The sequence below is a fragment of the Cynocephalus volans genome, chromosome 17 (genome assembly GCF_027409185.1).
Source record: "Cynocephalus volans isolate mCynVol1 chromosome 17, mCynVol1.pri, whole genome shotgun sequence".
NCBI lineage: Eukaryota > Metazoa > Chordata > Mammalia > Dermoptera > Cynocephalidae > Cynocephalus > Cynocephalus volans.
The window spans coordinates 16,202,759-16,262,983 of record NC_084476.1 but is presented as its reverse complement, the minus strand read 5'-3'; the positions used below and the strand labels follow the sequence as shown (position 1 = coordinate 16,262,983).

At 38.4% G+C, this 60,225-nt stretch overlaps 1 protein-coding gene across 1 annotated transcript; it reads right to left on the bottom strand.

The window, feature by feature from the left end:
* Positions 1-7,263: 7,263 nt before the first annotated feature.
* On the bottom strand, positions 7,264-42,668 carry LOC134365551 (complement C5-like). The gene is made up of 20 exons (XM_063081667.1): positions 42,604-42,668; positions 41,699-41,891; positions 40,294-40,456; positions 37,106-37,176; positions 35,499-35,590; positions 33,667-33,743; positions 31,949-32,051; positions 30,988-31,099; positions 30,273-30,399; positions 29,344-29,459; positions 28,568-28,753; positions 24,204-24,407; positions 23,180-23,389; positions 22,941-23,090; positions 21,347-21,476; positions 15,599-15,661; positions 13,090-13,290; positions 10,893-10,974; positions 9,310-9,383; positions 7,264-7,349 (listed from the first exon to the last, which is right to left on the bottom strand). Exons 1-20 carry the CDS (start codon positions 42,666-42,668, stop codon positions 7,264-7,266), a joined length of 2,505 nt encoding a protein of 834 aa, XP_062937737.1.
* Between the last annotated feature and the right edge of the window lie 17,557 nt (positions 42,669-60,225).

Here is a 60,225-nt window from a genome sequence, read left to right as displayed (position 1 = left end):
AGAAGGGACAGATACCAAGCCATATCGAAGTCTTACCTACTCTTTGACACCTTCTCCAGATATTGTGTCTGTAACTGATTCTCCATTTTATAAACCCTTAAAGAATTTATAGCCTAGTCTACACATTTTGATTCTTATGTATACGCTATTGCACATTCTAGGCAAAAGCTCAAAGGTACGAAGTGGGAATAAATGTGACATAATTGAACAACTAGTCTGAGCTGCCTGGTTCTCCCTTCCTCACTAGGTGTTGGAGCAAGACTGTCTAAAATGACAATCAGGCAGGTGGCAGTTTGCAGAGATTACCAGAAAAGGTCAGAGGTGGAAAGAGCCAGAGAGTAACTGGGTAAGTTGCGTTCTAGGGAACACAGTGGTTCAAAGCCACTGTGGATGAAGATGTATTTAGTCTCAAATGATAACTGAGGAGTGATAAAGAAGAAAACAGTTGCTCAAAATAGTTTTTTAAATCAGCAGAATAGTGGGTTGGAATAGCATGTCCCAAAAGGTGACTTTTCAGGTCCTAATCAATAATGATCATACAAGACATTGCTGTTCTTGCCTAGCTCTCTCTTGGATTGTGTGTTCTGGGAGAAGCCAGCCACCACGTAGCAAAGACACTCAAGAAGCCTCCGGAGAGGCCCATGTGGAAAGGAACTGAGGCCCCCCACCCAGAGCCATGTGAGTGAGCCTCCTTGGAAGTGAATCCTCCTGCCCTAGTCATGCCTGTAGGTGGTTGCAGCCCAGCTGACACCTTGACTGCAACCTCATGAGAGAACCCAAGCCAAAATTACCCAGTTAAACCATTCCTGAATTCCTGCCCTTAGGAACTGTGAAGATAATTAATGTTTGTTGTTATTTTAAGCCACTAAGTTTTGGGGTAATTTATTACGTGGCAGCAGTTAACTTGTACATTAGAATAGCTGTTTTTCTAAAAATGTAACTTTCATGAATGCTCCTTACATTCACTACCACTAGTGGGCACTTTGCTCCTTGGTCATCAGTACTTCAATTTGCACCTACTTTAAGTTCCTAAAGAACAGCCCCTTCAGAAGCCTACTTTGGAGGCGCCACCTGCTGGTAGTAATTTAAGAGCTTCCCAAAGGTAAACTCTGGCTTCTCATCTTTTATCTCCTCTGAGAACCAGCTTCTTCAGTCTCTGGAGATAACAGTGTCTGTTTTGCCTTCTTCATAGGAATGCAGTAATGTGATACCCCTTAGCATTGAAAATCATATAAACATGTATGGAGTTTTTATGATTACTTTTCCTAGAATCTTATTTCTTTTGCCTTTCCAACTCTTTTCTTCTGCCTGAAATGTTTTTTTTTTTTTTTTTGGAGACATGCAAAGTCTCTGTTTTTTTTTTTTTCGTTTTTTTTTTTTTAAAGAAAACTCTGCATATCCAAAACCTTTCAATGGGTTTTTTCTTCCAAAGTAACTGCCAAACCTCTTAAACGCTTAAGCTATTTCTCCTTCCCCCACCAACTTTATGTAATTTTCTTCTCCTGCATTTATCCAGAGACCCCCAGAATGCTTTCTGGATACCTCCATGAAAGTGAGATAGAAAATAAGAAATTAATAAAATGACTGCTCAGAAGCAGAAGCCATTTGGTGTTGGTTGACATAATTTGGCTTTATTCCCATTTTATAGACAAAGAGTGATGGTCAGAAAGTGTAAAAGAAAGAAAGAAAAAGCCCAGAATCACATACAAAGAAGTAGCCAGGACCACCTGTATAATTTGATGGCTCCAGGACAAGATGAAAATGTGGAGCTCCTTGTTAAAAAAGCAGGGAAACAGTGCTGTTAAGGTATTAAAATACAAAGCCTTTTTCTTTTTTCTGTAGGCTCTCCCTCAACTTGTAATGGTGGTTTTTTATTTGCTATTTAATTTCATTGTAAGTAAAGGAAACTTAAAATTTTAAATTATTGGCATGAGTTTTACCATTCATCATTGTATTGTACAAAACCAGTTTAAATGCAAAGAGCATGTATGTGGAATTTCCAAAATTACACAATCTATATTTCACAGCTTATGAATGCATAATATATATTATATTCTTCCCAGAATAATAGAAACGCTGCACAGAATTAACTTAACTGTTTTTGTTTTACTTTTTGATATGTGTATGTTTTACCAACCTTCTCTACCTTTGCTTAAGGATTAATAAGGAAAGCACGAAAGAAAAAGGAACAGTGAATCATCCTGTCTTCCCCTCCTTCTGTGTAAGTGGTTGACTGAAGCTGGGAAGTAACATGAGTAAGAAAGGATATGATAAGGTTCCTTGTTTTCTAAAATGCCATTCCCTTCTTTCTGTGCTCAAAACAAGTTCTGTTTCGAATGGAAACTGTGGCCTCTCTTGGGCTGTTAGCACCCTGTTTGCTCAGTCGTAGACATAACATACTTACCTTCTACTCACTTTGAGTCTCATTAAATTTCCACATATTGTGGGCCCACTGGAATTCTGTGGTCATGGGGTATTGTGAATGCTCTATGTGAATGGTGTGGGAAGGAACCACAGACATACACATTGCACTATCTCCTCTGTTCATATGCATGCTTCACTGTCCCATCAGAATTCGCTTATAAATAAAATTATTAATGTTTTCAAGATAGCAACAGAGCATTAAACCAAGTGTGGGTCCCTTCTGAGTGCTGGGCCCTGGGCAACTGCACAGGTTGCATACCCATCAAGCTATCCCTGGAGTAGCTAAGCCAAGAGTGAACTTATATCTGACTCTAAAGATAGATCTCTTAACACATCACAGGAGTCTCCTCTAATAACACAGGGCAAGGCATTGGCCGAGTCAAACAAAACAGAGTCAAAAAGAGAAATTTTTAAGAGGCTAAAATACATAACATTGAGCTGCTGCCCTTGTGTTCTGTGATGGTTAGTGCTATGGTCTGAATGTTTGTGTCCCCCCAAATTCATATGTTGAATCCTAATCACCAAAGTGATGGCATTATATAGAATTCCTGGCTGAGTCTTTTTCTTTCAGTACTTTGAATATATCATCCCATTACCTTGTGGCCTCCATGATTTCTGATGAGAAATCAGCTGTTGATTTTACTGAGGGTCCTTTGTACCATAATGTGTTGCTTTTCTCTTGCTATTTTCAAGATTCTCTCTTTGTCTTTGACACTTAATAGTTTTATTATAATGTACTAAGGTGTGGCTCTTCGGGTTTATCATACTTGGAGTTCACTGAGCTTTTTGGATGTGTGGATTAATGTTTCTCATCACATTTGGAAGTCTTGACCATTATTTTTTTCAAATATTTTTTTGTCCTTTCCCATCTCTCTTCTCCTTCTGGGAATATCTTTATGCATATTTTGGTGGGCTTGGTGGTGTACCACAGGTCTCTCTTCCTTTTCTGTTCCACCTCTCATTTCCATTTCTGTTCTCTATAATACATAATTAACTACATGAGAGTATTTCAAAATGTTTGTGGAAAAAGAGAATTAAAAGGTAATATGAATCTTTCCATAAACTTTGGGAAGTACCCTTGTATCTTGTATTTCTTTGGGGTTTTGTGTTTCCCAATCCTAATTGAGTTTTACTTTCCTTATTTATAAAATAGGAGGTACTGTCTACTCTGTACACCCAAGAGGGTTGTTGTGAGTTTCAGATAATACTTGTTAAAGCTCCACAAACCCATAAACTGGTTTCTGTTGCTTTCTAGCTCATTTCTTTGAGTGTTTCTTTTCTCTTTCATATTGAAGCTATTAATAAGAAGGCATATCTTGATTTTTTTCTTATAAAAAATCAGCAAAATTTTAGTATTCACATGTGATAAAATTGTTGCTACAGTTTCTCATATGTGATAGGTTCTGATATTTTAAATATTATTTTATAATTTTTCAAATGTTAGAATTTTTGTGTTCTGTCATCAATTCCTCAAATAATTTATTGAGTTTAATTTTGTATTTCTATGAATTAAATTTTTAAAATTTAAATTCAAAAGCATCAGAAAAACATCAGTTTTTAAACTCAAAAATTTAAAAGCTGAGTGTCAAATTAAATTTTAAACAAATAGAATAAAACTTAACTCAAATTTCAAATTTGGATTCCAAAATATAAAATATATGAAAGCTTACACACTGATCCATGGAATAGAATAGAGAATCCAAAAATCAACCCACACACTTACTGCCATCTGATCTTTGACAAAGGCACCAAGCCTATACACTGGGGAAGGGACTGCCTCTTCAGCAAATGGTGCTGGGATAATTGGATATCAATATGCAGGAGAATGAAACTAGACCCATACCTTTCACCATACACTAAAGTCAACTCAAAATGGATTAAGGAATTAAATATACACCATGAAACAATAAAACTTCTTAAAGAAAACATAGGAGAAACACTTCAGGAAGTAGGACTGGACACAGACTTCATGAATATGACCCCCAAAGCACGGGCAACCAAAGGAAAAATAAACAAATGAGATTATATCAAACTAAAAAGCTTCTGCACAGCAAAAGAAACACTTAACAGGGTTAAAAGACAACCAACAGAGTGGGGAAAATATTTGCAAAATATGCATCTGACAAAGGTTTAATATCCAGAATATACAAGGAACTCAAACAACTTTACAAGAAAAAAACAAGCGACCCAATTAAAAAATGGGCAAAAGAACTAAATAGGCATTTCTCAAAAGAAGATATATGAATGGCCAACAGACATATGAAAAAATGCTCAACATCACTCAGCATCCGGGAAATGCAAATCAAAACCACACTGAGATATCATCTCACCCCAGTTAGGATGCCTAATATCCAAAAGACTATGAACGATAAATGCTGGCGAGGTTGCGGAGAAAAAGGAACTCTCATACATTGTTGGTGGGACTGCAAAATGGTGCAGCCTCTATGGACAATGGTATGGAGGTTCCTCAAACAATTGCAGATAGATCTACCATATGACCCAGCTATCCCACTGTTGGGAATATACCCAGAGGAATGGAAATCATCAAGTCGAAGGTATACCTGTTCCCCAATGTTCATTGCAGCGCTCTTTACAATAGCTAAGAGTTGGAACCAACCCAAATGTCCATCATCGGATGAGTGGATACGGAAAATGTGGTATATCTACACAATGGAATACTACTCAGCTATAAAAAAGAATGAAATACTGCCATTTGCAATGACATGGATGGACCTTGAGAGAATTATATTAAGTGAAACAAGTCAGACACAGAAAGAGAAATATCACATGTTCTCACTTATTTGTGGGAGCTAAAAATAAATAAATAAATACAAAACAAAACAAAACAAAACAAAAACCTGGGGTGGGGGGAGGGAAGAAGACATAACAATTACAATTCCTTGAAATTGATATGACAAGAGAACAGAAAGGACATTGTTGGGAGGGAGCGGGGAGAGGCAGGAGGGAGGGAGGTTTTGCTAATGGGCCACAATAATCAACCACGTTGTACATTGACAAAATAAAATAAAATAAAAAGATTGATAGCAATAAAAAATAATTAATAAATGTAATAGAAATGTAAAAAAAAATAATAAAATATATGAAAGCTTAAAGTTAATTTTAACTTTAAATTTCAAAGCATCCAAAAGAAATCAGAATTAGCCAAGACAATCCCAGAACAAATCACTGTAAACTGAAAAATTCCCACAGTAACATTCCTGTCAAAGATGTAAAAAATATTCTTGATAAAGCTGGTCTACATTTCAGTTAATAAATTTGTTGAAGTCAGTGATATTGTCTAAATTTTTTACAAATCTAAGTTGATGAACTGCTTGTGCAATGAAAGAAAATGAATACAACACAAGACAATGTTTAAGACAGATGGGCAAAGAAGCAGGACAGAGGTAAGAGCTGTAAACGTGAAATGAAGTTGGGATTGAGAATAGCAAACCAAATGCATCTGATAAACTCCTGCTCACATACTTTACTTGCTAGAGCCAATAAAAAGACTCTTAAAAATGAGTTTTTATTCATTAGAATTAGATTCTACTGTATATAACAGACAACCAAAATAACTGTTGCTTAAGTGAGATAAACATTTATTTCTCTCTCATGGAAAAGAAATCTAGTGGTGGGGACAGTCAAGGGCTAGAATGGCAGCTTCACGTGTCATCAGAGGCAGGAGCTAGGATCTTTCTGTGCCACTATCCTAGAACCCAGTTTCCATCTTCAGTGTTACTTTGTGGTCCAGGATGGCTGCTGGAGCATCAGCCATCGTTTCTGAGTTGAGGGCTGCAAAAAGAGGGGAAAAAGGACAACTCCCTGTTGAATCAACTCTCTTTGAGTAGCCTTCCTGCAAGTCCCATGCAATTTACATTTCCCTGGGGGCTTGGGATTGAGTTGTACGCAGATTCAAGGGAAACTGGGCAGCAAGGTGGCCAGCCAAAGTCCGGATTTTGATAATAAGGAGTAAAGAAGAAATGAATGCTGGATTAGTAAGCAGTCTCTGACTCAAAGCGTTTTCCTCTTTTCCATTGGATGCTCATGAATACTGAGGATCCGATGCTTAGAAACATGTTGAACTCTAGAAGAACTATTAAATTTGCGGGGCGGGGGGAGAAACACAGAGTATTCTCTCTCCATAGAAGGCAGAATTCATACAGAAATATGTTGAAATATTTCAGTCTAAGATCTTGATCTTATTTAAAAACCAACCAACCAAACAAACAAACAAAAACAGTCAATTATTCTGCCAGTATGTACTCAGCCAAAAAGACCCTTTCTCTGGCCATCAGAGGTCAGGGATGAGTGCGCCACCATGCAGGTAGACAATGGAAGGGCAAGTAGCAGAGGCCAGACAATAGAGGTCAGGGTGTCAGGCCAAGTTTGATCAAGCCGACCTCGCTATTACAAAGTGATCCTCAGAGGTAGCAAAAAGGAAGTTTATATATTGATGATAATGTTAGGGAGTTATGTCCGAGTTTGAGAAATATTCTGTAGCTTTTCCTGTTTCAGCAGTCACTTCTTATCCCATTAAGCAGGTTTCTTTGCATGTCCATAGGGAAACCTCTCATCTCCCATTATTCCCAATAAAATGTGACCTTATTTCCACCTAAACCTCCATGCAGCTTCCCTCTGATACATTACACTCTCAAAGACTCTTTCACCCCTCCCCTGTCCCTCATTCAATCCCCATCCCACGCAGATGCCTTGTACATTAAAGTGGAGTCAATCACGTGTGGTGAATTTACCATTAGATGTCTCAGCCACTGTTCTAGCGTCATGCATTTACCCACTTACTTAAGTTCTTGGAGTTTCAATGTTGGAAACTGTCCACCTTTAATGGACGCTTGTAGCATTGCCATTTGTGACCAGGAAGTGGTCTTTGTACACCTGCAACTGCAGCACATCCGTGACACACAGACCTACGAGAGGTGACAGCATACATCAGCACACTTGGGGGTTCCCAGAGTATTTTATCTTCTCTCAAATTCTTGCCTTATCTTTACTTTGAAGAAAAGGAGAATATTGTATATCATATGTAGTTTCCCTCCCTGCCCCCTATATTTTTCTTTTATTCTTGAAAGTTCTATTTAGTAACCCTTAGTTCCCTAATCCATTAATATTTTGAGAGACTACCATGGGCCAGCCACTGTTCCAGGCAATGCAAATGTATCAGTGAATAAGACAGACAAAATCCCTGCCTTCATGGAGCTTATATTCTAGTCAGGCGACGTAAACAAAGGTGTGATCAAAGGTCAGGAAGTGACACACGAAGCAAATAGGCAGGGTAAGGGGGGAAGAACATGACAAGGGACAGATACTCTTTTAGACAGGCTCATTCAGGAAGGCCCAAGGGACGTGAGAGAAGAGTGAATGGGCGTATCTGGGGGACATGCCTTTGTCTCGAACATTCAAATAATGACCATAAATAAAGAATTTTCATAATAATTATTTGTGAACTTAAAAAAAACCTTTTACTTATAGAACATTTCAAACCTATGCAAAAAATAGAGAAAATGATATAATGAGTCACATATACCCATTATTCTGCTTCAGTGATTACCAATTCAGGGCCAATTTTATTTCCTCTGTAGCCCCCACTCCCCACATTTCCTGGATTATTTTGAAGTAAATCCTGACATCATATTATTTTATCTGTAAATATTTCAGTATACATCTAAGACAACAACTTCCCTTTTCTTGGTTTATGTTTTTGTTAATTTTTAAAAATTTTAAACATAACTGCGATCCCATCATCACATCTCCAAAACCCAATGATAATTTCTTCATATCATCAAATATCCAGTCAGTATCCATAGTTCTCCCAATAGCTCATGAACATTTAAAGTAAAACAGAACGTGGAATAGTTTCTTTTAGTCCTAGAATAATCTCCTTTAAGGCACTGAAGTAAAAATATTAATTACATACCAACAACTTTTTTTAGATCCAGTCTGTTCAGCAGATGTAGGTCTGAATGTTAATTAGTTCATAATGACTGATAAGTAAGGGAGTGATAGCAATGTATCCCATTGATTCATACGCAATTTCTTCTAGCACATTATTATTTTTTACCAGCATGCACTAGCAGCTGAACACAAACTACACTACTCAGCTGAATGCGGCCAGCAAATGAGAAGTGGAGTACTATGACATGAGGCCCATTCATGCTGCATTTTTCCTCTTGGCTCAATCTGGCCATCAACCTCCCCAGATGCTTGTGTATTTTTTTTTAACTCAATAACTCAGCAACCTCAGCCCTTTCTCACACTTCCTTCCATCAAGCTACTTTTATTTTTTTAAAGACAAAGTACACTGTTTGCTGTAATGTCTTTTGTTAGAATTTAATATATTTTAATCTTTATCAGGATTATTGCTCTTTTGTTGTCGTTATTGTCAGTGCTGTGGTTACAAAGTTGCATAGATTTTCAGCAGTCTGTCCCAACCCTATTTTTCAACAAGCAAAAAAAGTTACAATTTATAGGGAATCCATTTAATGGGTGAAAACATTGAATTGTGAAAAACAATAAATATTCCTAAAAATAACTTTACATGGTACTGACTTGCACTGTTACCCATAATTTGGGAGACAAATATATCAGTAATGGGTCCTGTTTTTATCCCCTACCTCAAACCCCCAGCAAATCAGAAAGTTTTCAGGAAAGTGGGAATTGGAAATCATTACTCACAAAGTGATGGTTTATAAAAACATTAAATGAACAAAATATGTTCAAAGACATAGATATTTCTTTTTTAATTTTAGATTACAATGAGAGTATAAAATATGCTACTACCAAAGTTCTGGGTAAATGGTCAATGAAATGATAAATATATTGCAATGAACAAACTGTTCCCTAATTCAGTGTATCAGACTAGCTACTTACCTTTATCTGAAATGCCAACACCTTGAATTTCCCAGGTAGTTAGAAAATCAGGTAGCACCAACTCCAGCTGATGCCTGCAAGATAAAATATTTCATAGCCATTGAACACAGATGAGCCTTGATTAACTTGGAACCAACTTAACATGATCTCCTATTAATCAGAATGTTTGTGCCTCCCCCCCACCCCATATGGGCTGTTGAGGCAAATCACAAGGAAATGAACTGAAATGAGTGAGCATAAGATCAAATATCAGAGGCTAATAAGGCCTCCTACATATTCAGAATAATTGCCTATACATTGTATTAAGCTGAACCATATGAAATTGCTGTTCATGTAGGTCAAAAATGTTTGAATAGCAGATACATATGGTTCAACCTAATATATACTCCCATGTTTTGCTTTCATTGTCCTACTTTCACAATAGGGACTTGAAGGCACTGTGATATCATAAATTATTAAATAAAAATTCAGCACACCCTATTAAGAAAAGTAGAGTATACAAAAGTGGTTGAAACAAAAGGAATTTTCAGAAATCAGAAGCCCATTAGTTAATTTATCTGTTCTGTGTACATTTCCTAACTGTCTATTTTGTACAAGTCACATTCCTGAGACTAAATATAAAAATAAATAACAAAGGGTCTGCCTTTAAGGAATTTATTCCTGTGAGGAGGGAAATATATAGACAAATAATCATAGGGAACAGTAAATGCTTCAATAGAAGCATGTGTGAGCTATAAGATAAGTATTTAATTGTTTGGCAGACACTTTTTAGAGAACTCAATGTTGTTAAATGTGAAATGGAATTCATCAGGAGTGGGAAAGGGGACTTCCAGGAAAAGGTACGAGGACTGCAGGGAGTATGTATCACTGGAACAGAAAACGCATAATACCGATGACAGCAAAGGCAGTGGAGAGATGAAGCTGGAGCTGTTGGCAAGAGCCAGTGGACGAGGGCCTCAATCTACCTGGATTTTGCTGGATAGATCATGGAGAAGTGGTTTTAGGTGGGGAAGTGGCATGATCAGACTTGGATTTCAATATAATTATTTGGGTGGCTGCATTTGAAGCATGAACTGGAGCAGAGACATGGACAAGGCTGGAATCAGGCAGAGTAAAGGATGCTGTTGGACATCAGGCAAGTTGTGGTAGCTGAACAACTGCTCATTTCCCAAGCCTTATGGCTAATCAGTGTTTTACGGTGTGTGTTTATTATATGAGGAAAATATTGGCTCCTTTCATCTGTTATATAAAAAAATTACATTGGAAATACATACCTAAATGGACAATATACATTGTTAGAGAGTTTGCTGCAAAAAAGTTGTCTGGAAAGACTGAAATAATTATATAAAAAAGTGCAAAGCACAGATAACACCCCAAGCTACATACTCAGTAAAAGTTCAAGGTAAGTGAAATGACATTCTTCAGCAAATATCATTAACTCTGCAGTTAATTCAGTCACTGAGGGAAAAACCAACACAACCATCAGCCAAATTAACATTGATCAAATGTCAGTTCTTTCCCTTGGAAGAGTGACAGATCACTTATTCCTCGTATTTGAATAGTTTCGAAAAGTCCTAACATACCTTTTAGTGATATGATATACTTTCCATAACCAGTTTTCTAAAAAAATTCTGCTTGCAGATCGTATGTAAGTGTTTGATGAACCTAAATTAGAAAAATAAAAACACAGGGTAAACATAATACACAGTAGAGTTATATGTTAAAACATGATGGTTAACTTTTAATTAAAATTTTGGGGAATTTAGTCAAACATTTCATTTTTGTAATATCAACATAGAAAAATAAAATACTTGATTTAAGCTATGTAAAATATATTAAGTGTAAAAAAGAAAGGTGCATAATGGTAGTGTCTCATAGGTATAAAACAAAATATATATGGATAAGATACAGAAGTAAATACAAATGTACAGGAAGAGAAAATTTCTGAAAGGATATAAAAATTGTAAACAATGGCAATATTTTGAAAAGCAGGTGGGTAGTGGGATCAAAGGTATTTTACCTTATATCATGAAAACTAGTATAAATTTTTACCAAAAGGGTAAAGAAGAAGGATGTGTACAAAGAGAGATGCAAAATGATGTATGTGTGTGTTTGTGGGGTTGTTTCTAACACTGAAAATCTGAAAACAACTTAAATGGCCATTATAGTTGGTTGAATAGTTGCCCCCAAAAGATATGTCCAAATCCCCCATACCTGTGAAGGTGACCTTATTTGGGAGTAGGGTTTCTGCAAATGTAATTAAGTTAATGACCATCCTGGATTAAGATGGACCCTAAATTCTTACAAGATGTCCTAATTAGATATAAGGCATAAGGTGTCCTTATAAAAGACATAAAAGAAGAAGACACACAGAAACACAGGGGACATGGCCACGTGAAGACAGGCAGAGACTGGAGTGATGTATGTATGAGCCAAAGAACATCAAGGGACACCAGGAGCCACCAGATCTTAAAGAAGCAAGAAAGGTTTCTCTACTGGAGACTATGGAGGAAGCATGACCCCGCTGACAGCTTGATTCTGGACTTCTGGCCTCCAGAACTATGAGAGAATAAATTTCCACTGTTTTAAGCCACCAAGTTTGTGGTAATTTGTTATGGTAGCCTGAGGAAACTTATTAATATGATCAAATTAACATATTAATATGATCAAATACTGGGTAATCATTAAAAAGAACGAGGCAGCTTTCTCTGTATTAATATGGAAATAAGCTCACGATATTTTGCTAATATTAAAGAAAGCACATTGCAGAAAGACGTATATGTATTCCATTTATGTAGTGGGATCACATTTGTGTAGAAACCTGTTAACAGTAGTTAACACTCTGCAGGGAGAGGGGGAAAGTGACAAAGGCTTTTAAACGTTTTCTATTAAATTTTTGATTAATTTTTCCTCTAAATTTTTGTTGGCTTTTTTTAAACCTGTAGGTTACATTACTTTTTAAAAAAATCATGGAAATATACATGTTCACAAATTATAGAAGGATTTCCCTACAATGGCACCATTATTGAGGATTTAAGATACATTTTATATTGATACTTTTCAGATCTTATTTGTATGCTTTTACATGTTCATGGAAAGGCATAAGAAAGTCATTAGATCCTTTTTAACAAGTCATTTACCTTTTGATTTAGTACAAGTTTAAACTAAAATTACAATTTTTTTTTAACTTGCATGATCTTCCAAGTAGTATAAGATCTTTAAGTAGAGTGCAAATAAAACCAAAGAAAATAGGTTGTAAAGTAGGGCAGTGAAATTAAACAAAATTTTAATAAGTTGTACTCATCGCTCTTTTGCACATAAATCATGTGAAGCTGAACTAAAGGAAATTCTTTTCCATATATGCTCATTGGGATTCCTTTTCCTTCTGATACCTCTTGTTGGCTATGCTTTATGGTGAAATCAAAAATAGTATTTTGATAGTTAAAAATACACTATTGTCTGTATGCAAGATTTTAAGTATCATGTTATACATGGCCAGTGAAGTATGCACCAAATGAATACCACAGGATCATTTAGTCCAATATTTTCATTTTACAAATTAGCTCTTAGAGAAGGTAAATAAAGACCTGCAACTACACAGTGAGTTAGCAGTAAAGGTGGGAGTAGTATTACGGCCACTGCCTGCTCTGTGTTTTTGAGACAAATTGTAGGAGTTTATACTTTATCTTTTCTAGACTGAAGTGAGTTTGGAAGTTTACAGCAGCACACACTCTGCCTGGGGCCCTCCTATAGCACTGCACGTGGAGTAAGAGTTTTTACCTGTGTCTATTCTTCCCAAGGTTACATATGTGTGAGAGGTCTCATTCCGCAGCTCCCTTGACAGGTTGCAACACTGAGAGAAAGCACTGGAACACTTTGGGCCGATGGTAATTCGTGCAGCTCTCTGCTTGCAGCTCTCCTTGCTTTGTTGGGCTCCGTCATAACAGCACTTCTGAAGCACAGGGTGTTTAAACAGAGATGCTGAAATGACAATACAACTGCTTTTAGCCAAGTGCAAATTCTAAGTCTCAGGGCTTGACTTTGAGTCGCTGGCCCAACTTCTCCCCTGGTGTCCTATTTGGTACCAGTGGTCGACCAACCCCTGCTGGAACACCTCCAGAAAGAGAAATTGCTTTCTCCACAGTCTATTCCCTATCAGAGAGCTCCAGTTGCTGGGAATTCTTCCTGACATGTTCTAAACCAAAATCTAACTCCTATTACTGGTACCCTTATAGGTACCCATGGGGTTAATCCTCTGTGCAGAAAAAGTCACATAACATAAAAAGTCACATAATATAAAAAGTCATATAATCACAAATTCCTCAAATAGTTAAAGACAATCATTATGACCACCTAAATCTTTCTCTCTGTGTTGAGGCCTGAAGTTAGTGTTCCCTCAAAATTCATATGATGAAATCTTAAGCCCCAGTCTGACGGTATCAGGAGTTGGGGCCTTTGGGAGTTAATTAGTTCATGAGGATGGAGTCCTCATGAGTGAGAATAATGCCCTTGTGTAAGGGACCCCAGAAAGTTCTCTTGCCCACCCTCTTTCCATAATGTGAGGATAAAATGAGAAGTTAGCAGTTTGCAACACAGAAGACCCTCCCCAGAAACCAACCATGCTGGCACCCTGATCTCAAATTTCTGGCCTTCAGAGCTGTGAGAAATAAATGTCTTATTTACAAGACACCTGGTCTATGGTACTTTGTTATAGCAGCTCAAACTAACTAAGATGCTCCATGAAACATCCTTGGGGCTTTTTTATTTAGACCATGTTTACATATGCTATGATTGGTTTCAAAACCCTCATGCAGTCGTTCTCGACTGGATACTCCCTTGATCAAGGCAGTCAAGTTGCAGTCAGTGTATAAAAGAGCAAGAGCATTTGTTTAAATTGCCCTACTGTTTTTTTCAAAACTCACTGAAGGGGACTTTGGAACTGATAATATCATTTTCTGTCATTTAAAGATGAGAAAATGGAGGTGTAGGGTGGGTACAGCTGCTAAGGGGCAGAGCCAGTGAGGCAAGAGGCAGTATCATGAGGTGAAAAAGCCACTGGGCCACAGAATAGAAGGTCCATTCCTCTCTTAGTCATTCAGACTTCACAAGATAGTTAGGTTCAGAAACTCACTTTGCCATGATAAAATAAATGTTGATTCTAATTCCTGTGCAGCCTAGGTCAGAGTGCGGCTTTGCCAAAAAGGAGCTTTAAAAAGAACAAAGTATTATATGTTACCACCTATTGAGCTCCTCCTGAGCTAAATGCACTATCAGCATGATCTCATTTAATTCTCATAACTCTGTGAGGCAGAGAGAAATTGTCCCCATTTTGCAGAAGAAGGGACTGAGGCTTGCGGAGATTCAGTAACCTGGTTAAGGTCCCATAGCTCTCAATAGTCAAGCTAAGACTCAAGCCCCATCTGTGATTCTAAAAACATTGTTCTTTATGTGATGCCTTCTAAAGGTGCTGTTTTGACAAGTGGGGGTGCGGGGGGGGGGAGATTTATTAACGTTATCATCATTATTACTAAAGCACAGTATCTGTAACATCTAGTCCAGTGCCTACTTTAATACTAGTGTACCTGATATTTAAGTGGCATATAAAAATTAGTTCTTTCAAATCTATCTTCCAAATAATCTGGATAGGTCCTAAATATCAATAGATTAAACAAAAGAGGTAGTGCCCAGTACAGCAGAGTCAACAGTGCAGCGGACTCTGGTATCAGTCAGACCTGGGTTTGAATTCTACCTATACTACTTATTACCCTATGATGTTGGGCATGTTACTTAATTTTTCTGTGCCTCCATGTCCTCATCTGAGAAGTGGGGATAATAAGAGTATCTGCTTCATGTGAAAGGTGTGATTATTCAATGAGAAAATCTAAATATGGGCTTCAACAATGCCTGGTGCATAGTAAGGGTTCGATTAGTGTTAGCTACGATTATTATCCTAAAGTTTATCAGACTTTGTGAGAATTTAATCAAAACCATACATTTAACTGCTGTACAGCAACTCTGATAGAGAGTAAAATCTATGAGACAATGAATAACCAGTGACACTATATAGAGAATGAAAGTGAAGGATACTTATTTTTTCCTTTAGGTTAAGATTATGCAAAATGAATGTGGGTTAATTTACATGGTTTGCTTTACCCCTCTGGAAAGTAAAAGGTGGAAGTGCCCCAGATCTTTCACCTGTTCTACATCAATTAGCTAGAGAGACAAAATATAGCAGATCTTGGGTTTTTCATCATAATTTCTGGGGGTTGGGGGAGAAAATTTGGAGCACCTAGATTTTCTATTTTCTTTTTCCATTCTCTTCTTGATCTGATAATTTTCTTAAATGATCCATCTGTTAAAAAAAACAGAGACAGAACATTTCTCAGAATAAATGCTTTCATTAAATTATCTAAGTACTCAAGGCATTTGCAGAATCATACTGAACATGTTTTATCAGGGATCATGCTCTTTTTCCCACAACAGTTCTGATCTATACCATTAGAAAAGAAATGTACATGATTAGAATGAGCATATTATTCCTTGGTAGCAGTGTCATTATTTGCTCTTTGCAAATGTATTGCCTCAAGAGTGGAGAAGGTGACCACAAGTAAGTCAAGGAGAGAGGCCTCAGAAGAAACCAACCCTGTGACACCTTGATCTTGGACTTCAAGCCTCCAGAACTCTGCAAAAAAATTTTCTGTTGCTTAAACCAATCAGTCTGCGATACTTTGTTATGGCAACCTCAGCAAACTAATACAGGAGGAGAATTCAGTTCTCCAAAGCCAGCTTGGGAGTGGGACTAGAGGAGAAGGTGAAGTTTGAGCTCTTATGGCAAATTAGAGGGGAAAGGGCACTTCAGGCAGAAGTGTTACAAGAGCCCCTCCCAGCCACTCTAAGGAAGTGAGTGAGATTAGAGGTCTTTGAAGGAGGAAAAAAAGGAAAAGAAGGATGAGAGATACAGCCAACTGAGTATGAGGGAGAAGATCCTGAAGAAGTTTAATCTCACCTAAAACAGACTCCATTCTATAGAGATAACTGGAATCTGGTGAAGGGTTTTATGCAAAGTGCTGACAAGTTATCAGAATTGTGCTGTGGGAGTAAAGGAATGGAAAAAGATACACCATGTAAATGGTAAACAAAAGAGAACAGAGATGGCTATACTTAGACAAAATAGGCTTTAGGTTGGAAACTGTCATAAGAGACAAAGAAGACCATTATATATGGATAAAAATGTTAGTTCACCAGGAAGATATAACAATGATAAATATATATGCACTCAACATCAAAGCTCCTAAATATATAAAGCAAAGATTGACAGAACCAAAGGGATAAATAGACAGCAATACAATGATAGTAAGAGGATTCAATACTCACTTTGAATAATGGCTAGAACACCTAGAGAGAAGATGAATAAGGAAACAGAGGACTTGAACATCACTGTAAAGAAAATGGACCTAACAGACATATAGAAAACATTTCAACCAACAGCAGCAGAATACACATTCTTCTCAAATGCACATAGAACTTTCTCCAAGACAGATCACATATTAGGTCACAAAACAAGTCTTAACAAACTTAAGAAGTTTGAAATCATACCAAGTATCTTTTTCGACTACAGTGGAATGAAACTAGAAATCAATAGCAAAAGGAAAACTGAAAAATTCACAAATATGTGGAAATTAAACACAACACACTTCTGAACCATTGTGTCAAAGAAAAAATCAAAAAAGAAAATTAGAAAATGCATTGAGACAAATGAAAATAAAAACAGGGCATACCAAAACTAATGGGATATAGCAAACACAGTACTAAAAGGGAAGTTCATAGAGATAAATGCCTATGTTAAAAGAGAAGGAAGAGCTCAAATAACCTTTATACCTAAAGAAGGTATAAAAAGAACAAACTAAGCCCAAATTTAACAGAAGGAAGGAAATAACAAAAATTAGAATAGAGGGCTTGCCTCTATTGTTTAGAGCTCAGTTGTTTAGAGCACAGCTTTATAGGTCATGGTCGGGATCCCTGTACCAGCCAGCCACCAAAAAAAAAAAAAATTAGAATAGAGATAAATGAAATAGAAAATAGGAAAAAACCAATGAAATCAAGAGTTGGTTTTTTGGAAAAAATAAACAAAATTGTTAAGCCTTTAGCTAAACTAAGAAAAAAAGGAGACTAACATATATAAAATCAGAAATAAAAGAATAACATTAAAACTGATGCCAGAGAAACAAAAAGAATCATAAGAGAATGCTAAGAAAAACTATATGCCAACAAACTGGATAACCTAGAAGAAATAGATAAATTGCTAGAAGCATACAATCTACTATTAAATTAAGTTTGGCCTCTGGCTGCCTCTGTACCTTGACTCTCCAGACAATGAGCTGCAACCTAACTTCATATATAAACAAACCAAAAACCTAATTTTGGAGCATATTTTTTGTAACAACTAGCTGAGTCTCAGCCAATCACAGGCTGTCAACTGATAAGACCATGTCCAAATAAGGCAAATGCTAATTTTTAACCAATCAAGATGTTTGTACGCCTTACTTCTGTTTCCTGTCTGTAAATGCTCCCTGCCCACATTGCAGAGTTGAACTCTCTGAACTTCTGGTTCTGAGGGCTACCGAGTTTGTGAATCATTCTTGCTCAAATAAACTATTAAATTTAGTTTGTTGAAAAATTTTCTTTTAACATTACCAAGACTAAACCATGAAGAAACAGAAATTCTGAACTGACCTATAACTAGTATGAAAATTGAATCAGTAATTTAAAAGTACCTCCAACGAAGCAAAACTCAGAGCCAGAGAACTTCATTGGTGAATTCTACCAAATATTTAAAGAAGAATTAACACTAGCCCTTCTCAAAATCTTCCAAAAAATTTGAAGAAAAGGGACATTTCCTAACTCATTTTATGAGGCCAGCCTTACCCTTATACTGAAGCTAGGCAAAGACAACACAAGAAAACTAATGGCCCAAATATCCCTGATGAGCATAGACGAAAAAATCATCAACAAAATACTAGGAAACCAAATTCAGCAAATTAAAGTGATCATACACCATGATCAAATGTGATTTATCCCTGGGATACAAGAATGGTGCAACGTATGATAATCAAAAAATGTGATTCACCATATTAACAGAATGAAGGATAAAAATCATGTGATCATCTCAATAGATGCAGGAAAGCATCAATAGATGCAGAAAATCCAACATCCTTTCATGATAAAAACTCTCAACAAATTAGGAATAAAAGGAAAGTACCACAACATAATAAAGGTCATATCTCACATCTAATATCATACTCAGTGGTGAAAAACTGAAAGCTTTTCCTCTAAGATCAGGCACAAGGCAAGGATGCCCACTTTCCCCTCTGCTCAACATTGTACTGGGAGACCTGGCCAGAGAAACTAGGCAACAAAAAGGAATAAAAGGCATCCAAATCAGAAGGGAAGAAATAAAATTGTCCCTGTTTGCAGATGACATGACCTTATATAGAAAAAAACTTAAAGACTCCATTAAAAAAATTATTAGAACTAATAAATGAATTCAGTAATGTTACAGGATACAAAATAACACACAAAAGTCAGTTGTGTTTCTATACACTAACAATGAACTATCCAAAAAGAAAATTAGGAAAACAATTCCATTTATATTAGCACCAAAAACAAAAACTAAAAAACCTAGGAATAAACAACTAAGATGAAAGACTTGTATGCTAAAAACTAAAAAGCATTGATGAAAGAAATTAAAGGCACAAACAAATGCAAGGACATCCATGTTCATGAATTAGAAGACTCAATATTATTAAAACATCTATAAAGTGTTTTATACTAGTGTAAAACATGTATATAAAACATTTATAAAACATATATATAGTGTTTTATACATTAAAGTGATCTATAGATTCAATGCAATCCCTATCAAAATCCCAATTTAATTTTTTTTACAGGAATAGAAAAAATAATTCTACAACTCATATAGAACCACAAAAAAACACAAATAGCCAAATTAATCCTGAGAAAGAAGAACAAAACTGGAGGCATCACACTACCTGATTACAAAATACACTACAAAGAAACAGTAATCAAACCAGTATGGTAGTGGCACAAAGATAGACATATAGACCAATGGAACAGAATAGAGAGCCCAGAAATAAATCCTCACATGTGTGGTTAACTGATCTTTGACAAAAATATACAATGAGGAAAAGATAATCTCTTCAACAAATGGTGCTGGGAAAAGTAAATATCCATGCATGCCAGAGAATGAAATTGGATACTTATCTTTTATCATATACAAAAATTAAGGATCTTTAATGGATTAAAGACTTAGCATAAAACCTGAAACTGTAAAACTACTAGAAGAAAACATTGGGGAAAAGCTTTGTAATATTGGCCTTGGCAATAATTATATGAAAATAACAGCAAAAGCCCAGGAAACAAAGACAAAAATAAACAAGTACATCAAACCAAAAAGCTTCTGCACAGCTAAGGAAACAATCAACAGCGTGAAGAGGCAGCACACACACCAGAAGAAAAAATTTACAAACCATGTATCTGATAAGGGGTTAATCTCTAAAATATACAAGAAACTCTTACAACTTAGTAGCCAAAAAAACTAATTACCCAGTTCAAAAATGGGCTAAGGACTTGAACAGACATTTCTCAAAAGCAGACATACAAATGGCCAACAGCTATATGAAAAAATGCTCAATGTCACTAATCATCTGAGAAATGCAAATCAAAACCACAATGAAATATCTCCTCACACCTGCAGGGTGGCTGTTATTTACTTCCCCCACCCACCCCAAAAAGACAAGTGTTTGTGAAGATGTGGAGATACTGAAACCCTTGCATGCTGTTGATGGGAAAGCAGAATAATACAGCCACTATGATGAACAGTACGGAGGTTCCTCAAAAAATTAAAAATAGAACTATCATATGATCCAGCAATCTCACTTCTGGGTAATTATTCAAAAGAATTGAAATCAGGATCTTGAAGAGATACTACCAGTCTTGTGTTTATTACAGTACTATTCACAATAGCCAAGATGTGAAAACAGTCTAAACGTCCATTGACACAGGAATGGATAAAGAAAATGTGGTATATACGTACAATGATGTACTATCCAGCCTTAAAAAAGGAAATTAATTCTGCAATATGCAACAACATGTTTGAACCTTGAGGACATTACACTTAGTGATAAGCCAGTCACAGAAAGACAAATAATGCATGATACCACTTACATGAGGGATCTAAAATAGTCAAATTTATGGAATTTAAGAGAAATGGTGGTTGCCAGGGGTTGGGAGGAGAGAGAAATTGGGAATTACTAATTGTATTAGTCTGTTTCTGTTGCTTATAACAAAATACTTGGAACTGGGTAATTTATAAAAGAACGAAATTTTTTGCTTACAGTTTCTGAGTCTGGGAAGTCCTCAGTCCAGGGAACACATCTGGTGAGAGCCTTGGTGGTGGCAACAGGGATGGCAGAGTATCACATTGCAAAAATGGCAGAGCAGAGAGCAGAGAGAGCAGAGGCCAAGCTCCTCATTCCCACTCCTTTTAAAGCCCTCAGTACCACACCCCTGACCACCATTATTAATCCATTCACTACTGCACAGTCCTACAATCTAATCACCTCTTCAAGGCCACACTGTTCAATTACCATGATAGGATTTTCCCACCCTCTTTTACACTGTTACAGCAGGGAATAAGTTTGGGGAAGACATTCAACCCAAGGAACTAATCAATGGCATAGAGGTTCAGTGAAGCTAGATGAATAAGCTCTAGAGATCTGCTGTGCAACATTATACCTACAGTCAATAATAATGTATTGTACACTTAAAAATGTGTTGAGGGTAGATCTTATGTTAAGAGTGTTTATTACAATAAAATTAAATTAAAAATTTTTTTTTAAAAGAATTGTGCTGTGGAAGCAGTGAGTATTTAGAGAAAGAATGAGTTCAGGGCCAGAAGAAGTATTGTATTTTATAACAAGAATATTCAGGTTGCTTGGTTGAAAACAGAATTAATTACCATTTTGTTGGAAGTCGTCTGCATTTGCATTGGTGAGGACAGTGAGTCCTGCCAAGTAGAACACTTCAGCATTGTTTCTGCCACCACCTGCTCCACTGCCCTGGTCACCTTTATCTAAACCTTCAAGTACCTGTTCAGAAAAGAAATTATTCCCCCCAAAACACAACATTCAGTAGCTGTTACAGGGAATGCCTGACTTGTGGATAATGTTAGTTGCAAGTCACTCACTTATTAAATGATTAAAATCTAATTCTCCAGTTTTCCCAAACCTTTCTTCCTTTCTCTAATTTTCACCTTATGGATTTAGAAATACACACTATTCAAAATTTGCTCAAGAGCTAAGCCTTGAGGATATAACTTTGATTAAGTAGTTCTTAGAAAATGATTCACACTTCCTTCTTGAGGCTTTGTACATTGAATTTACTAATAAAATATCCTTCGAATGAGTGAATGAATGAATAAGCAAATGAAATACATACTATCCCTCATAAAGAACTAGTCCTTTTCCATCTCTAGGTTCTAAGCTCTGAGAGGAACAAGACCCTGTGTTTTAAAGCTCCACCCAAGATGGAGCAGAGCACAAAAATGGGTAGGAATTCTCAATGGGTTATTTTTGATAAGGAGGGTTGACTCCATACCAAAGTCTGTGACCATGGCCCATGTGACACATGAAAGAGATTATCAGTGATGGGGGTAGGGAGGGATGGGCCTGGTGAAGAGACAGGGAGAGGGGAGTAGCTATTTATGGCTGCTGTTACTTTTCCATGTGTAGCCATGTATTTGCTCATTCTCCATCACCTCTGCAGTGGATTCAATACTCTCTACTCACAGAAGCCCAGCATTGTTGGTCATGTCCCTTCCCTGGAGTGGGCAAATAATTTAATTTTATGCATTAGCTTAAAAGGTGTCCTCTCTGAGAGTCAATAACATTATCATTTATTCTAACTAATGGCTTAGTAAACAAGACAATGCTATCAGTCACTGAAAGAAAGTTTGGAATTGATGGTGTTTCAAGGTTTGTTTCTGAACATGAATTTAATTACGTTTTACTTTATTCCTGGAGAAGACTGTATTTTAGCATTTCATGGAGGATATTCCCAAATCAAGTATGTTAACATAATACAAAATGAATTGGAGAGTAAATTAAGTGGATAATTATTCTTTATATATCTAAAAGGATAACTTAAAAGGATAATTTACTTGATTCTTCTCTGTACATTCCATTCAGGTCACAAGTCACCTAATATCTTAGTTTTCCTTATCAATAACATGGGGGCTACACTAGTAAGTGCTCAATACACTTTAAATATTATTGCTGTTACTGCTACCCATCTCATAGGATTGTTGTGAATATTCAATAAGACGATAGATAAAAAGGCCTAGAATAATGCTCAGCATATAGTGAGTGTTCAATGAATGTTAGCTCTTGGCGTTGTTATTCTTAAATCTAACTGAGAAGAGACATTGGTGAAGTTGCATCTTTCCCCTTTATTCTTTTCCCATGACCAATCCACGAACCCCTGAGAGAACCATGTGGCTACTTGACCCCAAGTTGTGCCATGCACCAGTCATCATAGCATTCACCCTACTTAACTCTTTCCATGGAATATTTGCTTCTTCCTCTGATGCCATAGGTCACACTGTCCACTGCTGTTAATGCTACCCATGATGCTGACTGACTTTCCATAATAAGAGATACAGCTTCATCTGGAGAATGTATATCTTTATTTGGAGACAGATGGATCTAAAATTAGTTGGAAAAGAAAGTATCTTAATGTGAGATTAAATAGTCACTCGGGAGGAACTGAGATAGGGAAAGTATTTGTGTCTCACCTGGAGCTGGCTGCCACACTTTTCTTCAATATTTAGGTAGATTGAGTCAGACACTAATTCTGCTGTCTGCTGTCCTGTGATGATGTAATAGACCAGGAGATGGGCCGTAGGAATCATGTTCTGAGTCACAGAAAGGTTTAAATGTTGGTAAGATGAACGCAGGCGTTTCTTTTCTGTGCCAAAACGTACAATTTTGCCCTTAGATGAAATCTAAAAATACACAGCAACAAATAAGTATCAGAATGGGCCTGAAGTTGGGCTAGTAATTGGGAAGATGATAAAGAGGAAGAAAATTAATGTGCATTGATTACAAACTATGCATCAGGCACATATATGTGAACACATTCAATCTTCACAACTGTATGTTATGGTTTTATTGATTCCATTTAGTAGTTATAGAAACTGAAGCTCATATGTAGACTGGCCCAAGGACGTGATAGAGTACGGATTTGAACCTTGATCTTGCTGACTCAAAGCTCATGCCTCTTCCAGTATATCATGCTACCATCATTCCTAGTTTGCATTTTAAATGGCAACGAACAATACATGGAATCACTATATCCATGCTGGAGCATAAGACTTGAATTCTTCCCTTTGTAGATAAGGCATATTCTTAAGTAACATTGGCAAGACCTAGAAGTCTATTGCTTGGTAATACTGAGGTCCCTGACTAGTCTGGGGACTGAACGAAGGCTCTGATCAAACCCTTGTCACCATGCCATGGAAGGAATATGAGTCCAGGTGTCAGACAACCTTGAACAAAATTCTAAACCTACCCCTACTTGTGAACTTGAAAGGTCATTCAACCTTTCCAATCTGATCCATTGTCTGCTGAGCTCAAAGAACTGTCCTGAGGATATTTGTAAATGTGTTTCATAAATTTTGAAGTGCTATGTGAGTTCGTTCACTCATTCACTAAATGTCAATTGTGTCAGGTAAGGAATCATTATAAGTATTCTTTACATAAGTAAAGAAAATATTGCAAATAGGGAACTAGATGCAAGTAAGATATTATTTAACTTACCAAGTAATTGTACTGTGTAATTTTGTCAACATATGGACTTTTAGGGGTAATAGTGATGCTCAGATGTTCTCCCACAAGCAAACTCTTGTAACTTTCTGTCCAGCTAAGGGAAAGGAAACTTTGGCTGGGTGATGAGTAGGCCACTGCTTGGTAGTCATTGCTGGCTTGATACTCCTCTGGAAGGTCTGTGTCATCAGTCCTAACCTAAAAAAGAATTCCAAAAATGTAAAACACTGATGCTTAACTTTGCATCAATGATGATGATGGTGGTGATGGTGAAAGCTGCTGGGGTCCTCCAAATTTCTTATTCTCCTACTGGGGAAGTCGTGGACCAGGGATAAATCCCACTTGATCATGGTGAATGATCCTTTTAATGTGCTATTGAATTTGGTTTGCTCGTATTTTGTTCAAAATTTTTGCATTCATGTTCATCGAGGATATTGGCCTGTAATTTTCTTTTCTTGTAGTGTTCTTGTCTGGCTTTGGTCCAGAATAATACTGGCCTCATAAAATGAGTTTAAAACTATTATTTTTAATTCTTTGCCAGGCAACTGAGATAACTCTATTTCTTTGGGGTCAGTTACTATGATATTATTATGTTCTTTTGGTGGTATTATATTTCCTTGGTTTTTTATGTTTCTTGTTGTCTTGCATTGACATCTGTGCATTTCATGAAGCTGTCACCTCTTCCAGACTTTATGGACTGATTTCAGTGTGGAAAGATCTTCCCCTACAATGGGGTGCAAGGGCACCAGTTGGGTGGGCTGGTTCTGGCTCCAGTGAGGGCAGAGTGGAATAACCTCGGTTTAGCTCTGTCAGCTAAGGTCATCATTAGCATAGATTGCAAGGGTCCTCAGCAGCCAAGGCTGTAGATGTCTACAGCTGCAGAGGGGGGTTGTTAGGGGTGGTGAAGACTGCTGGCATCCTCCAAATTTCTTATTCTCCTATTGGGGAAGTCACGAACTAGGGAATCCCTCTTGGCACCACTTTCAGCTTGTGGACATCTTGTGGTGGCAGTTGCACTGGTATCTGTTGCATGTTGCCCTTGGAGAGGTCACAGAGCTGGGGACTGAAGCATGGGCATGTGTGGAGGGATCAAGACTCTAGGGTCGAGGGCAGCTGTGGCATTGGTACTGACAAAGATTCTTTGCTTGGCCAAACTTTAGTCAGGCTTCTGAATCTTCTGCCAGGCCCATCTGTGCACTTCCTTACAAAACCCAGTTTCAGCAAAGAACCCTGCTAAGTTAGTTTAGCCAGAACCCCCCATCCTTGATATCTGATCACACTTGATATCTGGTCATTTTCTTCATCCTGGCCTGTCTTCAGCAAGAATCCTCTTGGTGGGTTTAGCCACAATCCCCTTTACCCTTGATGTTTCTTCTTAGTAATTTTCCATCCACTGACTCGTGCCCTGCTCCATGGCTATAAATTCCCACTTTCCCATGCTGTATTTGGAGTTGAGCCCAATCTCTCTCCCCCACTGCAAGACCCTGTTTCATGGTCCCTATACCTACCATGATGGCCCCGAATAAGGTCTTCCTTACCCTGCTTCAACAAGTATTATTGAATACTTTTTTTAACAGTGTCCAGGGTACAGATGCCCCTCCTGCTGCTTTGGTAATGGTATAAGAGACAAGGTACTTGTGGAGGACCTATGCAGGTGTGTGCAGAGCTACAATGGCTCACAGGTGTGGGGAAGTGACTAGCCAGTAGCAGTGATGACTCTAATGTCTGAGGCTGGGTGCGTGCAGTGCAGCCATGAATCAGTAAGCATGTGAGAACATACAGCAGCTCTGAGGTCAGAGAATAAGATACCTCTCTGTGACTGTGGCTGAAATGCCAGAGGTGCAGATGCTCACTTAAAGGCTGTGGAGCCAGGATCTGTAGAGCAGGTGCATGCAGGGCAACCTAGGGCCCCATCTGGGCCAGCCTGAAGCTTCAGTAGCTATGTACTTGAGGTTTGGGTGCATGAGGTGTGGCCACAGAGCCAGGTTCTGAAATGCTGGCAATCATGGAGGGGCCACAGAGCTGCGGTCTGGAGTCTGGGCATGGGTGGAGCATTTGTGGCTCCTGGGTGAGGAGAGCACATGGGGTTGGGAGATGGAGGCTGTGGTCTTAGAGCTGCACAACAGCTGCTTTTTAGGGGTGAGCTGGAGGGGCAGCCTAGTTTCCCTTCCCAGGCATCCATGTCAGGGATGGCTGTTGGTTTCTTCAATATCAAAGATGCTGGTGTCCTCTACAGAGCAGACCACTAGAGATCGCAGTGGCACCTGCTGTCTGACTGATACTGACAGCCCTCCCTTTGTTTGTTCATAGCTGTCTCCAGACTTCTCAGGTATGCTGATCTCCCTAGTGATCTTTTCTGTGCAGTTATTCTCTGTGTTTTTTAGCTGCACCATGCTGCTGCAGGTTCTCAAATGGTCCCTAGGCCCTCCTGGGGCTATTTTTGTTTGTGGATAGCTGTCTATATTTGTTTTTTCTTATGTAGGGGTTGGTGAAGGCTGGTAACTCCTATTCCAACATCTTGCTGATGTCACTCTGGCAGTAATTCTTAAAGGTTGATGGAGATGTTGTTATGAATTGAAATGATAGTGAATAATTTTTCCAACTCTCAGGAGAGAGACAGGGAGAAGAATTTAGAAGTATAAATGAGATCTGTTTTGAGGGCAAAGTGCAGGGTCATAGGGAACTCTAATAAATATATGTGCCATGCTGCACTAGCTCTTGAACAAGAAGCTGGAACCATCTATGTTTTATTTGAAGCTGAAGAATCAGATATTATTTGCAGTGAAGATAATTTGAAAACAAACAAGAACAAATAAAAATGAGTCATGCTATCAGAGAAAAGAAGAGACTATGACATTTCACTCTTGTTTAGGTTTGGAAAGATAGTATCATGCATTCACCCAACCAATATTTTCTGGTCCCTAACATGTGTCCAGGAACTATGAGAGTGACTGGGGATACAAAGGTAAACACGATAGACACAGCTCTTCCCCTGTGAAACTTGAACTCTGTGAGACAGACATGGGGTGGGGAACGCCTTCCTCATTAGGGCAGTTGGAAAAAGCCACTCTTGGAGGATGTAATTTAAAATCAAAGCTCCAAATAAGCAGGAGTTAGGGAATCAAAGACTAGGGGGGGAGTTTCCCAGGTAGGGTTACAAAGTCTTTGTGGCAGTAGAGAGCTGGGGGTTAGGAAGCTGCAAACTGTCCAGTGTGCTGGAGTTTGGGGTGCAACAAGAAGAGTGGTAAGCAATGAGTTTGGAGAGGGGAGCAGGGACAAGGTCAACTGAGATCACATTTGTGTTTTGGAAAGATCACTCCACCGCCCTTGCCACAATGAGGGGAATGACTGGGTGGGGAGAATGAAAACTGGGTGGCTGTGGGGCCATCCACTGAAATAGGGCAGCTGGGGGGAGTCTAGGTTTGAGGCTGGCAGGCAGTCCCTAGTTTGGGACAAAGTAATGTTTATGCTTCTTTGAAACATCCAAGAAAAAGATATGGAGAAGGCAGTGTCCATAAGACTCTCAAGTGTCTGGGATGAGTCTTCAGCAGAAGCTGTGAGAGCAGATGGAAGCACACAGGAAATATATCAAATGAAAATGTGTCATGTGAGGAGAGGAGGGTCTGAATAGAACCCCGAGGATCACCCCCATTTAGAGGGCAAGCCAGGGATTACTGGTCCAAAATGGAACTATAAAGAGAGCAAAGAAAAATTAAAAGCAAGGAGACGTGGAGTGATAGAGGCCACAACAGACTGTTGAAAGAAAAAGACGTGGTCAGCTGAGCCAGTGTCTTAGAGAAGGCAAGAAAGATAAAGACTGAAAAAGTGGGAGGGGACCGGGGAGTGTGGACAGTTCTGCAGTGGAGTTCACGTATTAAGTGGGGACGGAGGATGACAGCTGGAATTAATGGGCAGGGGAGACTGGGTCTGTATTCCACCGCCAATTCTTGTTCTAAATTTTCCAGACTTGCATAGTATTGTGTTTAGCATAAGAAGAAAAAATTATTTCCTAAGTACAAAATGAACAGACTCATACCCTTTATGGAACATTCAGTCCACTGAATTGTATTTCCTATAAACCTAAGGATACTAGAGATGGAGGGAAGGCGAGGAGGCCGCTTAGGGAGGGAAAGGTTGGGCAAAGGGCATAAAGAAAAATCACAATTTGTAATAATAATATACTCATAATAAATAATAATTAAAAAATAAACATATTGTATTTCCTGTGCCCATAGATGAAGTGATTCAGAGCAGCTCACTAGACGTTGGCATAAAATCGTCCCTATCTGTCCTGTACGCTAGCTACCACACAGACTGAGGTGATATTAGAAAATACGACAAATGCGAATTCTGCTCACGTGAAACTCCAGTGCTGTCACGCCAGTGGGAACGTTAAGCACGAATGAAGCTACTCCATCACGATCATTTGTTGTACTTTTCCTTAGATCCAGATCTGTCTTCTCCTGAGTTTTGGCAACTGTTTTTGCTTTCAAGGTCACTGCAATTCCTCCTACAATGTGGGCAAAGACATCCTTCACCTGCACCTGTTGGGCCAAATCCATTTCAATAGTTAACATTCTTTTACAACAAGAAAATCATAAAATAATCCCCTCCTTTGCTCTCAAGCACAGACTTGGTGGAATGTAGTTCAGGGGTCAATTGCGGTCATCTTAAGGCTCTGTTTTTATCATTCCAGGCACCTATGATGTGAATTACATTTAATTCAATTCAGTGTAGGAGGGGTCTTCAAAAAGTTCTTGGAAAGATTTGTATCATTCAATAATTCCATTTTTCCATGAACTTTTTGAAGTACCCTCATATGGTTACTGAATGTTTAATGAGAGCAGGGCACTGTGCTATATACTTGTACACAAGCCATGGGTTGAGTGAAATTATTACCAGGCCTGGATCTGGGCTCTTGTTTTCCATCCATCAAAGCCTTGCTGGTTGCTTTTTCCTATTTCTCACCCCACCCCACCCCCGCCCCCAGTCTCTTTTCTATTTAAATGTCTACACTAGAGGTCACATGGGAGCAAGACCTCTCTGAGATCCTTTTCCTCTGTCCTTTCACAGACTAAGTAACCTACCAGTAAATAGAAAGATGCAGCCGTATTAGATGTTCTAATTATCTAACCTTGATAAAATATGGAATGCCAGGCTTCAAGAAAAGAGGAGTAGCAATCAAATTCAGTGTGTAGGGAGAGAGGACGTATTTGACATCAGTTGCTTTGTTTTCTTTGAAGAATCCACCTACTGGAATAACATGCACTGCTTTGAGAAATTAGCAAGTACAGGGTAGTACAGTGATCTCTGTGGGTACCCATTCTGTTCCTACATATTTATTTATTGGGATCAGGAGAAGATATTCATTCATTCTTTGGTCATTTTACATGCAATTATTAACCTAAATCTGGATGATTGCTGTGGCTACTCTGGAAGAGCCCTGCTACTCTGAACCATTAAAGAGCAATTTACAGGAATGGTAAAATGGCCATTCGTCTATTTCAACTATAGTGTCCTATAGTGTCCAGACCATTTGTCAGATCATTAATGCTATTACTTTTTTTCAAATAATCAGAGCAGAGTCTCATGCCCTCAAGGAGTTGACAATCCTGTTAGAAGAGACACTCACATGTGAAAACAACTGGTTCTCATTTCCAAGGCAACATTCAAACAAATACCAGATATAGTGGTAAAAGATATGTATTAAATATTTAATAATATGTAAGCAAACATACAAATGGCTCAGGGATGCTTTCATAATGTGAATAATTCTACAATCTCATGTATTTGTTTCAAGTAAAATTTTTTGGTACCAGTATTACCTATAATTTTTAATAACCTAAAAGGCTATTCATGTATGTGGGAACAGGGGTCATTGCTGCAGAAAGATGTCTTTCATGAGCATTTCCCCTTCATGAGCTGGTAGACGGTGTTTTGATGGACCATATCTGGCAACTGCACTTGTCTGACATTGCACCAATAAGTTGTGGATTTTTATCCAAACTTGGGAATAAGAAAGAATTGTGAAAAGGGAATTTATAGACTAGTTTAATACCTTACCTGTACTTTCTTGTACTGTCACAAAAACATGAAGGTACTTGTTATTTAAATCTTCTAGACTTTTATATGACAGGTTTTTTATTGCCTTTGAAGTATTAAAATTGATTTGTGCAACTCCATCAATCAGCTGTTTTTTAAAAGGGGGACAAAAAAGTAGATGCTACATTAGAAAAGAGGGAGAGAATAATAAATTCTGCTTTCATCAGCCTGGAAAATTTTCTCTGGCAATGACATTGTGGTTAAAGCTAACAGTAATACAAAGCATAAGCTTGATTCAATGAAGTATACTTACAACTAATTAATATTTACGTCACTTCTTTTGAGCCTTGGGCCATAACGCAGGATCATAGAGAAAGACCCTGGGTGAAAACCTCTAACTTGAAATGGTCTCATCCTGTTCAGAATCTGAGTCCATAATTTGGGTGCCATTATCTACCTGATGAAACCTTATCTAAAGTGCAGGATATCATGACCATAAAGAGAGAAAACTGCCTCTGGAACTAGAGTTTGTCAACTTAAGCTTCCAAATTGAAGACAAATGTCACTGTAACTTATTTGCTTCCATCAATGGAACTTCCTGAAGCCCGAAGTATTATTATTTTGGTGTTTTAAGTTCTATTACTATTTGGGGTTGAAAGCCCAGTTTTAATCTCTATACTCTAGTGAATTGCTTTCAATTCCCCATTTGTATAGATGTAGCTTAATCTCTTCTTACCTGTGTCTTTTGTGTTGCTTCCTGAATCATTTCTTTCCTCCTATCATCTAAATCTTCTCTTATTCCAAAACAGACAGAAACTTCAGCCTCAGTTATATTCTTATATGAATATCTGTCAAAAGAGAATATAATTAACCCCTTTTTTGATAAAGCAATTATAGCAATGAGATGCAGATAAAACTTAACCATATGAAATTTGTTTTTTACCCTTGAAACAGTGCTCACATCCAGTTTTGCATTTCACCCTTATACTGTGCAGTGGCAGAGCTAAGGCAGGTATTTTTTTCCCATTGACAACTAAGAAAATTGAGTCCCAGAGGAATGGTGAAAACTTGCTCAGTTTCACACAGTTTCTATATTTATAGTGCATTAGTGGACAGCTGAGCTTAGGACCCAGGCCTCTTTGTAAGGGGATACACTTCTGCCATGACTATTACATGGTGGAGCAACAGTGGGGACCTACTCCCCGCTAAAAGGAGCAATGTCACGTCCATCCCACATATACTGCAGACAAGATATTTTCAGTTTAATCCTATATTTACCTTTGAGTCAAAGAAAACCATGAACTTTCCCTATTTAAATATAAAACAGGCAAGCCAGTGTCCCCATTGCAAGACAATTTTCCATAGTTCATCTTTCATAGGATTTCTGGGCCAGTCCAATCCATTCTATAACTGCTTCTGGTTATTAAGCTGTATGATCAATTAATACTAACTAGGTCACAAATAAGAAAGAAATGCACATTTTCACATCATATTTTGAATATGGGCAGTGTAGCCACCTGAATAGTCACCATGATATTCACACAGAGTATTAATCACTGTATTTTTTCCATTGAGCCTCAAAATTTTTCTCAACATAGGGCTGCAGGCGAGCACTACCAATCAGTCATATTTGACTCTTGAAATGAAATCTGTTTGCCATTCGGGGGCTAGATGAATCTGAAAATAAAAGCTCTTACCTAGCTTTTATAGCAATCTTGAAATCCTCAAAGTTTTTATGGCTAATGAAGTAATTTTCTGGTTCCACTAAGACAGAGAAACGTGGTTTTGCCAAATATAAATCTAAGCAAAAAAAGAAAAAAAGATACAGCTGAAACTGTAACTGTATTTTAAGCAAGAAACTTTTTGAGACAGTGGGGGTAGTTTAACATCAGCAATATCAGTAGCCTTCCCCTCATGGTGATGACCGTCAATACCCCTGTGAATCCTCATGACTTCCAATCAGGCATTCATCTCATCTTTGTGCTCCCGAAGCTCTGTCCTGTATCAAGCCATTTATGTTACTGTGCGAATGTGAGCTCTATAAGGACAAAGTCCTGACCCTGTTTCTCGGTGTAAAGCTTCCCCCCAGTGCATCTAGTAAGTGTTTGATAAATATTTATTAAATTAGAAATTTCCTGCTTCTTTAGCATCTCTTGTGTTTAGCAATTCTCTTCTACTCAATGTTCCAACTATGAGCATAAGTCTCAGGTTCTCATCTAGGAAAGATATCTAGTTATTGGCTGTAGAAAATAACTTTCTAACAAACATGAGAGTTAGAACAAAGGGAGGTTTTAGACTTTCCACCTCTTTAAAACTGTAATTCACCAACAATACTTTTTTGACTGCTTATAGGGTTATGACTTTTCCTTATGTCTTTTCAAGAACTGATGCTAGTCTTCCCAATACTATTTATTATGCACTGCTTTGCAGGCTGCTTAACACAATGGGAGAAGTCCACACTTCAGAGAGAAGGGACACTTGGCTCCAGGGTAACCAGGGCAGGTAGTCAGGGTCTGGCTGTAGAAGGGCAGAGCAAGTGTCTCGCTGTTCTGGCTACTTCTCTCTGTGTCAGAGAAAATTGCCTTCCAGGGTACAGGCAGAAAGACAGAGCGAGGACTTGACAACTGTGAACAGTGTCCAAGAGAGTTAATAATCAACTCCAAGGTCGAGTTTCATTGCTTCAGAAGGTACTTTGTTGCTGTGGCTTTCACATATTAAATGTTTCAAATTATTACATGTGCTCTTTCTTCTCTACTAATTACAAATAACTCTCTGCCTCCTCAACAACCTGGTGGGCAAAAAAAAAAAGGGATTTAAATAGCTTAATAACAAGTTTTCATAAGAGCATATGAATGAATAGTCTAGTAAGTTCCTATGAGAAATGAATGGAAGGAGCTTTTTATGAGTTAATTATTTCTACAATTAATACAAATATTTCCAAAATAAGTATACTATCTTTTTTTCCCCCAAACATTGTAATTTTACAAACACACCATCGATTTTGAGGGCTGATGGGAAGGAGCACTGGGCCTGGGTTCAAAGGTGGTTTTCAGTCCAGACAGAGTGGTTAGAAGAACCTGGACAGGGGGATCAGACTAGACGATCCCTAACAGTGTCAGAGAACCACAGATTTTTTTGCAAGAACATTATCTAATCTTACCCTCTTATTGGGTTTGATCCCCTGCAGAACTATGACAAGGAAACAAGGTCCAGAGAATTCAATGACTGGATCGAGGTGAACTAGATGGAGAGCCCCAGGTCCTCAGCCCTCTGACTCCCCCAGTCTACTGCTGTCCACCACACCTCGCTGCCTCTTCTTTATTCTTTACTGAGTTTTTATTCTACAAAATCATTGAGAATAATTTTCAAAACCACACATTGGAAATCTCAGTAATTTATGAGAAATTACCATCACTTTTAATCTCAAAATTTGCAGTTCCTGTTGTTGTGAAGTCCTCTTTGTATTTAGCTTTAATTGTCCACAAACCGTATCTGTGAAAGCAACACATTTAAAATGTTAGGTATCATCAAACAATATATCTTTAATTCACCCAATGATTGTAGCTAATATTCAAAGGAGCACTTGGCATGGGCCAAGCACTTTCTATATATGCTTACTCATTCGATCCTCACAAAAATACTATGGAATATGTTATATTATTTTCTCTATTTTATTATCAGAAAACTGAGTCCCAGAGAGGTAAAGTAACTTGCCTAGGAATGCACAGCTAGTAGGTGATAGAGCTGGGACTCGAATTTGGTCATTCTGGCTCCAAAGCCCTTGACTACAAATTCATGCTTAGATGACCCTGACAGCAGCTTCAGATTTCTGTGCAGTCTAATTGGTCTACTACATTTGGAAGATGTTTTAAAATGAAAATATGCATTTAAAAAAATTACTATAAACATACTGAAATTTATTTTCATGTTACTGACCCTTTCTCTACTATATCATGGTATAAACCAGTATTTAACTAGAAAGTATTTTAAATATAAAGCATTATTCAGTTGATGAACCAATCTTGATGTTTAATCATATTAATAGATACAATATATTATATAGTTTGCCAGAAAATCAGGACTATGTTTCAAGGATCATTTGATCAGGTTAAACTTATCTAAATGATACAAATACGTAGTTTTGGAAATTTTACAACTCAAGGCTAGTGTGAAATTATTTTTAGAGGAGCAGTACAGTAGAAGCAAAGAGCAAGGATGAATCTTGCCTGCATAGAGACTTGGATTCTCTGTTCAGTTTTATCATTTAATAGTTGTGTGACCTTGAACAGGCCTAAAAATTTTTCTGAGCCTTAGTTTACTTATCTTGAAAATGGGAATGATAAAGGACCTAGCAGAGTGCTTGGCATATAGTAGGGGATCCATAAATGTCAGTTTCCTTACCTTTTTGAAGTGCTACGTTTTCAATGCATTATACAATATAAAAATGATTACCAGAGACTGGGGGGACAGGTGCTGGGGAAAGGACTATAGAGAGAGGTTGGCTAATGGCAGTAGGGTGGCTGTGTTAACAGTTAAGCTTTGTATATTGCATAACAGCTAGAGGAGAGGCTTTTGAATGTTTCCACCACAAAGCAATGACAAATGCATGAGGTGATGGTTACATTACCTATCCTAACCTGATTATTATACAACATATATATATGTATCAGAACATTAGATTGTAACCATAATTATGTATAATTATGTGTCAATTAACACTTTTAAAAAAGGATTGACCAATACTAAGCAAACAAACAAAAGTTCCAAGTTATATTTCAAAACGTCTTTCAAGTGCTAGGAATATGAACTAAAATGTCAGAGGAAATTCCGAAACCTCTAAGGAATACTAAACAAATGCTAGTGGACATCTTCTATTTGTACTTTTTTCCCCCCTCTCTTTTCTATTGTGCTCTCAGCATTTTGGGGGCAGAATCTGTATTCCCATAGCACCTACTACTTGGACTTTGCTGTGGAAGGTGCTCATTAAATTGAATACAGCAGACTAGCATGGTGCTTACAGTTGGCAATATTACATCAGGTCCCCTGCCTCGATGCAGAAGAGCCCAAGCAGGTGTCACCTTCCCTTAGGTGAGGACACACACTAGGCTTGATAAGACTAGCCCAAATCAAACTTTCTTTACATCAGCACCTTTCAATTATTTGTAAATGGCTCCATTAAACTATTTTATAACCTCAGGGACTCCACTGCTTTTAAGAGAAACAACTTTACCAACAAACTTAAAATACTTAGGATTAGATGGGATCTTGAAGTCAGGAAAAGTGATAATTCCAGTGTAATTTTTTCCCCCTACCACAGCAACATCTGAGCCTTCTGGATCCTTTGAGAGAAAAGAAAAACAAAAATGCAAGTTTCACATTTTTTAACAACCTATAAATACAGAAGCCACACAGAAACATACCATGTGATTAATAGTTCTTATAGAAATAGTCACTAATATATTCTAAGAAACTTTTTTGAAACTAAGCATGCAATGCTGGATTAGTTCTGAGGCAATGACTGACGTTGTCAGGCTTGTTAATAAAGCCACTTTCTAAGGCACAAAGGCATGTTTTCAACAGGCATAAATAGTAGAGTAAATACTTAAGATAACATTAAATACGTATAAACTCCCAGCAACTCTCTCCCTCATCTCCCTTGTTCCTGAACAGGACTTCTAGTATAATCTTCCTTCAAACACTGTTTTCATAATGTCATTGTCATGGCCAAAAGGCTCCCTTGGCTCCCTGTTGTCTTTGATATGAAACCTGAACACAGCAATCACCTCTGAGTTGTTCGATGTCTTCTCTCCATGGGGAACTCTTACAAGGGAATGGTTGGACCTGTGAGGCCAGACATTCACCTTTATGACAGGTTCACTTGACTGTCTTTCTCGCAACACCCCAAACACAAAATACACTGAAGCTGCCACCATCTGTCCTTAAAATGTTTCCCGCCCAGTCTGCTGGGGCTAAGCCACAGTCACAGTCATCTCCATGTCTTGCTTCTTCCTGGCTCCAGACGTCTACTCCTGCATACCACGTAAGGCATCCAGCTTCTCTCTGTCAAACCCTTTCTGTGGTTTCCTTTAAGACTCAGCTAAGGACTCACCCCTGTCTTTCAGTAATTTTCTCCATAGAGGGGACACATCGTCTCCAGTTTTGTCTCCCCTTCAAGCTGGTCTGCTGTTGGTCCTACATCATCCCTTATGTGGTTTGCTGTGTTACGTGTGCTTGTCCAGTCTTCCAAACTCAGTGCTCATGGAGGGACACATCCCATAATCCCCCAAATAAATGGAGAAAGGCTAAGTGCTGAGACTCTGGAGACAGACAGACCTGGGTTTGAATCCTGGTTCAGCTCATTATTATCAGTATGATATCAGTGGTTATTTAATTTCTATAATTCTTAGCCTTCTCATCTGTAAAATGGGGTGATATATCAATCTTATAAGGCTGTCATGACAATATAATGCATGCGATGCGCTTCTCACAGGTACCGCGTTTTATGCTTCTACAAACCCTCACCACATCCACCCATGCCTTACAGATAGCAAGCCAATGCAAAGTGACTCATTGACCCACTTTAGCGATGGCGTCACCAAAATGTGGTCTTTAATGGTGTCATCAAAATTTATTTCAACTAATATTTAATTTACACACAAAAATTGTCAGTTAGGGTAAGAGAAGTATAAAATGACTCAGTTGTACCCACAGTAGATGCTAAATAAATGCTTGCTACCATTTAAGACTGAATAAATTAATGCCACATATGACTGGTTTTAAAACAATGAAAATTCTTTGTTCACATACTGGAAATGCCAAGGTTAAATTTTGATTTAAATTATTGGTATACTTACTATAAAAGTTAAGGTAACTTCTCTTTGGGATGGCTTAAGGTTTTCATCCAATGAATAAACTCTAACTTTTACTGAAAGAAAAATTATCATTGTCAGAAATTCCAGTCAATTCTAAATGATTTGCTATGTCTACAGAGCCACCTGTGAGCTTTATAGTGCTCTACTCTTAAATGTGAGCAAGTGGACAAGCAAGGGTGACAAGATTTGAGTAAAGACTCAGTTGAAAAAGAAAAGAAAAAGAAAGAACCTTGGAAAAGACAAAAGTATGCAGGGAGGAGAAAATTTTAAAAATTGTCTGTAATCTCAGAAAAATTATGCTCTATCAAATGCATAAGGACAACATACTATCAATAAGGATTTTTAAAAAGCTCTTGGAAATGAAAAATTAGCAGAAATGAAAAGTTAAAAAATAGAATAGAAGATGAAGTTGAAGAAAATTTCCTTAAAAGTAAAGCAAAAAGACAAAGAGATGGAAAATGGAAAAGAAAAAAAAAATTGGACAGTGAATCAAAGAAGTTAAATATTCAAATAGGTGTTTCAGAAAGAAAAAGTAGAGAAAATGGGGAAGAAAATGATCAAAGAAATAATTCAAGACAATTTCCCAAGACTGAAGAACATGATTTTTGAGAATGAAAGGGCCCAGCAATTATCAGGCACAATGGATGAAAATAAACCCAGTCTCAGACACATCAGCTCGATCAGAACGTTGGAGAGAGTGAGAAAAAAAACAGGCCACATATAAAGGACTGGAAATCAGAGTGACCTCCAACTCCTCCACAGCAGCATTCAGACTGTGAGGGTCATTGCTTTCCATCCTGGAATTCTTTAGCCAGATTCTTAATTTAGTGCGACAACAGAGTAAAGACATTGTCAGAGGCTCTAAGTCTGAACATTTATCTCCCTTGCACCATATCTCTGGAAGCAACTTGAGTTGGTGCTTTGGCTCAGTAGTTCTTGCTGTGTGGTCCCTGGACCAGCAGCCTCAGCATCACCTGGAGAGATGCAGAGTCCCTGGCAGTAGCCCAGACGTCCTGAATCAGTGGTTCTGTTGCACACTGAAGAGAACTGAAAATATGAATGTGGATTTTCTAATGGATATTCCAAGAATTAAGTTTCAGTAATAATGCCAGACTGAAGTTTGAGAACTACTGCTTCAGCAAAATAAGGACAAAAACATGAAAGAGGAAGATCGCAGATACAAGAAACAAGGGACCCAGCCCAAGAAAAAGGGGAAGGGAATCTGTCCCCAGGACTGTGGTGCATGGAGATCCCAAGCCCAGCTCTGTACTGGGGGCAACTGCTGAAGCAGGCCAGGGGCTCTGGGAAGACACATTGCTCATGTGCCTGATGAGTTTTAACACATCAAGTAGAGATTTATATAAAAAGGAAGATAATTTGGGGATGAATTAGTTACAAGTTTATGGAAAATTAAGCAAGTAAAAAAGTAATTTCTAATTTCATACACCAAAAATTGTGCTGAAAAGGAACAATAATCATAGTCTACTGTTCAGCAGTGAACAGTATTTACATCATAATAGTGTCAGCATTGAATACTGATTTATCCAAAATTGTGATATGGTTGTACTGTGCAGATGGGGTTCTAGGCAGTATCTGTGTACACGTGTGTGTTTGTGCGCGAGTGTGTGCTTGGTAAAGGACCAGTAAAAAAAGAGCTAAATCCTTATCTTATAATGAGCAGTCAATAAGTAACAATAAAACTGAAAAGTCAAGGAGGAATAAGATGTAAAAATATAATTTAGAACTATGATAGTACATAACCAAGGACATGCCTAGAAGAGTTGAAAGTGGTGCCTTTAAGGAACTGGAAATCAAGAGCATGGAGGAGCAGGAGCAGAAAAGTGCTGTTTAAAAAGCTTCATTTGACTATAGCTTATATGTAAATCCAACTTGAATTAAAAATACAAACAAATAAACAAATAAACAATAAACAAATGATCTGATAATATTATCAATAACCCTATAACACAAGGGCCATGAAATTAAAAATAAAATTAATAAAGCCCAAAACATAAAATCCAAGCTTAAAAGGAAAGATGAATTAGAATGCTGGATGTTCGCTTTATGTTAAAGTGGAAAAAAAACATTCTTTTCACAAAGTTATTCAGAAATTATTTCACAAAAGAAATTCTTTTCCCGAATGGGTTCTTTCAAATGTTTCTCTTTATGCACTTAAAATATGTCAACTTATTAAGAACTATTTTTTTTTTCAACCTTCTGTATTTTCAAACCACCGATGGGTAAGAAAGACTGCAGGTCACTAGTATCTGAAATTATTACAGAGTACAGGAGGAAGAACTAAAGCAGTAAGTTGCCCGATCAATGAAGCATTCTCTAACTCAGAAGGAAGATGCAGGTGAGAACCTGCGTGTCTCAAGGTGTGATCACGAACTTAAGCAGCTAGAAGAAGGAGAGACTCACAGGCATGACCTCTCTCCTTAGACATAGTCATCTTCTGATCAGGTATCCAAGAAACTCTTCTAGTCCCGTCTAACACCAAGTTCATGTGTGCTAGCAGGAACCTTGTCCTATTGCTAAAATTATGGTGGTGATCCCATCTCAGCATCATCACCACCACCATCGTCTTCCACGCCCATTCATAAAGTGCCCCTGCATTCAGCACACCCCATTAGCTCCATCTTCCTTCCTTCTCTTGAGATAATTTATAAGAAGGAATTACTGAAAGAAGACTGAAACTTTCTCCTTCTCTAAGGAAGGAGATATTGCTAAGTGTATTTTGCAGTTTAGTTCACATTTTCAGTGTTAATATAAAATTGAAATATTATTTGTAAAAAGAGATGATATGGAAAGTGAAAAATGAGATATTTTTGAAGTTAAAATTCAGCCTCTCTATTAACCTCAAGTTCTATAATCTGTCACTTCAGCTTTCTGTTTTAAAAAAAACATTTTAAAACAAGTCTTGACATCATTTTAAAAAAGGTCTTTCCTAGTTTCAAATTATTAAAAACATACTCTTATATTTTGCTTATTCTTTGTTTTTATAATTTACAATTTAATCTTTAGTTCATCATCTCTTTTGTTTTGTATATGGTATAAGGTAGAATATTAATTTTATCATTTTTTCCCAAAGGATGAGCCATTTGTCCCCAAAATATTCATCAGATCATCCCACTTTTCCTCCATGAATTAAAATGTCATCTTTATTATACCTGGCTGATCCGAATTGTAAACAGGTCTGTCTGTTTGAATGAAAAGAAATCCATTGTCATAGCGCAGTGGAATTTTTGTTGCTTTTGAAAAATGGACAGATACAACTTCTAAATATACGTGTGAAACTGCATTTGGCCCTCCAGATAGATCTTTTGGTTGTATCTATGAAAAAAAAAAAGAAGTTAATGGAACAATATTATGTACAATCCTAAGATAACAAAAACATTCCCTTGTAGTATCCGTGCTAATAATTTGAATAATTGTTTATATTGAACAAACACAAAATTTACAAAAAATTTTGTAAAACAAAACAGTAAGCTATTTTTTCTCCAGAAACACCTCTGTATTTTAGGTTTCTTGTAAAACTTAGTTTGAAATAACTACTTTTTAAAAATTGATTAAGATTTAATGTGTATTTAAAATGACAATCACTTCCCCAAAGTTCTATTTTTAATAGACAAAATAACCAAAAGTCATTAAGAAAAGATCAAAAGCTTATCAGCAACAGAGGTGTGGGAGAACGGGTAGGAGGAGTCATACATCAGGAAAAGAGGAGACTGAATGACTTGTCGTGTGGTGGTATAAATGGACAAAGTATTCCTTACATTTATAATTATATTTGGACTTACATTGAAAGTCTAAACTTTCTTTTACTTATGTGTTTTATGGAATTGGACATTTTGTAACCAGCGTGTGGCCCTCTTCAAATGTATAGCATAGGGCTAGTATATTTCATAATAATAGAGTTGTGGACGCCTCTCTAATCTTCCTTAAACATTGTTCACAAATTTGTTTGAAAGAAAATTTGTTTGGTTCAAGTCTAAAGAGGAAGTACAAAAAGTCTATCAGAGATACATATTTTAGGAAAAAAATTATTTTCTAGAAAACCATGGAATTAGAATGTTGTAGCATATAGCTTAGGAAAACAAATATTCAAAATGCTCTTCATTCATTTTTCTTAATCTTTTAGAACAGAGCCAAAGCTGTGTGTATATAAATGTTTGTATATAAACATGTATGAATATTTTACTCCTAATATTATATGAAGTTTAAGTATCTAAATTACCTCTTCCTAGTATTCATCATGTCATTTTGAAACAGTTACATCTGTTCATTGATTTAGTTTTTAGTGTATGTCACCAGATCTTTCACCTTAATAACCTGCATTATTCAGACTTTTACATTTCCTTACATTACCCCCAAATGAAAAACAGATTCTTTATTTAACAGTTTCCATGACTTACATATAGAAATGTATGGCACTGATCTCACATTAACTAGTGAACTCATTTAATAGTATGATATATCACATTTTATACACAGATATAAAATGGATTAAGGTACCAACTGTGGTGTATTTTACAAAGAAACACTTGATGTAGAAACTATGAGATAAATACTTACAGTTAAGTTTGCAGAGTTCTGAAATTTATTTTCTGGAGATAAATTAATTTGGCCAGAAGAATATGTAAAACTTTTTTCAGGATAACTTTTAATAGCAATGGTCACAGCAAATGATTGTGTATATCCATAAACTTGAATTACTACATTTTCAGCAGCTCCAACATAGAATTCTTTAGGTGCTGAGACAACATACCTGTTGAAATTATAAAATTACAGAGTTAATCTATTAATAAAAAGTAATTTTAAAATATTTTTCACATGGAAGAATCAATATAAATTATCAATGTTTCTTAAACTTAACAATATCTTTTTTATTTCTCAAAATTTTGTTATCAATGGTAAAGCCAGGATAGCTTCCAGAAAGCATCGTAAGGATGAGATTTAAAGGAAACAGATAGAAGTGATCTTGATTGGTTGCAGCCAGGGCTATATTTAATAGAAGTACAAAAGGAATCACACTTTCGTTTTTTGAAGAATCCATTTTCAAACAAAATACCAATCAGAAAGTTACTATTCCTAGGGGCAGAAGTAACAGGCTGAGCAAAACATAGAGTGTTAGAATACAAGTCATACATAGTGCTCTCTCTCAATCTCTCAATCTCTCTCTCTCACACACACACACACACACACACACACACACACACACACACACACACACACACACACACACACACACACACACACACAAAACAAACTAGAAAATATAGAAAGCAGGATAAAATTAAACAAATTTTAAAATAAAACAAAAAAGGCAGTGTAGCAGCATTGGACAATAGAGAAAAGAGGAAATTCATTTGGAGTTCTCAGAAGTAGAAAGTTAATTTCATGTGGCATAGATTAAATTCTGCTTTCTCTGCAAATGCAACCACGATACATTTCAAATGAAAATGGCATCCTTCACTTACATTTGCTTCTGCCCCCAACTTCTTCCCAAGTAGAAACAAATACAGACTATGCTTAAAATATCCATGGCTGGGGTAGCATTAGATCGTTGACATAACCTTTCTTGAAAGTGCCCTCCTTTTTGTGAACTCGGCTTGAAGAATTGGTTAAATTAGTCCTCTGGTTAATTATTAATGTCAAATAGAGGGATCATTGAGAAGGATACCTAAAAATTTAAAATGATTACTTTTTAATATCCACAGGTAATTCTGGAATTCAAGGCAGAGAAGCATTATTTTAACCTGTAAAATGGAAAAGACAACCAAGTGGGAGTCTCTAGGAAAATGTTTCAAAGCTGGACACAGATGCAAAATATTTGGAGGCTACTCTAGTCTTGCACATTTTCTGGATGTAGTAGATGCAGTTGATGCCCTGACCAGATCCCCTTTACTGGACCAGTATATGCATCCTACAGAAGCTGTGAGTGTTGGCTACTAAGGTTTTCTAACTGCATTCTTCTCCAGATAATTCATCTCAGCCACAGAGGACAGCTTTCCCAGAAATGCCATGGAAGTTACATCCCTCTCTGGGATTGGTCCAGTCAGTAACTGACTGATTCTACCAGTACAACAGGCTCTCTTACCTCAATGTGGGACATTTTCGTGGTAAGACTCCTGCCCCCGAACCCCTCACAGCATCAGGCTGAGGCTAGACCTTAGTTGAAACCACATCTTTGCTTAGCTTCTTCTCCTGCCCTATCCTGCTTTCTTCACTACTTATGGATTTCTCTTGTGAATAGTCTTTCAATAAACCACACGCATGACAATGTCTCCCTGTCTCAGGCTCCACTTTTAGGGAACCACCCTAAATTTAAGGAACATGGGAGGGAACTATCATCCTGAACTCCAAGGTCTGGAGATGGCTCAGAGGCTTTCCTGGAACGGGTCTGGTTTGAATTGAGGCCTATTAGGCCTGTGCTGATCTTCTTTAGAGCAGATCTGAAATCCCAAGTCAATCTCCCAAATGTTGAGATTCTAGTCCCAGGAACTCTGGAACTAGAAATGAGCCTACTTCACATGGGCAAGGAAACTATTGCTGTCTTAGGCTTCCTACAGCCTGCACTCAGTTGCATGAATGGACTCATACTGAACTACAAGTCTCTATGTGTAGTCAGTGTGGCTGTGGTTAGGGTGATGGGTTTTGTAATTGCCTCTTCACTTGTCTGTTTTCCCCTCTAGACTATAAATTCCATGAGGACAGGCACTGGGTCTAACATAGACAATGGGGACACACCGCAGAACTTACCACAGTGACTAAAAGACACTTATACCTTCAGTGAATTGTTACCAAATGAGTGAATAAATGAATGAATAACCAGGTGAGCCAGGGGAGATGTTGTTGAAATGTAGGCTAAGGGCAGATTACGTATGGCTTTGAATGCCAGGCTAAAGAGTCTGGACTTTATTTTGCATGTAATAGGAAACTAAGAAGGACATTTGGACCTTGCTGCTCTGATCCTGAGGAAGTTGCCATCTCCTTAAGATATATTTGTGTTCTTTGTTCCGACAGAAGGATACAGGTAGTACATGCTATGCAATGTATTAGTGAAATTGTTCTCCCAGGTAAGATGCAAGCAGAAATGGATTAAAACCTGGGATGTTAAACAATCATTCACAACAGAAACTTTTAAAAATGTTCTATCGTGAGAGCACTAGATTGTGATAGTGCGTTAAGCAGGAATCTCATAACTTCAAAGCTAGATTAATGGAATTGTGTGACTAGTGAATGAACATTCCCATGTAAATGATGTTGCTGACATTTATATGTGTTCTCTGAACTGTGGCCAGTAGGCTAATATTTAAACCACTGCCTGAGTTCTGAACCATGTCAAGCAGGATACTGCAGAGACAATGATAGGAAAATGACTAATCAACTATGCACAGAGATAGTTTAAGGTAAAAGGATCTATAGACTGTAGCTAGCACAACTTATAAATCTAGCCTCAATCTAGTCCAGAGCACTTTCAAACCAAAGTGACAGAAATACTCTCATCTCTGATGATAGCTGACTGTAGCTATGTTTTAATTTCTGGCCAACCGTCTCAGTAGCTGAAACCATCTAAAGAAAAAAAAAAACAAAACTTTATTTCAAGGGCATATTTAAAATTGTGTCAACTCTTCTCACACAGGGTTCAAGTTTTGACCACAAGAGGACAATTTATGTTATTTGAGTTTCTTGTTTTGTACTCAGATCCATATATGGGCTCACGTAGTCCTCAAGAAGGAACAAACAAAGTGACAAATATTTGGAGCCAAAAAGTTTCTGGTCAAATTTCACACTATTACCAGTACTTGTGTAACTTAGGCCAAACATTTGACATTCCTCAAAACTGAAACTTACAGAGTTTTTTTTGCCCCCACCTTGAGACAAATAAGAGGAAAAAAATAGTATAGGTGAGGTTATCTCAATGCTTCTCTACCACAGCACTATTGCCATTTTGGACTGAATTATGGGAGCTGCCCTGTACATTGTAGGCTGCTTAGCAACCCCCCACTAGAGGTGAGTATTCGTGACAACAAAATGTCCCTGATATTGTCAAATGTCCCCTGGCAGGGTGCAGGACAAAATGGAATTCAAAACAATGATCTTAAGGAAACTCAGTGAGATATAGAGAATACAGGCTTTTTGGTTTTTTTCTTTTTTCTTTTTCTTTTTTTCTGATTTAATCTTGGTAGGTTGTGTTTTTCTAGGAATTTATCTATATCATCTAGGTTATCCAATTAGTTGGCATATAATTATTTATAATAGTCCCTTATGGTCCTTTTTATTTCTCAGGCATCTGTTGTGATGTCTCCACTTTCGTTTTTGATTTTATTTGAGTCTTCCTTCTTTTAGTTAGGCTAGCTAAGGGTTTGTCAATTTTATTTATTTTTTTCAAAAATCCAACTCTTAGTTTTATTGATTTTTTCCTGTGTTTTTTCTATTCTTTACTTATTTATGTTTTGATCTTTATTATTTCTTTCCTTCTGCTATGTTCAAATTTAGTTTGTTCTTTTCCTAGTTCCTTGAGGTGTAATGTTAGGCTATTTATTTGAGATTTTCTTTTTTAATGTATGTTTATATGGCTATAACCTTCCCTCTTAGATCTGTTTTTGCTGCATCCTATAGGTTTTGGTGCACTGTGATGTCATTGCTGTTTGCCTCAAGATATTTTAAAATTTCTCTTTTGATTTCTTCTTTGATCTGTAGGTTGTTCAGGAGCATGTTGTTTCATTTCCACATATTTGTGAATTTTCTAAGATTTCTCCTGTTATTGATTTCTAGTTTGATACTATTGTGCTCAGAAATGATAGCAGATATGATTTCAACCTTCTTAAATTGGTTAAGACTTGTTTTTTGGCCTAACATATGGTCTATCCTGAAGAATGTTCTATGTGTGCTACAGAAGAATGTATATTCTGTTGCTATTGAATAGAAAGTTCTATATACATCTGTTTGGTTCATTTGGTCTAAGGTGCTATTCTCACATATTCCCTTTGCTTTAGATGTTCTTCCCAACTTCTTCATGCAACTATTGGTTGTCCGCAGGTCTCAGCTTACAAACCATATTTTCTGGGATACCTTCCTTACCTGAAGTGGATAAATGCCTCTTCCTCTGTGTGCCTTAAAAACCTTATTCTTAACTGACTTTTGATACTTGCCATACAGTTCTGTCATTCTCTTTTTATATTCTGCTTGTATGGATCCCTGTTGCTTTGTGTTGCTTCCCCCCCCACAGATTTGTCACCCCACTTCCCCTGGGTGACGGAGATGCAAAGGATTACTCAAAGCCCATCTCTTCTGAGCAGTGAGAAGCCCCGAAGAAGTTAACTTCCTGGGCACCCTCCAGTGACAGGCAGCCCTTCCTTGGGAAATTAACGCCAAATTGGGGTTCTCTTCCTGCATTTATTTTCCAGACCAGGAAGTTACAGGAAGAAAACAAAGGTGGGGTTATAGTTTAACAATGTAGACTGGTAACTTTCAGTGAAACAAGCCAGATGTTTTCCAATCTGGATGCCCTTTATTTCCTTCTCTTCTCTGATTGCTCTGGCTAGTACTTCCAACACTATGTTGAATAGGAGTGGTGAGAGTGGGCATCCTTGTCTAGTGCCTGTTCTTAAAGGAAAAGCTTTCAGCTATTCCCCATTCAGGATGATATTGGCAGTGGGTTTGTCATATATGGCTTTAATTATGTTGAGATACTTTCCCTCTATACCTAACTTATAGAGGGTCTTTGTCATGAATGAGTGCTGAACTTTATCAAATGCTTTTTCAGCATCTATAGAGATGATCATATGGTCCTTGTGTTTGAGTTTATTAATATGGTGTATCACATTTATTGATTTGCGTATGTTGAACCAACCTTGCATCCCTGGGATGAATCCCACTTGATCAGTCAAACTGTCCCTGTTTGCAGATGACATGATCCTATATATCGAACAGCCTAAAACCTCTACAAAAAAACTGTTGGAATTGATAAATGATTTCAGCACAGTAGCAGGATACAAAATCAACACACAAAAATCAGTAGCATTTCTTTTCTCCAATAGTGAACATGCAGAAGGAGAAATCAAGAAAGCCTGCCCATTTACAATAGCCACCAAAAAAATAAAATACTTAGGAATTGAGTTAACCAAGGAGGTGAAAAATCTCTATAATGAGAACTACAAACCACTGCTGAGAGAAATTAGAGAGGATACAAGAAGATGGAAAGATATTCCATGCTCTTGCATTGGAAGAATCAATATAGTGAAAATGTCCATACTACCCAAAGTGATATACAAATTCAATGCAATCCCCATCAAAATTCCAAAGACATTTTTCTCAGAAATGGAAAAAACTATTCAGACATTTATATGGAACAATAAAAGACCACGAATAGCCAAAGCAATGCTCAGCAAAAAAAATAAAGCTGGAGGCATAACACTACCTGACTTTAAGCTATACTACAAAGCTATAATAACCAAAACAGTATGGTACTGGCATAAAAACAGACACACTGACCAATGGAATAGAATAGAGAATCCAGAAATCAACCCACACACTTACTGCCATCTGATCTTTGACAAAGGCACCAAGCCTATTCACTGGGGAAGGGACTGCCTCTTCAGCAAGTGGTGCTGGGATAACTGGATATCGATATGCAGGAGAATGAAACTAGATCCATACCTCTCACCGTATACTAAAATCAACTCAAAATGGATTAAGGATTTAAATATACACCCTGAGACAATAAAACTTCTTAAAGAAAACATAGGAGAAACACTTCAGGAAATAGGACTGGACACAGACTTCATGAATACGACCCCAAAAGCACGGGCAACCAAAGGAAAAATAAACAAATGGGATTATATCAAACTAGAAAGCTTCTGCACAGCAAAAGAAACAATTAAAAGAGTTAAAAGACAACCAACAGAGTGGGAGAAAATATTTGCAAAATATACATCTGACAAAGGATTAATATCCAGAATATATAAGGAACTCAAACAACTTTACAAGAAGAAAACAAGCAACCCAATTAAAAAATGGGCAAAAGAGCTAAGTAGGCATTTCTCTAAGGAAGATATCCAAATGGCCAACAGACATATGAAAAAATGCTCAACATCACTCAGCATCCGGGAAATGCAAATCAAAACCACATTGAGATACCATCTAACCCCAGTTAGGATAGCTAAAATCCAAAAGACTATGAACGATAAATGCTGGCGAGGCTGCGGAGAAAAAGGAACTCTCATACATTGTTGGTGGGACTGCAAAATGGTGCAGCCTCTATGGAAAATGGTATGGAGGTTCCTTAAACAATTGCAAATAGATCTACCATACGACCCAGCCATCCCACTGTTGGGAATATACCCAGAGGAATGGAAATCATCAAGTCGAAGGTATACCTGTTCCCCAATGTTCATCGCAGCACTCTTTACAATAGCCAAGAGTTGGAACCAGCCCAAATGCCCATCATCAGATGAGTGGATACGGAAAATGTGGTACATCTACACAATGGAATACTACTCAGCTATAAAAACGAATGAAATACTGCCATTTGCAACAACATGGATGGACCTTGAGAGAATTATATTAAGTGAAACAAGTCAGGCACAGAAAGAGAAATACCACATGTTCTCACTTATTGGAGGGAGCTAAAAATTAATATATAAATTCACACACACACATACACACACACACACAAACCGGGGGAGGGGGAAGAAGATATAACAACCACAATTATTTGAAGTTGATACAACAAGCAAACAGAAAGGACATTGTTGGGGGGGAGGGGGGGAGGGAGAAGGGAGGGAGGTTTTGGTGATGGGGAGCAATAATCAGCTACAATGTATATCGACAAAATAAAATTTAAAAAAATATGAGAAAAAAAAATAAAATTAAAAAAAATAAATAAAGATTAAATTTTAAAATCTTAAAAAAAAAAAAAAAAAAAAAAAAAAAGAAACAAGCCAGATGACATTCCAGTAAGGCAATTAACAAAAGCTTGATCTTAGCAAACATTCCTTCTTATAGCAATTTCTCAGTATCTTTACATAACAATCAGTAACTAGTCTGTCTTTGAGCCAGCAACCTGCTGTGCCACAAATATTTATCTTACACCACAGACTTATAGCCTGAGGAAAATTTCCTGTCCTTGCAAGGTCAATATTTGAAACTGCAAGACTTTGGGAAAAAAGGCTCTATGAAGTACATATGCTTTTTAGTATATTCTACAGATCCCCCTACCAGAATATAGCCATACTTGATAGGCAGAGCTTAGTCATATTTGCCGTGTTTACTAAACAAATGAATCAAAATGGATTCACATGCTAATTTTGCCAAATGATGCTTCCTGTTTTAGCTTCCACCACCAACTAGAGCAGTGGTCTCAGAATTGGCTGCACATTAGAATCATCTGGGGAGCTTTGTAAAGTCCTGAGTTCTAGGCTATATGTTGGACTGTTTAAATCAAGATCCCTGCCATGAGGCAGGGTGAGCAGACATCAATATTTTTCAGCTCCCCAGATGATTATGTATGCAGTCAAGGCCAAGAACTACTGAACTAGAATTTGATTCTATTCTAAGAGGCTATCTCCTAAGATCACAGTTTGGTCTCTTTCACTTATCCTTTCAGAGTACCAACTAGAAGCTGTGTCATCCTAGGTGAAGGCCACCCAGGGTCTAATTACTAAGGATATCATCAGAAATCATTGTAAGAGAGATTTAAAAAATTTAGGAGTTCAAGCTCCTGCACTGAGCTACTTGGAGTTGGGAGGATAGTTCTGATAGTAGCACATTGTCTGCCATTCTGACTTTCCTTGGGCTCAGCCTCTATAGACTCATGCTTGAGCACCAGAGAACTTCAATAACAGGCTGGCTAAAAATGCTCAAGTCTCCATGGGGTATTGATAGAAAAGACCTAGGTACCATAGTTGCAATTGGTTATAGGAGTGATTAACATTAACAAGGAGAGTGATTAACATTAACAAGGAGAGTGATTAACATTAACCAGGACCTCCTAGTTCAGAAAACTCCTCCTTCGGTACAACAAAGTTACCCTTGGCATTAGGTACCGACACCCTCAGTGCATACCTTATGCCCTTTGGCAACACAATGGCATCTTTGATGGTCAACAGCAGTGTGTAAATCATGACAATGGGCTAACTACCAGGATGTGGTGGGGGCCCAATGTGGCCCTGGGCCCGAAGCACAGGCCGCAGATGAGCCCGCAAGAAGCTCCTGGCCTAGTGGGTGGATGACCTCAAATTCATGGGGAGTTGGTGAGGGCTGAATCTACAATTCGCAGAGGAGATTCCCTCCTGGGGAGGCTGGGGGGCAGTAGAGTATCGCAGAGGCTGCTGCTTCCTCCAGAGGCAGAGAGGGCAGGAGGGCTATGGTGAAGCAGTTTGCTTTCCCACTTTCCCAGGTGATCATTCTGTTTCTCTCTCCACAAACCTCTCATCCCTTTTTACTCTCAGATGATGACCTATATCTGTGACCTCTTCACACATAAAACAGAGCCATGAAAGGAATACTCTTCCACGGCTCAGCTTCAATCACACGTATTACTTGTCATATTCTCATTTGTCCTGTGCCCTCTTTTCCTAAAACAGAAGAAAAGTGTCTGCTTCTATAAACAGCTTCTCCTGTTCATAGACCTTATCCCCATTTCTTTTTCGCCTTTTTAATAATCTTTTTCTTCTTCATCTCAGTCTCTTCCATCTCTATTAAATCATTACCATCAGCATTTCTCATCTTAAAAAACAAAGCAGGAGGATGGCCAGTTAGCTCAGTTGGCTAGAGCATGGTGCTGATAACACCAAGGTCAAGTGTTCAGATCCTCATACTGGCCAGCTGTGGGGAAAAAATTAAAAAAGAAAGAAAATCTCCCCTGGACCGCACATCTCCCCTCCACATATGCCACCATCTCCTTGCTTTTCTTCATAGCAAATCTCTTCAAACAAATTATTTGCATTTTTCTCATTTCCCTCTCACTCGAAAACCTACTCAAGTTGGCCTACATTCCCACCCTGTTGCTGAAACTACTTATGTCCAGGTTGCCAGCAATCTTAAAGTTGATAAATCCATTAGCTTTAGAAACTTTTCTGTCCTCATCTTCCTTGAACTCTCCATTCAGCACAGCTGACCACTCTGTCCCTGAAACACACTTCATCCAGTCCATCACTAAGTTCTGCCTGTTCTACACCAAAATCTAAACCCTCAATTATTTCTATCTCTGTCCCTGCTGTCCCAGCTCTGATCTTCAGCATATCTCATGTGGACTACTGCAATAGGCTCCTAACTTGGATTCCTGTATGCCATGCTACAACAAGGCTAATGTCGGAATCCTGTTGACATAGCCAATTATAGGGCTACTGGACCACACTAGTTGTCGGGCTCTTTTACCTGCCAGTAATCCTGCATGGACTGGGCTGATTGTTGAGCTAGGGCTGGGCCTGGAGCTCCCAGACCCATCAAGCACCTTCACAGACTGGGCCACAAACCCCTCATACACCAGGCTGGGTCACTGACCCCTTCATGCAGGTCTATGAGCTAGGTAACCAGCCAAAAGGTCCTTGGAGCCGTAGGTTGGAAAGCATGGCTGCACCAGGCGGACACTTGAGGCAGACGCCCACCTGCCTGCTTCACTCAAACTCCTCTCTACATTCTCTCTCTCCTTCTCTCTCTCTCTCTCAGAACACAAGAATAGCAACAAAACTAAAAAGATACATTGGTGCGTATGCGACTAACTACACACACACACACACACACACACACACACAAATTGCTTACAAAGGATGCTGAACCACACCCAACTGGACCCAAAGTGAGAACCCTGACCAAACTATTCTATTTTCCCAACACTGTATAATGGGTATTTTTCAATGGTGGCTGACTAGCATCTGAACCCCCTTTCAATTAAATCATCACTTTATGCGTGATGGTGGAGGCAGCATCTAATTCCCACTATAGATGCTAAAATCCAAGATTTTCTCCTTGGCTTTTCTGGCATTATGGTACGGGTACATGATGTAGGCTTGGCCTGGTTTTTAATCTGGACTTGGTGATGCAAAGAAGCAGTGCCAGAAGGCCAGTGTACAGGGCTGGTTCTGTTAATAGCAGTGTTGAGTGTTCAGTGGACTGGTTCTGTGTTGTGAGTGTGCCTGTGGTTTTGGCTTTGTTCTTGCCCTTTTTCCAAGTCTGGTTCTCGAGTTTTCTTAGTGACTCTGTGAACCACCCAGTGTCCATTCAATAAATTCAGTCAGAGTAGGTTTCTGTTGCTTGTACCTAACATCCCCACCTGATATATTTTACCTCTATGCCTGTTCCCCACCCATTCTCTCACACAGCAGGCAGATTAAAGAGGGCTGAGATGTCAGGAAGCAGAGACAGCATGTTTATGTAACATGGTAGGATGCAGAAGTGGGGATTGACAGTAGTATTTCTTATGAGGGGCAAGATGATGGCTGGTTGTGAATAGTAAGATGTAAGAAAGAGTCCAGGATGACTCACTCCCAAGTCTCTGCCTTGAGCAATCAGTGGTATGAGATAATTTTTGCTGAGATGGAGCATATAGGAAGAGGAGGAGAGTTTCATTTGGGGGGAGCAACAGAGGTGATAAGTTTAGTCTGGACACACTGAATTTGAGGTGACTCTAAGATGCCCACATGGTCATATCTAGTCGGCAGGTGGACAGGAAGCTTTTCGATGGCTCCTACTTCCCGCACAGCTGTTTCCCATTGTGGACAGCACCTTCCTCATCTCTGATTTAATTGTCAATACAAATACATCATTTTCCTTCTCGTTCACTCTTTTTCCAATATGATTCTGAATGTATTCCCTTTTGATGGTATCTTTACTATTATGGGTTTTGGGAAGAATCTGGTGCTAGAAAAATAGGAACTAAAAGAAGAGCGATTTACTTCTCCTTCCCTAGTTCCTATTGTAAAGGTATTTTTCCCTTTGTAATTAACAAGTAATCTGTGGGGCGATATTTGGAGACCAGGTAGATACCTTATTCCCCCAACAATACATGTATTTCATGCAGTGGTTTTAATGTTTATTGATGATCCTTGTCTGAATCGAAAATATTATATTGAGGGCTGCAAAATCACAATTTCCTAATTCACTCATTTCATCTATATTTATTAATTGACATTCTACTGAAAAGAAAGGCTTTCTCTTTTGTGGAAATTTAAAATGTTAACTTACAAAAGCTTTAAAATGAGAAAGGAAATTGTATGAATTTAGTACACAATTTTTTTATATTGCAAACTTTACCTTACTCTGTGATTTTTTTTTAAAAATAAGCACTTATTTAAAAACATATCTGTAATTTAGTTAATTTTTAAGTCACACTAGCAAGTCACAGATAGAAGCTGCCATCCCGGACTGTCAAGCTAGCCTCATTCTTCTCTAAATTTGCAAAATGATTAAATGGGGTTGCAAAAGATGAGGCAAGTTCAAACAAACAGAATAGCTTTGCTACAGTTTGGGAAAAGAACTAAAGGATAGCTAGGTCACCCTGCCATGCAAATATTTGTATTGTAAATGCAACTCAGGAGAATAACAACTTTTTCATGTTGTTGGATAAATACAAATTAGTGTGGAATGAAGGAGTTGCCCTCGCTCCTTTCCTATCCTCACTCCTGCTTTGGGAAGGGAGGTTCTTTTAATATGTTGAGAGGCAGTTAATATCCAAATTAAGTACAGAAAGTTTTCCCATCTGAATTCTCTAAGGCCTGAGGTATTTCCAATGCTAGACACAAGCAGAGGGTACTAAGTCTTCATGAGGGAGGAAAACAGGGCAAGACGGGACTGGAGAGTATCCGTCTGAAACGACCTGGAAATGAACAGAGATGGAAAAATAAGTGTTTTGCACCATTCTCTGGATTTTCTGAGTATTTTCGATGGCTACTAATAAAATCGATAATTTTATTAGCACACAGTGATTTGACAACGTGATCCAACCTGAATACCACTGCAGATTTTGGAAGGTGACAGCAGTGAGGTTACAAATAAATCCAAGCCTCTGGTGGAAGAAGAAATGATGATTGTCAAACCAAACAAAAATAATAGAAGTGAACATTAGCAATGTACACATTCCAAACTATAAATATCATCTGAACTTCATTACAGATGGATACAGCCTCCTTTTAATTTTAATGGAGCTCTTAGGGAATCCTGGCTTTCTACAACTCCAAGGGCTGCCTTTTGTGTTGCATAACTCGCGGGAGCGAGAGGAGCATTATTCACATAAGTGTGAGTGTGAATGGTGCCCCCTGTTGGAAGTCACCTGAATTTCCTATTGAGGTGAAACCATCTCTGCTTTAAGGAAAAATTCAGTGTCTAAAGTGGCTTATAGTAAAGTCCCTCTTTCAGCTTTAGTTTCTCGACTCCAGATTATGGCGCCAGCCATACTGAACTGCTTAATGTTTTCATACTACTGATGTTTTGTTCCAGCCCCACTGAATTAGTTAACATCCAGCTTATTGCCAACCCCCCTTTTTCCCACCTCCTGGGGCTTGCGCAAGTTGTTTTCTTTGCCAAATTCTTCCCCACTCCCCTGCTCATTGACTAAATTCTCCTTTTTCAGGCCTAGGATGAGACATCACTTCTTCTGGGAAAACTTTCTTAATAATAAAATAACTTAAACATACTGAGAACTTACTATGGGCCAGGCACTGTTCTAAGTTCTTTCACATGCTTGAACTTTTATAATCATCAGAAACACTGTAGGAAGCAGGCATGATTATCCCCATTTCATAGACGAGGAAACTGAGGCACGGATAGAGGGAATTTCTAAAATAGTGTTATAGAGATGAACCACGTGTGCTGAAGAAAGGAAAAGGTAGGAGGGAATAATAGTGAGACAATGGTAAGAACAAGGGACTGGAGGACACAAGGAAGTTCAGAATTATGCTGGGATGGGGATCTTTCGAGCAAGCACTTTGCTGAGATTAGAGGATTACAGTAAAGGAGACTTAGTGAGTGCATTGGAGATTTCCGGAACTAGTGCAGCCTCTGATGGTCCAGGGCATACTTTGGAAATGGGAGGCTGGAATGAAAGGTGTCCTCGCTTAAAAAAAAAAAAAAAAGTAGTGTATTTTCCTAGCATGCAGCACAATATTTGCTAAATTCTTTTAAAATATCTGTTGAATGTATGTATTGAATGCAGCACTTTTAGGCAAATCCGAACTGAAGTCTCTGCAAATGTTTCTTGCTTTAGATTTCCTGGACCAGCCAGAAGAATACTCTCTGCCCAGGATTCGCAGCTGGTCTCGCTCCCTTAACCTCAGGTGGCAGCTGGAGCCCAAACTGCGACCGCCCTGAACTTCGGCCACGTCCGGCCTGTTCGGTCCCCGAAGAAGAGAATCCACCTCAGAAATAGCCATGCAAAGAGAAGCGTGCTACGAGGCACACAAGATCAAGGCCAGCAGCAGAAATGGGGAAGGCTGGTGACAGCGCTCCGTCCGTCCCTCGGGTCGTCCTCTGACCCAGACCCCCAAAGAGCGTGTCTCGGAGGGAGGTGTCCACAGCTTCGCCTCCAAAAAGAGAAAGGCCCTGCGGACAGCTACCGTAGGCCCCCCCACTTCCCGCAGGCCCCGCACCCCAACTTCGCCGGCGTCGCGACCGGAGAGCGAAGGCTGGAAACCTCGCGGGCGAGGGGTTCCCAAGCCCGCGCGCGCCAACGGCCGAGGCGGCCGAGGCGGCGGGAAGCTTCTCCCCGCCCCCCAACGGCCCCGAGGAGGGGCGTGGCCGAGACGGGCCCCGCCCACGCCGCGCGCTCTGCCCCTCGGCAACCGGCACAACACAACAAAATGGCCGCCGCGCCTTCGGGAGCCTGAGGGGAAGAACTCGCGCGTCTCTGCCTCGCCTCGTTCCGCGGGGCTACCCGGCTCGGCTGGGCTCCTCGGCGGTGAGTAGCAGGCCTGATCGAGGTCGTCCTCTGCCGTCCGGACCGAGGTATAGGGGCCGGCGGCAAAGGCGGGAAGGCCCGGACCGAGCGTGGGGTGGGCCGGCTCGGGGTGGATTCGGGGCGGGGGCCTGTGTCTGGGAATTGGGATTGGATGGGAAGGAGGGGAGGGCCCGGAACGAGCGTGGGAGGTGGTTGACGGAGTGAGGTTTGCAGGAGAAGGTGTGAGGAGGGCGGGGGCAGGTATGGAAGCTGGGGTGCGGCGACGAGAAGGATGGGGGTCCCCTCCTTCAGGGAGGGGTTGGGGGTGGCAGGTGACGGTGGAATGACCGGGATAAAGAATGGTTTGGTATCCTGAGGGGTATCACGGGATCGGTTCGGTACATGCAGAAAGACGAGAGTTAACGATGTTGGGACGAAACGCTAAAAAGAAGGGGAAGAGCAAATACTCTTAAGGGATGAAGAAGGGCTTTTGAAGCCGAACAGACGTGGGATCAATTCTCGATTCTGCCACCTTGTGAGACTTAACTGCCTCTGTGACTCTGGGCATGTTCCTTAACCTTCCTGTACATGTTTTTCCTCATTTGTAAAAATAATTGCTAATCACTTTTGAGTGTTCGCCGTGTGTCAGGTGCAGTTCTAAGTACTTTGCAGACATTAACTCATTTAGAATTTAAAATAATTTGTGTGAGGTTATGGTCTCCGTTTAAAAAGTGACGGCACTAAGGACCGGAGAGGTTAATTCATTTGCCTAATGTCACCGTTAGTAAGTGGAAAAGCAAGATTTGAACTCAGGCTCTCTGGTTCCAGAATCTAAGTTCTTAACTGTTGGTGATACATTGCTACTTATAGATGAGATTAATAATTCTGATTTTATACAGCATCTGTGAGGATTTAATCTTGGTAATATGTTTAGAGTGTTTGGCACAGTCCTTAAGTATTATTGTTTACAGAACAACAGAGTCCCTGCTCTCTTGTAGCTTATAGTCTAGAAGGAGAAATGGGCAGTGATCAAGTAGTTTTATAAATAATTATTTAATTCCAACTGCTATAAATGTAATGAGAGAGACTGCTTGGTGCAGAGACCATGTATATTAGGGAGATACAATCCTTTTGTGCATCTTGAGTGTAGAAACCCTGCCTTCTCAGCTGTGGATTCTTAGAGCCTAGCACAGTTCTTGGCACATAAAAGCTGCTCAATAAAATTGAATAACTAAATGAAAAGGGATGGGAAGCTTGGGTTTTAGGGTATCCGAGTAGAATGAGAGAGACGGGAGAGGGTAAGTCAGGATGTTAATAGGGTGGAGAAGGACACAGGGGCCAGGGTGTTAGAATAGAAAGGCAAGTGATAGGCATGCTATGAGAGGAGTTCTGGATGGTTTGTGTTTTGAGAATTTGGAGAGAAGACTAAGATGCAGGATGTAAAATAATTGCATTGCATAAAAACATTGGATACTTTTTTAAGCCAAAAAATTTTTTTAAATATGAAGTATGTAGCACACACTGTTATTCCAATTTTGTAATCTTCTGTCATGCTACTGGATGGAGAAAGATGTAAAAAAGTGGGACTGGCCTCCGTTCCTCCCCTCTTTCACTTTTTAAATTTCTTGCCTTTATGAAAACTACATGCTATAGTGTATGTCATCCATTAACCCATTTAACTCAGTAATAAATAAAATTTTACCTTTCTAAGTAGATGCCTCTTAGTTCCTCTCATGTTTGAGTATTATTTAGAAGGAAGCAATTCTGCAACAGCTAACACCAGCTGGGTGTCTTCTAATTCAGCTCAATTCTGATCCGACACTATCTACCTGGAGATAGCATCAGATCCCACAGGCTGAGGGCTCAGTCCCACAAGACTGCCCCCCTACTTCTGATGCCAATCACAAGCCCCAGGTTGTTTTACCTGTGCTTCTGACCAACTGGCTATAAATTGGAGCTCCCACTATCCCCTCCTTGGGTTTGATTAATTTGCTAGAGCGGCTCACAACTCAGGGAAATACTTATGTTTACAGGTTTATTATAGAAGATATTATAAAGGATACAAATGAAAAGCATAGGGCAAGGTATGTGGGAAGGGCATGCCCTCCCAGGGAGTGCCATTCTACAGGTACTGCTAAATGTTCAGCTAGCTGGAAGCTCCCAGAACCCAGTCTTTTTGGGTTTTTATGTAAAATTCATTACACAGGCATGACTGATTAAATCAATGGCCATTGGTGATCAGCTCAATCTTCAGTCCCCTTCCTTTCCCGGAAGGTTGAGAAGTAGGGCTGTAAGTCCCAATCCTCCAATCATAGCTTGGTCTTTCCAGTGACCAGCCCCCATCCTGAAGCTTCCTAGGGTGGCCAGTCAGTCAACTCATTAGCATGTAAAAAGAGACTTATCACTTTGGAGAGTCCAAGGATTTTAGAAGTAATATGCCAGGAAATGGGACAAGACCATATATATATTTCACAATATCACAGTTACTAAGAGATTTTTTTTTTAACGGCAGAATGATGTGATATAAGACAAAAATTGTTTACCACACTTTTGAAATTAGGACCGAAAGCCTTGTGGCAATGGCATAAGAGAGCAGTTATGTGAATTGGGGGGAAATTTTTCTGACATGTATAGTTTAGTATGAGAAAATAAAGGAAAAAGTACAGACACATATAAGCTAGTAGTTTAAAGTAGTAAATTAGGATATTGGAACAAGGCAGTTGGCCATATTGTAATGTATGTCTGTGAAATAATACCAACTTTTTAAAAACAAATGTGGCAGGTTTTTGTTCCCTTCAAATTAGTCACCTTAAGAGGCCAGATCATAATTTCAGTGATCCTATCTTGTATAAAATTTTCTGGTTTTACTTCAGGAATTGTTTTTATGGTGTATGTCATCCATTAATTCAAGTCATTAAGTGGCTTTCATTTATGGTCTATTGGTCTATTTATGGTAAAGTGTCATGCTAGGCCCTAGAGAATAAAGCAAACGTAATCTGGACTCCAGAAAACTCAGTCAGATAGATATAGATACAGATATTTGAGGCTGGTCGGTACGGGGATCCAATCTCTTGACCTTGATCTTATAACACTGTCAGTCAACTGTATTGAAGAGCATGGGTTTTGGAATCAGATCAGGATTTAAGTCTTGGCTTAACCAATTATTTATAGAACTTTGGACAAATTATTTAACCTCTTCATCTGTAAAATGGGAAATTACACCTATCTCATAAGTAGTTATATTCAGTTCTTTCAATGTGATACATATATAAAGAGCTTATCACAATATTTGGTACATGATCAGCCCTCAGTAATTATTAGCGCCTAACATTATATTCTTTAGAATTAACTTTAGTGGTAGCAAATCATCATCTTTTCAGGGAGGATTTGATTTTTGGAAGTAGCCAAAATTCATCTGGAGTCAAGTTTACTGAATAAGGGTAGTGGTGATGGGTCTGATTTTCTTATGAGACTTATAAATTAGTTCTGAAAGAAGGAGCCAAAGAAATCCAGAAATGGCTTGGGCAAGATCATCATTCCTAGAATTACTATATGGTCATTAAAAGGTATTTCATAGGCTAAATGCTGGTTAATTGATTGAATATATTAATGAATTATATTAATGGAAACTCTCCTTTATATAAACTGTCTGTATACGCTCCAGCCATTTAAAAAATAAGTTTCTTCAGAATCTCAGCCTGTATAATAATACCCATATGCCCGTGAAGTTGTATATTAATAGACATAGGAAAAACCCAAAGTGTTTTTCCTTCTGTCACACACACAAGTATTCTTCTCTTATAGTACTTATGTTATCAGATGTGTGGGGGTTGTTTCTCCACACACTAAGCACTTCTCCAGTGGACACCAGCTGGGTATCCTCTTATTCAGTTCAATTCTGACACTGTTTGTTGGGGGATAGAGTCTGATCCCACAGGTTAAGGACTCATTCTCACAAGACTGCCACCCATTTCAAATGCTAATCACTAATCACAAGTAGTAGGTTGTCAGCTCTACTTCTGGCCACTAGCTATAAATTGGGTCTCCTACTACTTTCTCCTTGGGTTTGATTAAATTACTAGAATGGCTTACAGAATTCAGGGAAATAGTTTTCTTAACATTTATTCATTTATTATAGAGGATATTACAAAGGATACAGATGAAACAGCCAGATGGAAAAGATGCATAGAGCAAAGCATGTGGAAAGGGGCACGACGCTTCGCTT

Bases quoted from the DNA above. Each gene is read 5' to 3' on its own strand.
- LOC134365551 (XM_063081667.1), bottom strand. From the start codon at position 42,668: ATGGATATTTTAAGCATAGTCTGTATTTGTTTCTACTTGGGAAGAAGT. The intron at 40,457-41,698 runs GTAAGTATTTAT...TTTTTTTCATAG, and splicing joins AGAACTCTGCAAACTTAACT to ATACAACCAAAAGATCTATC. The intron at 23,091-23,179 runs GTGAGACACAAA...AACTAATTTTAG, and splicing joins AGTGTGGCAGCCAGCTCCAG to ATCCATCTGTCTCCAAATAA.